The sequence below is a fragment of the Bos javanicus genome, chromosome 20, assembly GCF_032452875.1.
Source record: "Bos javanicus breed banteng chromosome 20, ARS-OSU_banteng_1.0, whole genome shotgun sequence".
Lineage (NCBI taxonomy): Eukaryota > Metazoa > Chordata > Mammalia > Artiodactyla > Bovidae > Bos > Bos javanicus.
In genome coordinates, this window is record NC_083887.1 from 24,428,663 (window position 1) to 24,500,751 (window position 72,089).

The following is a 72,089-nucleotide window of genomic DNA, read 5'->3' on the forward strand; positions in this document are numbered from 1 at the left end:
GCAGATGCTTTAACCTCTGAGCCACAAGGGAAGCCCAAGCAAACTTCACACCCATTAATAAAAGCCTGACAAAATATTGCATTGTTACCATGGATGTTGAGGATGTTAGGTTTTCACCAAAGAGCAAGCTGCTCCCCACGAGGTACTCTCTCTTTCTGTTTTTGGCAGGGGCCTGCCCATCAATTTAAAATAGAAAAGAGGGGGCTGCCCTGGTGGTCCAGTGGTTAAGAATCCACCTCCCTGTGCAGGGGACACGGGTTTAATCCCTGGGTGGGTAAGATTCTACATGCTGCGGAACAACTAAACCCATATGCCCTAGAGCCTCTGCTCCACAAGAGAAGCCACCGTAATGAGAAACCCATGCACTGCCACTGGAGAGCAGCCCCAGCTCGCTGCAACTAGAGAAAGTCTGAGTACAGCAACGAAGAGCCAGTGCAGCCAAAAATGAAATAAAAAAAATTTTAAATAGAACAGAGGTTCTAGAATATAGCAAAGAGATTTCAGTTAATCGTAAATGCATAACAAATAGAACACACAACACTGAGATTATAGTACTCTGGGTTCACCCAGTCTAATTTCCTTCTTATAATCGACCTATAAATACACCAAGCACTTGTTAAACTCTGGAAAATACAGAGAAAAGCTGGCTGACTAGAGGAGGAAGAGAAGAAGCAAAAGGATATCATTCAGTGCAAGATATGGCAAAGCAGAGGGAAGACTGGGTACCTTGGGGGCACAGGAGGTTCTCATGCAGGAAGTCAGGGTGGGAAGGCAGGACAGGGACAGTTGCCAGGAGGAGGCAAAGCCTGAATCCAGTCCCACAGGAGGCGTGAGATTCAGCCAGACAAAGACTTGGAAGCCCGTCCCAGTAGAGGCAACAGCTTACACAAGGCTGGTTGGTATGAGGTCCACTGTGGGTGTGTGATCCAGGTGGCATTTGAAAAAACCAGTCAACTTTAAAACCCTACACAAGGACTTTCACATAATTAGCTTTGTTACATTCTCTGAACCTCAGTTTCCCCACCTTCATGACAGAATCATAAAAATCTTCCTTTCAAGAGAGAATTAGCGGATCTGCACAGTCTTGGGTGGGAAAAGGAAGACCTGGCTCCCAGAAGTCCCTGCCCTGCACTCTGCTCTGCAGGCCGAAGCCACTCCTAATTCTCCAAAGCCCTGATGGATTAAAGAAGGAAAAAGATTTTATGGTATATTCTATATTTAACAGATCATTCATTTTAACACATACGAAACACAATGAAATAGCATTATGTATTAATTCACAGTTCATGACAGACCATGTGTTCTGGGAATGGAACAGATATGAAATTTATATAATGAACAGTTTCTTCTTTCAATCCCTTCCCTGTATCTGACTCTCTGTAAGGCCTCACGTAGAGGGTACATTTGAAAGCCTAGTGAATAAGATGCTGCAACAGCCTGCCGGTGCCAGGCCCTGTTTATATTGACTGGAAGAAAGACAGCCAAGTTGTGCATCAAAATCATCTGAGGAGCTTTTAAAACAGGCTGAAGCCTGTGTCCCACTTTCTAGATTCCGACTCAATTGATCTACAGTGGGTAGAGTGGGGTCCAGGCATTTATATATATATATTTTTTTTTTTTTTTTTAAAGCTCTTGAAGTGATGCCAATGTAAAGCCAGGGTCAAAAAATACCATAAATGAAAGTAGGAGAGACTACACAGGAACCCCTTAAAGTTTCATCAATTCATTTGTGATATTCAAAGAAAATGGTAAAAAACCAAAACAAAACACAGATGAACAAATGGGAGTCAAAGGAAGTTTCAATAAAAAGTCTCACTAAGGACAGACAATGGTACCACAGGGGCACCCTGGGCGCCCAGCGGGTGTTGGTCATGGTGCAGGCCCGACCATGAACAGCAATGCATCTTCATGCGTTTGCAGATGCATAGTGAGAAGGACTGTGAACAGTCTGTTAAAGTTGTCTATTCAGTTTGCAAATATCATGTGGCAACATCCTGACTAAGCAATTGGGAGGTTCCCAGGGTGGATGGAGAGGCAAGCACTGGGCCCTCAACCCCTGTGCTGGAGATCCCAGTACTGGTCAGAGGTAGCCTCCATGGCAACCAGGCAGACATCACCATGCCAAGAGAGAGACAAGATTCTCAGGCTGTGACCAGGATAGTCAAGCTACTGTTGAAATACAGATGTGTGCATACAGAACCATGTATTCTGTGTCAGAGCTCTCAGGTTCTTATACCTGGGGACAGTGATGAAGGGGCCCCTAGGGACTTCCATAGGGTATTCTCTGAGAGCTTAGTTACAAAATCAATACTTAATAGGAAGAGTCATGCTAAGGAGAATGAATGGCTCTTGAATCAGAGCAAGACGGACTGTGAAATTACAGAGTAAGAAGTTATCTAATTGGAAGGAGTGGTCATCAGCCATGGAGCCACAGAAAACCAGGAAGGCACTGTACCTGTGCTTCATAAGTTCCATAGTGGGGACACAGCACCCCGGTCAGGGGTCTCCACCCAACTGTCCTCATCTCCCACTGCCTCCATTTTAGTGTGGCCTCCACTGTGTCTGCTGCTGCTGCTGCTGCTGCGTCGCTTCCGTCGTGTCCAACTCTGTGCGACCCCATAGACGGCAGCCCACCAGGCTCCTCCATCCCTGGGATTCTCCAGGCAAGAATACTGGACTGGGTTGCCATTTCCTTCTCTAATACATGCATGCATGCTAAGTCGCTTCAGTCATGTCCGACTCCCATTGTGTCTGGACTAACACAAAGCCTCCCAACTTGTCTCCCTGCTTCTGCTTTTGCTGCTCCCAGCAAGCAGGTAAAGTCACCCTGTCAAAATATGAGGCAGGTCATGCTCTTTTCCCACAAACCTTTCATTGGCTCCCATCTCAGAGGAAAAGCGAAAGTCCTTACAACAGCCTATATATGGCCACCTATGACCTGAATCCACACCTCTGGGCCTCATCTCCTCCTACTCAGCCCTGTGTTACCTCTACCCCTCCCCCCACTTCTCACTCCCACCTCACCCTGCCTCCCTTGGTGATCAGTCATCATTTTGACTGTCAAATCCTCAAACATGCTGAGGCCTTTGCATTTGCTGTTGAATTTCTGGAATGTTCTTCCCCTGGGTGTCCACTGGGCTTACTCTCCAGTCCTTCAGGTCTTTACTTCAGGTTGGGAGGCCTGTCCTGACCTCTTTATTTAAAATAACAAATTCTCCCACCTCTACTTATCCCCACCCCCACCCCAGTTTATTTTTATCCATGCCACTTATCATCATCTAAATATACCGTATTTCACTAATACATTGGATTATTATGTCTTCCCCACTAGAATGTAAATACGTGAGGGCAGAGATTTTGGTTGGTTTTGTTAACTGCTATATTCCTAGAGCCTAGCACAATACCTAGAAAATAGGCTTTCAGTAAATATTAAACAGCCAGGATATCTCTACTGTGCCAATGGATTCATCAAGCTTTCCAAAAGTGATGATGTTGGGGTGACTACATTTTCACAGCAACCTTTTGATGAGGGTTTGGTTTCCCATAGAGTAGAGCAGGAGAGGATATGTAGTCTAGTTCCAGTCAAAGTTTTCCTATTGAAGGAGTGAAAAAACACAGCAGGGCAGTGGTGACTTCCTCATCTTATTTAGGGCTTCAGACTCCAAACAGCTTCCATTGTAGTGAGTTCTCAGTGTTTACCCATGAGACCCTCTGCCCCAACACTCAGAGGCCAGGAGGCCAGTCTTCCTCTTGATTCTGGAGCTCAGCTTGTGCCTTTGTGTTTAGGGAAACTCTGCCAGTTGTGTTTAGGGAAAACACACAGCAGCAACCTGGCGTTTGTGGATTTGACAGGCAAAACGATGGCTCATCGCTGCTTTGGGCTGACTGCACTGCCATTCCCCAGCCTCCTCCTCCTGCGGCCACAGGCTCCTTCCTCCTGGAACCAGAACACAGGTCTGTCTTTGTGGAAAACGGCCCTCACAAGTAGGCTAACCACTTAGGCTGGTAGTGTGAATGCAGAAGGCTAAGATTTTTTTGGCCTTTCCTTTTTTCCTAAAATGCAATTTGGTGTAATTCGTGAACCGGGCCAGTCCCAGACATCTTTTGTTCTCTAAGCACAGTCCCCTCTCCCGCATTTACTGCTTGGGCCCTGCATGCTGCCTGCTGGGCCCCCAGGAGGAGGACAGGGTGGGTCCTCAAGGGGAATATCACACCTACTCCTCCTAGGCTCAAGCAGTTGCACCTCTGTTCTCAAACAGGAGGACCGAGCTCTGGGGTTAGGTGATCCCGGAGTCAGGTGAGTGCACGCGTGCTAAGTCGCCTCAGTCATGGCCGACTCTTTGCAACCTCATGGACCGTAATCCACCAGGCTCCTCTGTGTATGGGGATTCTCCAGGCAAGAATACTGGAGTGGGTTGCCATGCCCTCCTCCAGGGACTCTTCCCAGCCCAGGGATTGAACCCGTATCTCCTGCGGCTCCTACGCTGCATGCGGGTTTTTTATTTCTGAGCCACTGGAAGCAGCGCTGGAATTAGGTGACCTGGGTTCGGATCCCAACTCTGCCTCTTTCTGGTTAGTGTAACCATCACAGAACGTCTAGAAGCCTGTATCCTTGTTTGCAAAATGGGTTTGTTTAAGTCAGTTCTGTAGATAAAGTACTTAATGGCCAGTAGTAGTACCACACCTAGAGCATAACAGACACTCTAGATGTAAGCAGCAGGAAAAAGAAATCCATCTCAGCCCAGGATCCATGCATGCTTATTTGCTAAATGTCATCACAAAAGTGACAGGGGTTCAGGGAAGGGACCAGACACAAGGGCGCATTGTGGAAGGTTTCACTGGGCAGAGAGGAAGGCAGGAGAGCAAACTGGACTACAGAAAACAGGACTATGGTTTGGCCCTACCTCTCTTCACAGTCTGGCTTACCTAATAGCTTGGTTGGGAAAGAATCCATCTGCAATACAGGAGACCCGGGTTCGGCTCTTGGGTAGGTAAGATCCCCTGGAGAAGGGACAGGCTACCCACTCCAGTATTCTGGGCTGGAGAATTCCATGGACCGTATAGTCCATGGAGTCGCAAAGAGCTGGACATGACTGAGTGACTTTCACTTCACTTTCACTCTTTAGTTTACTTTACCCATGCTGGTAACAGTATACTTAGTAATGCTGTTGCATTTCAACAAGGACTATCACAATAAAGGCTAATTTGCTCACTATTGTGAGTCCATTGTCCACAGGAGATTGTTCCTTCTACATCTGGACAACCTGCTTCCAGGTCTCAGAGGTGGCTCTAACCTCCTTTGTATATATATATATTTTTTTGACTAGTACCTCTGTCAACTTTAAAATTTATCCTTATTTTTAAAATAGAAAATACATTCAACCTTTCAAAGATATAAAAAGTCATATAACAAAAAAAACTCACTCCCACCCCTGTCATCCAGTTCCCAGACCCCAAAGCAAACAATATTACTCTTGTCACCAATTGCTTGTCTCTGCTTCCAGAAATAATCCAGGCATGTATAACCAAATAGAATTTCCTCTTTTACTCAAAGGGTAACACATTCTTTTTGTCATGTAATTTTTCTTGAGAAAATTCTATGTTAGTATATGAAGATATTTCATTTTTTAGATGTTTAGTTTTTTTTTAGATATTCTATCAAACATCTAAAACAGTTATCCTTCAGGTAACTGTGCAATTTATCATGGGATCACCTATCAGCATGGATACCTAAAATGTCGTATTTTCTTTCCATGGATTGTAGAATAGAAGCCATTAAAAAGCAGCACTTGTTAAGAAGCGCCCCCCCCCCCCCCCGGCTTCCCCCAAGGGAAGGCTTTGCTTTCCCACAGGTATTTGGGTTCAGATAAAGGACATGGACTTGGTCTCACGTGGCTGCAGCTTTCTACTGAATATGCAGCTAGCACCTCACTACTCCAGGTGACTCAAAATGAGTTCACAGAGACCAGGACATAAGTGATCAAAACTACAGACTCTGCACATCAGCAGGTACACTGAAACACTGCAGGATTTAAGCTGAAACTAATTTGCTAATACTAAACCATACTCCAACTTTTAAAAAACATTCTTCTCCCCAAGTGAACCATTCTGAATTAAAAACAAAAACTTTGCATTTCCTAAAACTGTGAGGTTGAACAAAAGCTGAACTACCAAGTTGTCTAACCAAACTTGGTTACATGGATGTCTTCTTTGATACAGAGCACGGTTGCTCCAAAAGTCATTCGAAGGTATTAAATTCAACTTCCCAGAATGAACACAATGACAGCCATTTAGAAATGTGTCTAAATGTGCATGAGGTCAGGGCTGAGACACTGAACACAGAGCATGTTGCCCTTCTTCGTTCATCCTAGGCCTCAAGTATATAATTTTAGGGTGTGAACACAGCAGACATCAATAAAATTGTTATTAATTTGGTGAACAAAAGCAGAATTCTGAGCTGTCTTCTTCATCTTGGTAAGAGCTACAGGACAATTTTGTAAACATACTGGTATTTAAACTCTTTAAAACCAAGTAGGGAGCCTTATGGACAAGGGCTGATCTCTAGAGAGCTGAGCCCCTGCCCACCCCAGCAGGAAGAATTTAGAGTCCGAGAAGCAATGAATTATGCTGTTAGGCAGAGCTGTGCTAGGATTCTGGGAACCTAGAGAGGGGTTTAGATCTGAGCCAGAGCTGGATGGGGGAGAGCTGGCCAAGACAGGTACAAGGTGACAGTGGGAACTCCTGTCTGACAGGGACTGGGGTGTGGGTTCTTTATAGCTTATACGAGGTCCCTAAAACATCTCATCCCTTCTCACATAATCACCATCTATCATTCTTACTCTTGCCATGCACTGGGCTCAGGGCTCTTTATGTGTCATTCAATTCTTGAAATTTCTGTGAAGCAGTCTATCCTATTCACAGACAGAAAACTGGCTCAGAGAAGTTAAGTGACTACCTCAAGGTCACACAGCATTTAGGAACATTACTGTCATTTACTAAGTACCTACTTCTGGAATTTTTATCACTTCCCATGGTTGTTATTTAGAGAGGGAATACGCTGAATGGTGAAGGACTGTACATACTGGTTAATCTACTACTGTCAATAATTCAATAAAATCTAAGTAGGCCTATCTTACAATGGAGGAAATGGAAGCTCAGAGATGGGTTGGTGAGTTGCCTGAGGTCATTCAGAGAGTAGGAGCTAGGATATGACCCCTGGCTCCAATGCATTCTCTTTCTCACAGACATGCTGGGTCAGCTTCCCCATTATGTTGGCAGAGAAGTCCAGCAACTCAGCAATTACTAAGTCCTGAGAGCTATTTCTTGGAGTAACTGAAAATTTAAACCACTAGAAAAATAAGATCTGGTGCATCTGGCCACTTCAAACTTAGAAATCATTTCCACATATGCTGATGGGATGCACAGCAAAGGAATGTCACACATCTTGTGTCTTTCTAAGTTCCTTTTAGGGTAGCTTCACAGGTAACGCTGGCTTCTGGTACAAGTTCATCCAAGGAAATGGAACTTCCTCAATGGCTCAGCAGGTAAAGAATCTGCCTGCAATGCAAGAGACCCAGGTTTGATTCCTGGGTTGGGAAGAAGAAGGAAATTGCAACCCACTCCAGTATTCTTGCCTGGAGAATCCCATGGACAGAAGAGCCTGGCATGCTACAGTCCAAAAAGAGTTGGACATGGCTGAGTGGCTAAACATAACTTAATAAAACAAGCCACTTTTGGAAGCTCTATCTCTGCCACAGGAATAATGGGATTGAGAAATCAAGACCAAGTAGGAGGAACTCGTGATCCCTAGAAAGGCTTTAGCTATGACTCAATCCTAGATTACCTGCCCACAAAGTCAGAGGCTCGGGATAGAGGCAAATCCCCGAGTTGGGTTTTTCCAGGAGCCTGATAGCACCCTTCTGTACTCTGCCTAGAAGTTTACTCCACCACTCCTCAGACTCATCAGAACTTACCACGTGGAAAATCGTGTGTTGCTTCTACCTGTGACCAAGGGGAACTTGTCATGGCTAATTCTGACCCTGACCAAGAGGAATTAAATGCTGAATTTCACATTAGTTCCTGTGGCCTCCTTTCTTCTTTCAAACACCCTTTAAGAGACCTTCTCCTTCTCATGTCCCACCCTCCAATCTTGGGCCACAGATGACGTCTCCAGCTTGGGTCAGGTTTCCACCACTGGCCTAAGGAAATCTGTGAACTGCAAGATAGCTTGGCCATTTTAGATGTATCAGAAGAGGCTGAGAAAGCCAAGCCACAGGAAAATAAATAAATAAAATAGACCCATACAGATAAGACCCTGACAGATTACAAAGCCCCACATGGATGGCAAGCTTAGTTCTAGATGGGGAGTTTGGCCCTGTGTGGGATTTCCAGGTCCCTGTACCCATCGCAACCCTTCACATTTCGGATTAGGCTAGTTGGAGCTGGCTTGCCGCTGGCAACCATTAGTGACAATTCCCAACAGAGAAAACACGTAACTACTTAAGCACCTACTATGTGTCAGGTGCTAGACACACAGTAGCTACTATTTCAAAACACCTCACTCACAATTTATTGTTATAAGTTCAATAGTTACTGAAGTTACTAACACAAGCAGATATTCAGTGGGACTTCCAAATGGCTTACGGATTTAAATTAATCAAACAGTACAAAATTTCATGAACAATTTATATGGCAACTGCAGATGGACGCTTAAGACAGTGAATTCAGTCTTCTATTTTTCTGTTTAAGTCTTTCACATTAAATAAATGCCTCCTTGATTACTGGAGAAAAAAATAATTATAATATTCCATTGAAGCTGAGAAATAAAGCAACCTTTGTTTATTTTTTAAAAGATAAACATGGCTGATCTGCACTAATCATAATATTTTGAAGGAAATAAAACAATATTTGATATTTTTAGTCTAGAAATAAATAATACTCTGTTTTACTTAGTCTGTCCGCCAAAGACAAGGTTGGAAATGAGAATACTGGATAATGCCTATGGATTTAAAAGTATCAACCATGGTTATTCAATTCTGAGGAAATAAAAGCATAAATGGATAAGCATTATGCAATAAAAGCATAAGCATTAACTGGCTTAGTAAATTAATAGAAAAAAATGAACTTAGGAAAGAATGACATTTAAAGGTTTATATATAAACTTTACATGCTTCATTTGAGAGACCAAAACATTTTTCAAGTCCTTAATGATGAGAACAGCAGCAAAATTCAAGACAATTAAAAACTGGCATTTAAGAAACTGCTGTATTGTTATGAATAAATGTAAGACAACAGTACTAGTGAAGCCCAAGAAAATCCCAGTTAAACTCCATTCAAGCCAGTGAGCACTGGCTTTCCATTTCACTTTCCAACGTGTTCCCTTATTCCAGGTTTGAAACATACCTTCAGATAAGAGAGCCTAGAAGAGTAAGAGTCCCAGCGCACAGCTGCAGAACCAGTCTTGCTGCATTATAGTTTCAGCACATGAACAACTACAACTGTTTCTAATTAAAATAGCAAAGCCAGGCTCAAGTGCACACCCTGTTCTAAATACGTATTTGAATCAAAACTTATGAATTATAGAAAAAAAGACAAATAATGGCATGAAGGGCATGATAGTTTATTTTTAAAAAATTGTACCACACTGATCAAAATGACCAGCATACACATTATGATGGCTTTTCTCTTGGGTATTAACATCGCAGTATTTTTGTATACTGAAATGTTTCAATAGGACCAAGAACGTTAGAGAGATAAAAACCTTAGATGAAAATGAACACTAATGATTCTGGTGTCCTACCCCATAGAATTAATTTAAACCCCTTATGAATCAGTGGCATTATCATGTTATGTAGCTCTGAAGAATGAAAGTTCTCTTCTAAATAGGCAGCATGAACCTATACCTTCTTCCTCTTTTATCTTTAGCTCTTACAATTTGAACTATGTCCACCCTGGCCAAAGCACAATCATACAAGACACCTCAGATAATTTCCATGCTACCATTGCACAAGTTTAGTGATTTTTACTTAAACAAACAAAAAGTCAAACCACTGTCAAAAAAAGGAGGCAAATAAAAATGATTTTCCAATCATTTGAAAAGCATAGTGCTTATTTGTCCAATACAGACTCAAACTTAAATTAAATGCTATCATTATCATCTCTAAACTTCTGCAATAAAATTAACATATATATATATATATGGGTTTCATTTATAGAACTGTATCTTGCAATCAACAGGAAAAAGTTATTTTTTTAGAGAACAATATATTTGGTTACAGTTCCACATGTCGGTAGTAGAGACAAAGCCACATGATGTTAAATCTGGCTCTAAGTTAACTAAGGTATAAAATTTTGATCAAATCTGATCTTAAAAATTCAACCCATGTGAGATTACTTTTTAGAGTAAATGTGCTATTGAGAAATCATTTCAATAACCTTCACTTTGTATGACTATCTGCAAATTGACCCTTTTCTTTTAATCAATGTGACTCACCAACATTTCAAACTGACCTCTTTACTTCTACGTTACCACTTGAATACCCAGGGATTTCTGAGGCAGCATAAGTTTGACTTCATTAAAAACAGTAGACAGTTTAACCTTTCAGTGACAGCTTTACAATCTGTAAACTCAAGAATCACATTATTGAGCTCGGCAACTATAAAAACATTGAGATTCTGGTATTTCAAACCAAAATCTCTTTGTGCTTTTTAGATTAAGCTGCTTTTGAATATTTTTGGTATTTATCAGCCATTTGTATTTCCCTTATAGAAATAAAAGAATACACTTAAAGTAATTTTTAAGGTTAAATGTCCTGGGGGCTTATCAATACTTAAAGAAAAAAATTACTTTTTTCCATCAGCATTTGGAATAGTAGAAATTATTTCTGGTCCCTCATTAGATCAACCAACATTACTTTTCATCACGTGTAACACTGAATTTTATAGACATCCCTGAAAAAGTTTTTGATTAAGTAAACAAGTGAATCACAGTGGAGTCTCAATCAGTTAACAGTGTAGATCCATTAAAACACACACACACACACACACACACACACACTGAATATTAAAAAGAAAAATTTCAAGCTAAAAAAGAAAAAAAAGAAAACTCTCATAAGAATTAAATTCGAGTGTGTATTGTCACTGATTCTGTGCTCGTGTCCCCAACAGATTAGACCCCTTCTCCGGGTTGTAAGACATGTTCGATTAAATCTCCACGTCAAGTTTCCAGGACACTCGAGTGAAGAGACTAGCTACTGCAGCATCTAAGGGAGCAGAGTGGCACCATTTTCTTCCCTAACAGACACCCTGTCTGAAGGTGAACGTGAGGCTCCCTCCGCTGTGCTCGCCAGCATCTATCAGGAGACAAAACTCGCTGGGCAAGCTGATGACAGCTGATCCTCCCGCCCTGCCCCCAGCGCCAACAGGAGGTTCCCAGCAGTTCGTCATTACGTGCACTGGCCTTTCACTCTTTCCATCAGAAAAGTTGTGGTTGCTTTAAAAAGAGGGTACGGGGTGGAGAAATGAAAAACCAAGAGTCTAAAGGCACAAAGTCGCATAGCTGCTCTAGTTGGAGTTTGTAAACAGAGAATAGGCTGAATTTAGATAATCCCAATCTATGAGAGTAAAAAGGCATCCACAGCAGGCTTTTAACCAGCCAGCTTCTTTGAGACCCTTCATGGGTTTTGAGGTCTACAAAGTATGCACTAAAATACCCATACTTCAAAAAGCAATAAGGCAAATAGTATACTCATTATTCCAAAAGTTACAATGGTAGTGTAGGCATACAGAGTATAATTTAGTTACAATGTGTGGTACTGTTTCTATTATATAAACATATTAACTGCTTCTTTCCTACATAATTATATATTCAGCCCAGTTTCAGTTGAACACAAAACCATCCTTGTACCACTGCTGATAGTTGGCAATAGTTCTTTGATAGCAGTTTGTATTCTGCTGTAGAAATTATCCTTGAACTGAAAAAAAAGTCCATAATCCAACGTCCAGTCATTAAACACTATCATATTTGTGAAGAGCCTCTTCCAACTTCTGCGTCACTTTTTGGAAAAATATTATTTGTTGTTGTAAGAAATGCTGCATTTGTGATTTAAAGTCTCTTACTCGAATTTGATGGAAGTGGTGAATTTCAGCCAAAGTAGCAAAAGAAATAGTGTTACAGCGATCCTGAATGCCATCAGCCTTTTGGACTTCCATCTTCCCTTCTTCCACGTGTCGCCTACTCTCCTTTACTTTGGTAAGAGCTCCTGTGGTTTAAAAAAAAAATTAATTAAAAAATACATATAAAAAAATAAAAAATACATATGTATCCCAGTGTTACAGCTACATAGTAAACAGAATGTTGGGCATTATAAATACTTGCCTGAACTATTTTGAAGTCCCTTGGCATTTAAAGGGGTGACTATAATTATTTATTAAAAAAGAAGAAATCTGGTAAAGTTTCTGAAAACACCTCCACTGCTACAAATTCACTTATCAAAACTAGCCTTTGCCATTGACCAAATAGTATGTTTCATCTCTTCTAATAGCAGAGATATTATATACTATAGACAAAAACTGCAAGGAATTTTTCCTAAAAAGACAAACCAAGAAACTCTGCGATTTTAACATTCTTAAGGGACAAAGTGTAACACCACTCTGTATGTGTGTGTGTGTGTTAGTCACTCAGTCACATCCAACTCCTGGCAACCCCATGGACTAGCCCTCTAGGCTCCTCTGTCCATGGAATTCTCCAGGCATGAACACTGGAGTGGATAGCCATTCACTTCTCCAGGGGATCTTTCCAACCCAGGGATCAAAACTGGGTCTCCCATATTGCAGATAAGATTTTTTTTTTCTGTCTGAGCCACCAACACCACTATATACACATACATTAAGAAGGTCATCTCTAAAGTGGAGCATACTGCAGGCATGCCTGATTCTGACTCCACATTCTACCAGATCCATACCTGTAGCATAATGGCCCTGTGCAGTAAACATATGCCTCCTTCTCCTTATAGGCTGTAAAGATCAGTGAGTGTTGAGTTTGCCCTAACAGTCACCTGGGAATGAAGCCAGAAGTGTCATAGCCTCCGGCCAAGAAACGTCACCAGAGGATGCGGGCCGGGGGGTTGGGGATGGGGTGGGGTGGAGAGGACGGTTTCTGTCGCAAGTGCCACAGGAGGGCAGATCTTCCCCTAGAAGCACAGTCATAAAAAAAAGCACAAAAGCCTGAGGATGCATAGGAGGTAGGAAAAATAAAGACTATTCATGTGTTCTTAAAAATGAGTGATGATAAAGTTCAAATCACTTGAGCACAGCCAGCTCAAGAATCCAGATTCCTGACCCCACATGCATCCATTCTACTGAACCACAATGAAAGACGAGAGAAACACTTAGGGCACCAGGCTTGCTGGTCTGAGGATGTGATGATGCTAAGTGGAGGGAAAGGGAACCTGTTTAGAAGGCAGTGGGGAAGCTGAGCAGCTTTGTTGTGGAAATGTTGTTTTAGCCAATGGTGAAATATACAGGGGAAAAGCCCTGTATCTAAATTTCTTCAAATCTACAAAATAGAGTAAACCTACTATTAAATAAAATCCTTAAAGACTGTTTTGGTTTTTTTGCACAACTCAAAGACCTGAGAAATTAAAACTCATCAACAACAAATGTTACAGATATAAATGTATGTATGTTTGTATATTTTCATTTATTTATTCTAAAAATCTTTACCTGAAAAGCAGGAGAGCCCTGGAGCAGAGAGAATACCCTGCTTCCCCCGTGACCACACAGTGGAGATGTCATCCATGTTAACTGGGCTACAGGAAGACCCCTACCCAATCCCCTAAGTAGCCATCACCTTGAATGGCCCTGTTAACATCTCCCCCACAGCAGACAAGACTCAAGAAGCAATGCAACCTGCCTGCCTGTGGTCTACACTAAACAGAGAACGCTCCTCCTCCTTAGAGACAGCAAAGAATAATTTCTTATAGCGAACTTACGTTCATTATATTTGTACAAGTGTCATCGTTAATATATAAAAATTGAAGTTGAATAAACTAGGAAAGCATGAGACAGAAAACTAAAAAAGAAAAGAAAAAATTACCTAAAAGATGACTGAGAATATGAAACTATGAAATTTACATTGAAAATGGTTGAGAGAGAGCTTGCTGTTATTGTTTAGTTGCTAAGTCGTGTCCGACTCTCTTTTTGCAACCCTGTGGATTATAGCCCGCTGGGCTCCTCTGTCCATGAGATTTCCCAGGCAAGAATATTGGAGTGGGTTGCTATTTCCTTCCTCAGGAGATCTTTCTGATCCAGGGAAGGAACCTGTGTATCCTGCTTGGCAGGTGGATTCTTTACCACCGAGCCACCTGGGAAGCTGAAACAAGGCATTAAGAGAGCAGAGTCTCAGGCGATCTGACTGTTCGTGTGATTCAGGGCCGAGGTGCCTGCTATTGAGCATGGAGGACAGGCACTGGAGCCCTGCCCTGCACAGATCCCTGTGCAGCCGTGAAGCAGCTGGGTACCGGGAATATGCTGTAAGGGTCACTTGCTCTAGTCACTGGAGTCCAGCACAGAGGAACTCAGAAACCTGGCCCTGAGCGGTGCCAAGGTCAACGAACCTGCAGCTCATCAGCCTCCAGATGAGATCACCATCTTCTCAGAAACGACATTCTATGACACAGGCCTGCAGACATGCATCCGTAAAAACCAATTTACAAATGAACAAGCCTGACGTTTTCACAACCTGAATCACATCAGAATACATTTTCAAAACTCCTGGACACAGTACAAGTATTAACTCTCTCCAAGGCCTAAAGACCTTTTGGCATTTGTCGCCTTCAAGCTTTCTGAGTGTACATTCTAAAAAGGATCTGTGAATCGAAGACTCACTTTTCTCCCAGCTATGAATTTATTTTGTAAATAACACAGAGCCCTGAACAGTTGGGTTTCTGGGGCAATAATCTCAGCTCATTTACCAGCATTTGTGGAGGGCCTGGCTTCCCCAGTGACTCAGCGGTAAAGAATCCACCTGCAACGCAGAAGCTGCAGGAGACATGAGTTAGATCCCTGGGTGGGAAAGATCCCCTGGAGGAGGGCATGGCAACCCACTCCAGCATTCTTGTCTGGAGAATCCCCATGGACAGGGGAGCCTGGCGGGCTACAGTCCGTGGGGTTGCAAAGAGTTGGAAACGACTGAAGCAACTTAACACACACAAAAGGACAGCACAGAGCCGGCAAGGGGGATGCACATGGCGGGGCTCACACCAAGTGTTCAAGTCCCCACCCTCCGGAACTCTCAAGGAAGACACCTTGAGAAAGCACACTGAGGGCCAGCGCACAGCCATGGCGTGAAGTGACAGAGCCGCAAAGCACGGAATTCTGCATGGCAACTGACTGTGGCTTCTTCCAAGAGAATGTAATCATGTCACAAGGGAAAACGCTTGGAGGACCTGCTCTGTGCCAGGCAGTGCTGAGGACGAAGGGTGCCAGGGTGGGGGCAGGAATAAGCGGAGATAACAGTAAATGGGAGCTGCCTAAAACAGTCATCAAATATGCAAGGCACTTTCTGTGTACCAAGTCTAACCCTGTGCAACTCTGCTACAGACATGACTGCTGTTTTACAACAAGGAAACCGAGAAAGCCACCCACATTCTTTGAGGCCCGAAGTTAGCAGTAACCCAGTAAGAGGTGGGAGAGATGGGATCTGAATACAGAACTGACTTCAAAGCAAACACCACAAATATTCAGAAAAGAAACCGGAGACTGAAGAGACAAAAAGGCACAGTGGGCTGGTAAGCAGGGTGCTGGGGATAAGGGCAGGGGCTCCTGCCCCCTCCTTCTCTCTTTTCACCTCCCTTGCTGGTCCCTGGCTTTTATTCTGACGTGCACATCAGGAGACCTTGTGAGCATGTAAAATAAACCATATAGGTGCTGAAAATTTCCCTCTGGAATCTTAGTAGCCTCATTCAATTCATTAATTGTGCCTGTAAAGCCTTTTAATATTTATAAGATGTCTGATTTTCTTATCTTTGAAGCATACAATTAGGGTGCTACAAAAAAAAAATCGAAAAGGCAGCACATATTTCATTATTTTGAAAATTTAAACTCAAACTTACGTGGGGGGGTGGGAGGTTTTGTCTTCCCCCCACCTCCCCCCTTCTCACCGACTTAGATTCTATTGGAAAATTATATAAGTCAAGAACTATCACCAAAAATAGTAACATACAATCCCTGGATGGGCTTTGCCTTTGTTTGCTCTAGTGCAGCTGGATAGCCCAGCCAAAAATTATTTTGCAAAATAGGAAGAACAGAACAAACCACTGAAGAGAAGCACCCAAAGGGCAATTTCACTTGGAATTTTGGTTTAAGGCACTTAATACAATTCAAATCTATTAGCATAATGCATCAGGATTGCAAGGAGCAAGGAAACAGGTGAAATATGTTTATCAGAAAGAGACAAGGTTCCTATTTTAGGGACTCGAATTGTTTTTTGAGGTGACAAGATTTACATGCCTGAAACCATTAAAGACCTACACAAGATAGAAAATATAGGTATTGAACAGCATTCTATAAATGTACAAACTGGTAGAAGAGGGAGTGCTCGGTGTAATCAAGGAAGATTATGTCTTCACAAAATTGGACCCATGAATTTGGAGCAAATTTTAAAACCACAACGTCTTTTAACTAAAATGTAGTTAAATTGGTTTCCCTCCAGACCCACCTTCTGAAGAAAGATGATTAACAAAAAACAGGCTGACAGCAATATACTTTTTGAAAAATCGAAAGAGTTCCCGAGTTGACAGCAATCCAGTTCTCTAAGCATCTGGCTGTTACATTTCAGGATGACAACCCACAGACCTTCAACCCCAAGCCCCCCCAAAAGTAAGTTATCTTTTGTAAAATATTATTGACAGTTAAAAAATTATTTCCTTCAAGAAGAAAACCATTCTGCGTTTAAATATTCACCTCACAAGCCTCTGATTAGTTTTTCCCATACAGTTTTAACAAATACTAAGGGTTCAGTGTGTTTTCTTATGAGAAAGATAAAGTCAAATCATTCAATAAGCTAATTATGGAAGTTAATTAGTTTACTGTCTGAGAGTATACAGAAAAAAAGAAAAAACCACTGGGGAATTGATGAACAGAACTACTTTCTGGAGTTTCCCTGAAGCTCCCCTCTACCCCACTTCTACCCACTGCACTTCTAAACTCTGGCTTCTCTCAAGGTCAAAGTGGGAACATACTTTTCCAATAGAAATGTATTACAAACATCCATTAGATATAAGTAAAATAGTTTTACTATTAGAACTAGGACTTACGTTTTGTCACAGACGGTGTATTCTTGCAGTTTATTTCCCAGTTCTCAAACTGGGAATTATCTGTACACACATCTACACTTCCCATATTTCCAAATCTAAAATATTAAACATCACAAGGCAGAGAGAGCCACATTTTCAACCAGGTTTAGCTTCTAAAGAGTGAAGAGTTGGAGAAAGAAAACTATTGGGGGCAGGGTTAGATCCCTACAGACTTGTTACTTCTAGGATAGCTTAAAATATTAACTTGTAGCTAAGAATCAACTGCAGAGGTACAATGTAACCAGCTGCAGAGTTGTAACAAACATTACAGCATATTTTAAGTACTCTCTCAGCTGTACCAAACCCAAGAGGAGTGTAAATAAAAGCTAGAAACATGGCCCAGAATCTAAAAACCAACAGGAACACATACTTTTATCACGCAGTCAATACAAAAACAGGCAAAGGTTTTCAAAACCTGTATTTTTTTTTAAACTTTATTTTGCATTGGGGTAGAGCCGATTAACAATGCTGTGATAGCTTCAGGTGAACAGGGAAGGAGCTCAGCCACACACATACACGTACCCATTGACCCCCAAACTCCCCTCCCCCAAAAGCTGTACTTTGATAGTGGCTAATTTAGGAGGAATCTAACCCTACCAGGCCTCTGATGTCACAAACATCACACTGTCACCCTGCTTTTGTAACAGTAAGGAAAATCAAACAATAAGGGGGAGAAATTATAAAATAAAGCCTAGGGTGAAAAGTGGTTGCTTCTGGATTAAACAAAAGACCCATAAATATACTCATGGGTAGGGCAACTGTTTTAAAGTGAAAGAAAATTAAAAATAGGAGGGATCAGAAGGAAACATATTTCAGAGTAGGAACACAAGCACATAACTACAAAATTATTTCTCGGGCTAAAAGACAAACATTATATGGGGATATATATGGACAAAATAAGATTTTATCAAGAAAAGAAAATAGAGGCAATCATTAAATTCTGATATTAAGTAAGAAGAGGCTGACATTACAGAACAATGAACACATTCTTCATTAAGATACTTATAGCCAATAACAAGACAAAATAACAAGAAGGTAATACATGAAAAATGGTGCAGCCTCCCCAAGTTACACAACTAAAAATAAATTCTTAAAGGGTATTAGAAATACAGGAAAAGGTATTCATGAACGTGGGCAATGTATTTCCATCACACCCATGACTGTGCTCCCCAACAGGCAAAAGCAATCTAGTTCCCATGCAGGACACTGGGCTGAGTTGGACACATTTCAGGTGTTTCTTCCCCAGGGAATCTCTGTGGCGGGGAGGCAGAAAGGAATACAGAGATGTGCTTCCCAGGTGGTGCTGGTGGTAAAGAACCTGCCTGCCGATGCAGGAGACATAAGAGATGCGGGTTTGATCCTTGGGTTGGGAAGACCCCCTAGAGAAAGGCATGACAACCCACTCCAGTACTCTTGCCTCGAAAATTTCATGGACAGAGGAGCCTCGTGGGCTACAGTCCATGGGCCCCAAAGAGTCTTTTCATAATACAGAGTCACCCCTCCTAAAAAGGCTTCCAGGCTAAGAAGGAACTTGCAGCTGAGCACTCAATCTAACTATTAAAATAGTTGGACAAATTATTAAAGGATTTCCACAGGATAGAAAGTTCACTCAGGAACTGATCAGCCTAAACCTTTATTCCAAAGGATGGAGCAGGACCATGACAGACTTCTACCACTACCACTGGGGAAGCTGGAAGAACTGAGTCCTTTGGTAAGAAGGGCAGAGTTGGGTCTCCGATTTTTTTTTTTCAATGAGCTATAAGGTTGTGAAAGTTAAACGAGGTTTTGGTACAGTTTTTTTCAGTCTCTCTAGCAAGAGGCTGTGACTTGCCCAAAGTCCCACAGCTAATTCCTAGCAAAGAACTTGCCCTTCCTACCTGCCTGCCAGCCCTGCCACTCTCCACTTAACATTCCAGTCAGGGCCTCTGCTCCACTCTCTTGAAAAGGGTCCTTCCCTTTCTACATTTGGAGTCATAAAAGGAAAACTAAACCAGTATTTCAACTTTGCTTTAGGACCTGCTATTAACAAATCTCCCAGACTTTTTTGGCATTCTTAGCTGACTCTGTACATGCAAAATTCCTAACTGCGTTCATTTTGATACTTATTGAAATTACTCAGGCTCAGAGAAAGGCATTTTGCCCATTTCCCATCACCAAACCCAGCAGAACTCATGTCCTAACTTCATTCCCACTCCTCTCCTCCCATGCTCTGGGTATTTTACCAATGTGAGCATAATTTTAAAGCATGCTCAGGTCAGAAGGAGCATCCTAATTAATAACCCACATGCACTCAATTTTAGAGGAATGATATTATGCACACTTGTGGGGAACACAAAATAATGACACATAAAAGAATCCAATCACATGATTAAGTTCATTATTATAACCTTAAAGGGCTCAAACTCATAGATCAATTACAATCCAGGAAGTCAGCACCATTTTCAAAAGCATCACATTATTTACACAGCATGCCATTAAATTATGTACATCAGTAAAACTGTTCAGGAAGCATTTCATTGCCATTTTGGTTTTTCTAGAATGAGAGCACTGAAGCTCTGGTATCATCTAGTCAAAGAGAACATGTGAAGAATAGCCAACAGTCAGGAACAGTCTTCACTTCTTTAAATTTTGAGAGCAATTGCTTAGGGAAATATGTTTGGAAACTGTACACAGTTTTCTTTTTAAAAATATAATGTTTATTTTTTCCCTTGCAATTTAAAAAGTAATACACATACATGCAGAAAATGCGGTAGGATTTCAGGCTTGGCCAGAGACTGCCTTGCTCTGGAAGGGATGTCTGAGCCCTAGAGAGCGAACAGTGATGCCAGGGCAGAAGAGAACAGGATGGCAGTTAGCGACAGTCAACCAGCTGGCTCTCTGTTGCCCTCAAGCAACGACGGCTGCTCAACCCTGTTTTCACAGATTTGATCATTCTGTGTTACATGTGTCAATTTTGATCGGTTCCATGAGCTGAAGTATAAAGCACATTAGCCGACACTGTTACACTACACTGAACCCTGCTGTATCATCTCCTTCTGATTTGCAGAAAGAAAGCACTGCCCTGGCAACTTCTGACCCAGCAAAACCAGAAAGGGGCAAAAAAAAAAAAAAAAAAATCCAACCCACTCACATACTGCAGTGCCTCAGACATTTTAACCAGGGAGGCTCTAAACTCAGTTGAGTTTATCTGGCCTCCCTTCAGTTTCTCTGGTTAAGGCCCTCTCCTCCACCTTCACCTTCCCAGGCCCCACCCTACCCCCTAGGCTTGCTGGCTGCTCCAAAAGCTCCCAACCCACTAGTCTCTGCACCTGAACGTTGCCTTCCTTTCCTTAACCAAATCTCTTATTCTCCTATGCTTTGTCCCTCCTCGGACCAATTATACAAAAGGTTCAGTCACTAAGCAACAGGGATCCAAAGGCTACATTTTCTTCCTTAAAAAAAAAAAAAAAAGAATTAGAAGAAAAAAGTAAGCGCTTCATTTAATTTTGAAATCATGAATGTGCCAAGAACATTAACAAGATTTTGTCTTCCTGGGGCCCTGGCCCAGAAAACGCAGGCAGTGAGGAACAGAACAGGAGACGGGCTGAAGGGCACAGGGACAGCTGTACAGAAGCTGCATGAGCTAGACCTGTTTTTCTTCATTCCCTGGTACTTGTGAAATGTTGAAAGAAAATGCTAATTTGGCCAAAGTGGCCTATTTCGCTCCTACCCTCCCATCACTGGTACCCACCCCTGGGTCCCTGCTAACTCCCCAGTAACTCCTTCCCCCTAAACTTTCCTCCCTCCTTTCGGTTTCCATCCACCCACTCGTTGACTCTTCTTCCCCTCTCTCTGCTCCAATATTTACTTTTTTATTTATTTTTTTTATTAGTAAAATAGCTCCCAAAACAAAGACTGACATTTACATAAAAGGGGCAGGATAGGATGGCTATCCATCCAGGGAACACAGTCCCATGTGAGCACCTGCTCTATGCAAAGCTCTGGTCTGTACTCCGCATGTCTAGCTGTTGTTTTTTTTTTTTATCTTTAACCTGGAAAGAAAAGCAAGGATGACTCTTTTGTTTTCAGAGGTGGACAGAGGCTTAAGCAAGGTAAATAACTTTACAAGGTGTCAGCTACATGTGAATCTGGTCTGCTTCCTAACCCACGCAGTTCCCTGTACCTGCCCAACTGGGGCTGCCTCCTGCCTGAGACCTCAAAGCCCCACGGACCAGGCCCAGAACACAGGGCACCACACCACACCAAGCCTCCAGAAGCCTCATGTTGGGATAAGCAACCCATGAATCACCTCCATGGAGAAGGAAAGGGCAACCCACTCCAGTATTCTTGCCTAGGAAATCCCATTGACAGAGGAGCCTGGAGGGCTACAGTCTATGGGGTCGCAAAGAGTAGGACACGACTGAGCAACCAAGCAGGCACGCACGAACCGCCTCCAGGCCCTCACAATTCTATTTATTCCTGCATCAAGTCTGACTAAGTGGGCTCCAGATTTGGACCATGTAAATAAACTTGAGAGTGTGCAAATAGTACCACTGAACTCGTCGGTGAGAGCAACTTTTTGAAGGGACAAAATGTCCCTAGAGCCAAGAACTATCAAAATTCAAAGATACAAGTAATTTAAAATTCACTTTCAATTTCAATTCACAATGAGAACTTTTGAGTCATTCAAAAAAAAGAGAGAGGGTCAGGACCAGGATAATAAATTACAAAAAAAAATAAAATAATAATAACAACAACAAAGACCTGATTGCTTGATGATGAAAAAAATTAAAGAACCTTAAAGAACTCAGGCCTCTAAGTTTGGGTCCTGAAGATACAATAAGCAGCTGTTTGTTCTGGTAAAAGTCTTATTATTTCCTAATTAAGCAGCTCTTTTAGCTCCATTCAGCAATCAGCAGAAGCGTACAGGAAGGATGACATTTAGTATGAATGAAAACATTCACTGACGTGCACCACATCTTAAAACATTGGATTACTTCTACTCACTATGTACATACATCCATACAGCTCACCTTGTCCAGAAATGAAGATGGAAATCATATGATTATATCTCTTGTGGCTCATTTGGTAGCATAGGTTGTTCTGTTCACAGCTAGGAAATGTTATATATAATAAAGGTTCTCGTGTTTCAGCTTATATTAAGTGTTAAATACATGATAAAGATACTAGGGTGATAGATTCAAGAGAATACTGTAAAAATAGTGTTTTTATTTCAGAAGACTCTGGATACAATGGTGAAAACGTTGATGTGCTTATGGCCAAGCGAAGAGAGATAAAGACCAAAATTTGAAGATTAAAAAACATGTATCATTTTCTTTCTTAAAGGTTTTCTACCCACAGAATCATAATAAAATAAGGTAGAAGGAATATTCTTGATAATCATGAACATACAATAAAACTCGAATAAAACAACTGATGCTGTAAAACAGAATCCATAGTGTGGTTAAAATTCAGAGAATACACTTGATGCCTGAGGTGCACAGTGGGTAGTTCCTAATTCCTAATCCTTTTGTTTCCTGATATACACACATGGGTATAGGTCTGTACAAACAAAGCAGCATTAGGGATATTTGCAAGCTGCCAAGCACTTTGGATTTAAATGACCTTTGACATACAACAAAACATACCTATACCTAAGACTAAAATGGACTTTGGAAACTACCTTTAACCAAATGTAAAACCTTAAGTTTCTTTTTTTCTAGGAAGATAAAGGGAGGCCCAAGCTAAGAGGTGGTGCAGTAGTAAAGAATTCGCCTGCCAATGCAGGAGATGCAGATGCAATCCTTTGACTGGGAAGATCCTTGAAGAAGGAAATGGCAACCCACTCCAGTATTCTTGCCTGGAGAATCCCATGGACAGAGAAGCCTGGTGGGCTATCGCCCATGGAGTCGTAAGAGAGTCACACGACTGAGCACACACGCACACAGACTGACATAAATCTAACAGAAGCTGCTAAGCAGACAGGCCCTTCTCTATGGGGGAAGGAATAGAGTGAGGTGGCACTGGCCCTTTAGAAAAGAGACAGACATGTTAGGTACACATCCAAAGCCAGATCCGTGGTTCCCAGGACCGCTTCTGAGAGGGCTGCTGTTACTACTACAGTTAGAACAATGTTTTCAAAGGATCTTTTTCTTTCTTTCAAGTATTCTTCCCAAATAATATCTAGTTTTTAACTGTAGAAATGTAATTGTAAACCCCAGCGTTACCAGCTGCTACTTAAGCTACAGTGGGTACTAAGTGGTGAGCAGCCCAGCATTAATGGCTTCCTACAGTGCTGTTTGCTGTGGCCATTATGATCGGCACTTCACATCACTTTACAATCATTACACTTTGGGGAAGATTCCTAAATCAACAGTTTTAAACTTAAGCACACTCTTGGCCCTGGGGTGTCCCTGCTTTCTGCCAATGGCGGGGACCAGGTTTCCACTGGCCACATCTAGACTTCCTGAACCAATCATAAATAAACAACTGAAGTCAAAACAATCTACCAATAGAAATACAGTATTTTAAAAGACATAAAATATAACTCAAAACACATGAAAACTTATAGATTACCCATGCTGACATTTACTAGCATTTATAAAGATTTCTCACTGCAGGCAATAGGTGGGCTTTTGTGAAAATCACAAATGTCAATATAACGAAATATAATAAAAAGTCCAGAAAATGGGATTTTCTAAGGATCCCTTCAGCCCCATTCCTTCTCTTTCCCTCTAATCTTTCTTTTCTTAAACCTACCTATTTCTATTCTTGGCATCACTACTTTCTGTCACTCAAACTTAATACTTCAAAGGTAACTCTAGACTCAAGCTTCCCTGGTGGCTCAGTGGTAAAGCATCTGTCTGCAATGCAGGAGATGCAAGAAACGTGGGTTGGATCCCTGGGTCGGAAAGATCCACTGGAGGAGGAAACGGCAACCCACTCCAGTAGTCTTGCCTGGGAAATCCCATGGATAGGAGAGCCTGATAGGCTAGAGTCCACGGGGTCACAAAAGAGTTGGACATGACTTAGCAAGTAAACAGTAACTCTAGATTCAAGAGAGCCACCCCTCACCAGTCCTACCACTCTCCCTGACAGGTGTCTTCAGTTCACCTGCTCTTTCAAAGCCTGCCTCGAGCCTGGTCTACTAACAAGCCTCTGCAGGTCTGTACTCAGCCAATAGGAGCAGCTTCCTGGGAACCAGGTTGCACTCGGGGGACGCATGCCAAGAGCTCACAGTTAGGTTCTATGGCTCACCGCCTTCCTGCCGGCAAAGTGGGGATAATGAGAGAATTTACCTCAAAATCTTCCATGAGGTTTAAATAGATATAATCCAGTGCAAAGCACCATGCCTGATGCACAAAAACCCTCAATGTACATTTGCTACTTTTATCACAGTTCAGAAGTCACTCTTCAGTTTCAAACCTTTAGTGGCTGCTGACTGCCTATAGGATAAAACAATTTTCTAGCAGGCATCCTACCTATTGTAGCATAAAGAGTACTGACCTCAGGTCAGGGCTAAAAGTGAACTCAAATCCTAGGTCTCCTTATTAGCTGCGTGATTCTGGAAATCACTCAACTTCCTTGAGCCTCACCTGGCACCCAGTTGGGGAGTTAAACAGCTATACTGGGTTGAACAGTATCTCCTCACAAAAATTCACATCCACTTGGAAACTGTAACTGTGACCTTATTTGGAAACAGGGTCTTTGCCCACATAATTAGTTTGGGTGAGGTCACACTGGATTGGGCTTCCCAGGTAGCTCAATGGTAAAGAATCCACCTGCCAATGCAAGAGACGCAGGTTTGATCAAAGATCCCTGGGGGAAGAAATGGCAACCCACTTCAGTAATCTTGCCTGGGAAATCCCATGGATAGAGGAGTTTGGTGGGCTACAGGCCATGGGGTTGCAAAGAGTCGGACATGACTGAGTGACTGAGCATGCAAGCACAAGGCCATACTGGAAGAATGGGCCCTAAATCCAAAGTGGTAGAATCCTTAAAAGAAGGAGATGAGCACACAGGGAGAATGCCAGGTAAAGATGGAGGCAGAAACTGGAGCCATGAGTCTACATGCCAAGAACAGCAAGGATTGCCGGCAACCACCAGAAGCTGGAAGGATCCTCCAGCCTTTGGAGGGAGAGCGGCGCTGCCGATGTCTTCATGTCAGACTTCTAGACTCCGGAACTGGGAGAGAACAAACTTATACTTTTCTTAAGCCACCCAGTTTGTGGTAATTTGTTACAGCAGTCCTGGCAAACTAACTCAACAGCTAATCATTATTGCTTAGAGACATATTTGCCATAGAAAATGGTTATTCCAGGTGTCACACAAAGAAACTGAGGCTGAGCGAAGCTGCTGGTGGGAACTCAGCCCCATATGGTTGAGGTCCAGGCTCACGACCACTCTGCTGCCACACCCACCCCTGAATGGAATTAGATGCAATGGATGTGACTGCCCGGAATACTGCTGTTCACGCAGTAAGTACTTAAAAATGGTAGCAACAGCCACACATACATCAACTCCCTAACCTGCTTGACCTCCAAGTCAAGGGTCAGCAAACATTTTCTTTAAGGGTCAGACAGTAAATATTTGATGCTTTGCAAGTTGAGGCAAAATTGAGGCTTATACAACCATTAAAAAAAAAATACATATATATATAAAACATCCTTAAGCTCAAGTGCTATAAATGAACAGGCACCTGGGTGGGTTTGACCTGTTGGCTGCAGACCCCGATGCATCTTCCGGCATCTTTGCTGGCAGCTCCACAGGCTCAGTGTGCAGGGCATTTTATTCTCCCTGCCCCTTCCCCCACTCCTGTTGGCCAACACCTCCTTCTGTCTCCTCTTCCCCACCCCCAAAGACATTCTCTCAGGTTAGTATTTCACCATGTCTTGCCCGAACTATTCCAAGAACTTCCCATCTTGCCCCACCCCGAGCCACCCTTCACACCCGTCACCAGGACTGCAGGCCCGATCACATCAATACCCCTGTTGATCTTCCATGAGGCTCCCTCCATCACCTCCAGGATCAAAACCACGAGGACCTTTCTTAAGAACACCAGTGTCTAGGCTACATGTTCCCGCCTTTCAGATTCAGTGCATCCAGAAGGGGCCCTATGTCCAGCTGCAACCATGCCAAGGCTGATGTGAGAGGCAGCCGGGTTTAGTCCCTGATTTTTGTACTTATGGTTCCCTCTGCCCAGAATGCCCTTCCCTGCGCTGCCCACCAGGCAAACTCCCAACTGCTTTTCAAAACTCTTCTTCAGCTGAGACAGGGAGGAGCCACCCTTGAACTCTGCATAGTTAACCACACCTCCTCTGTCCTACTTCACACCGTGGCATGTGCTACCGTGCCTGTATGGGTCACACTGTATAGTGACAGCTAACTCACCTGTCAGCCTCCCTCAGTGACCTAAGCTCTGGGCATGGAGCCTATCAGCTCTTATATGCTTATCAAACCTATCCTAAAGCATTTCCAGATCAACCGTGCACTGTCCATCGATGTTCCTCCAAAAGGCAAAATACAACTATCTTTCAAAGGGAAAACCAATGCTACCACTCAAACCTCTAACACAACCCTGGACTCTCACGCACTATTATTACATAGGAACTAAGTCAGATCTACCTCTCATTTCAGTTTTCTGCACACACATTCTCCCTCCCTCACGGAACTGCATTTTCCCTGAGGGCAGGCACCTCCTGCCCAACACCCACACCCAATGGTTTGTGCATCCAAGTCACTCAACACCCTGAATGCACAGGCTCTAATTCACATGTTTTGAATTAAGCAAAAGGGACCCCAGGGAAAGAGTAGTATCATGAAAGCTTACCAAAGAGGAGAGAAACATACGATACACGAGTTTAAACACCAAGAATCAATATAAAGTTCAATCATGAGGTACATAATTCTTCTGGCACATAAAATGAAGCATTTTCAAACTTCCTCTCCTCCTCCCCACTCCAGTGAATTCTGGAAAGTTATTTTGTAGATACTTAAGTCTAAGACTTAAACTGCTCACATGTTCATGACTTCACCCATAAAACACATCCAAATCCTATCTTTATTTCCTGTACGCTTTTAAATCCTGTTATCCATCATCACATAAATAGAAAAACAAAAACATTCTATAAATTACAGAAGAAATCTATTTCAAAATTAACCAAGAAGTACTTTGGAGTGCCTACTTCATTAATTCAACAAGCATTCATTAAATACTTACTATGCATGTATGAAATAGTGGAACTTTATACTTGAGGAACGTAAAAACACGATCCCTGCACACTAACCAAGCAACATACAGTCTCTGGCACACCAGTCAGCATTCTATCAGCAAAGACGACTTAGAAAAGGGCTGGGATACTCCAAGGACAGGAACTTGACCTGGGGCTTGACTGTGAATGCGCCGGGTAGGGGAGATGTGGAACAGAATGCAGGAGCCTGTCCACCCTCAAGGCTTACACTCAAATCCTAATAGCCCATCCCCACCCCTGTGTCACTCACAGCCTTCCTCATCTCAGCTGATGGAAACTCCATTATTAGCATTGATGAAGCCCAAATCAGACTCACTCTGACGTCTCCTCTTCCTCTCAGGTGCCACATCCGTTCCTTTAGGAAAACCTGCTGATTCTATCTTTAAAATAAATCTAGAGTGAAACCTCACTGTCTCATCATCTCTCAGCCACATTATCAGATTTACTGGCCCCTAGCTACATCTATGGGGTCACACAGAGTCGGACACGACTGAAGTGACTTAGCAGGAGCAGCAGCAGCAGCTTCTACCTTTGACCTCCCCACCCTGCCTCATCCCTGCCCATTCTCTTCTTAGCACAGCAAGTGGAGTAAGTCTGTTAAAAGGTCTACTGGTATATCACTCCTTCCCTCAAAACCTGCAATGGCTCCCGTCAAACTAGGGCTCTCACTCCAAATCCTAATGACCTAGGAAGCCCTGTAAGTCGAACCTTCTGGGACCTCCCCTCCCACTCAGACTCTCTTAGCACCCATCACCTGTCTCCCTGCCGTTCCTCAGCAGGCCCAGCACACACCCACGCTAGCACCTTTACCCCAGCTGTATCTCCTGCCTGAAGAACTCTCCCCCCATACCTGTTTGGTTAACTCCCTTACCTCCTTAAATCTCATCTTCTCGATGATCATGCTTTTCAATACGTACCTCATTCTGCCTCCTGCCTCCGCAAGTCCACTTGTTCTGTTCCACATTTATTTCCCCCCTAACATATACCATGAGGTGGGTGACTGTCACTGCGCTCCAGATTCAAGCTCCTGGGTCGCCTCATCAGGTCGACCAGTATCGCCCTGTGCCCCTCCGGCCGCAGAGACCAACTGACTCAGCCTTACCTGGGCTGGGCCGCCGTGGTGGGCATGGAGAGGGTCTTCTGTGCCCAGAGCGCCTGTGGCTTGGTGGTCTAGCCTACTTCTGTGCCACCCTTAGGAGCGTTCATTTCCCCTCGGCCCCAAGGTCCCCCAGTGACCTGCTCTGGAGGTGGGGACAGGCCCAGACTGTGGCGTTGAGGCAGGTGGTGGGTACACCTGGGGCCCGGTCGCCAGATTCTTTCTGACCGAGGTGTTTTTCCCACTGCACTCTGGAGGTGGGGGCCGGCCTGGGTCGTGAGGGGTGACCCAGAGAGGCTGCTGTGGGTGCAGGTGCGGTTCCCCGAGAGTCCCTTGGACTGCAAGGAGATCAAACCAGTGAATCCTGAAAGAAATCAACCGTGAATATTCACTGGAAGGACTGATGCCGAAGCTGAAGCTCTAGTACTTTGGCCACCTGATGCGAAGAGCGACTCACTGGAAAAGACCCTGATGCTGAGAAATTGAAGGCAGGAGGAAAAGGGGATGACAGAGGACGAGATGGCTGGATGGCATCACCAACTCAATAGACATGAGTTTGAGCAAGCTTTGGGTGATGGTGAAGGAGAGAGAAGCCTGGCATGCTGCAGTCCATGGGGTCGCAAAGAGTCAGACATGACTGAGTGACTGAACTGAACACATATCATACTTGGACACACATTATAATTACTCAGTGTGTGTTTTTTCTTTGTGTCTCCACCCTGCTAGAATGCAAACTCTACAAGGGTGGTGATCTTTGCTTTGACTTCTGGTGCAACCATAGCATCTTTACTAGTGTCTGATGGGCACTTAAATATTTGTTGAATAAAATCAGGTTTACCTTTCAGAGGATCCCATGAATAAACTGAATGATGTTAAGCTCTCCTCCCTAACCAGTGCCTCCCTACCTGCTAAATAACAAATAAAACTTCTTTATCAGAAGAAAAAAGTCACATCACAGTGAGAGATACAAAGTTCCAAGGAAAGGGAGAAGAAATGACATGTGGGCTAAAAGTCGTCCACCTTGAAGTTTAACCGAGCTACAAATGCAAGATCAACAATACAAGACTGGCTCTATGTCTGAAGAGGAGACAGTACTTAGAACTCAAGGTGAACTACAGCTTGTAGGAGAGAAAACAGCCCATCACACCTTCTCTCTTTGGTGGCCCTATTAATTACACCCTCATCTGGGTCAGAGGAAAGCTGCTCCAGCCACCCAGCACGCCTTGGCGTCAGCACACCTGGGAGCTCTCATCACAGGCTGAAGGCCAGGGAGTCATCACTTTCACATTCACAACACCTGGCAGGGGAAGACCTGGATGCCTGTTTGCTGATCTGAACTAAATGTGCGTGACTCTTCTTTCATGCCAACCGATAAAGGATTTTCATGCCCCTAGATTACAGAGACACATAAACAAATAGAATGCTCTTGAAACTAGCCTGAAACAAGGTCAAAATGTTCACTATATACTTTGGAATATTTTATTTTTGTTTTTTTCTTTAATATTTTGTTTTCAATGCAGGAGCGATGCTATTAAAAGAGTTAACCAACAAAACGACATCTAGGAAACCGTGACCCTCAGAGTTTCAGGTGATAGAACTGAGGCTCAGAAACGCCAGCGCTTGTGCAAGGACACAGGAATCTGGAGGAAGAGAGAGGCTGACAAGAGACAATTTACATAAACTCCTTAATGTGAACCACAGCAAACTGGTGGCTCCAATAACACCAATGATTACTCCAGTCACCATTTTTCCTGGTGTGCAAAACAACAGCTGCATTAAAATACAGCACTCAACTATTGTACCTGTGACTCTATGGGGTTTTACACTTTGTCTGCAATTCTGGCGGTAAAAGGCCACCTGAAGGGATGATAAGATCTCTGGAATTGTCTTTTAAGGGGGAGTATCTCCCATCTTAAAAGTATCTTTATACTTTGCAAAATCAATTGCTTAGTGAGCAACTACTAAGAACCGTAACATTTGGTCCTCATGATGACCTTATGAGGAAGTGTTCCCTCTGTCAGGGAGAAAACGGGGCTCACAGAGGTTAAAACAGCTGCCCAAGGATCCCCTCACATCTGGTCACCCAGATGTCAGGCTGGCCCATGGTGACCGGACTCTGCTGTGGGGCTCCAGAGTTGACTCAGCCCCCCATCAGACCCAGACCAACCCCATCTGCTCTGTACAGCCCCGGGGACTCTCAGCACCCTGGAACACAGCTTCCCTGCCACCAGTCAAAAAACTCTGTGATGGGACTTGCTCTGCACCCCCACTGCAACAACAACAAAAACCTCCATGAGGATCAGAGTCCTGTCTGTCCCTCTTGCTGACACAAATCGAGTCTGTGCTCTGTAAACATGGGATGACAAACAGTTCAGGTCTTCTGGGCACAGTGTCTCTAAACAGAGCTAAGCATTAGTGTGCTATTTGTGTGTGTGTGTGTGTGATCATCATAAATAGATAGCAAATTAAGTCTAATTTGATATGAAACTTCAGTTTTAAAAAACACTTCGAGAGACAGCAGATTATTTAGCCTGAAAAGAAAAGTGTCATGTTGGTAAGGGTTGTTTAGGTTCCACACGGTCTTTGAAAATTCAAAAATGACCAGATAGGAGGCTGTGCATATGACACTTCAAGAGGACAGACAGTCCAGCTGAGCCCAAGATTCCTCAAAAGACCGTGAGTGGCAGTTCGGGTCCATGCCACCTCTGGGCTCTACAGTGACCAGCCTAACGGACCAGACTTCCTGATAGGATTCTGTAGAGGGCTTCACGGCTCAAAAAAGAAGTTGGAAAAACCAATGACAAGGTGATGTGAGTAGTGTCCCCACCTAGATGGTGACCAAGACATTCAGTGGCCAGTCACACTGATGCTTTAACCAAGGGATTCAGTCATGTAAAACAAAAACCCCAAAGGCAAATTTGTCTCCACTAAGAAAATATAGATTGGGCCAAATCTTAAGGCTGGAACTGAAGTCTCCTTAAAAAATAACTAGGAGTGGATGGGAGAGGAAAAATGGTACAGTTATAGATGAGACAAAAGCAAAAACGGTGAATGACCTCAGTTGCTAGCCCAGACGTTTCAAAGTAAGGATGAGCTTGTAAACAGCCCGCTTAATAGACCTCTTCTCTGTATTTTTGGCACCACCATCTCAGGGCTATGTTTAGACACAGGAGAATGGGGAGCAGAGAGGGAAGGGCTTGCTGTGGCCCAGCCTTACCTCGAGTGCCCTGCCGGGACTCTGGCTATCTTTAATTAATGTCTGGGGGACAGAAGACCAACCCTCCCTGTGCTGACAGGAAGCACAATGGTGAAATTCTACCCACAAGACTGACAGGCTCACTACTGGTGTATCATTCCTGAGGTCCTGGGGTTGTTTTTTGTTCAAAAGGAAGCTCCGTCTGGACCATTTACAGAGGGCAGTGAAGTAGACCCTGCGTGTTTAATTTACGAGCACAGAAAACAGGACTGCCTGTTTATTTGTCTGGTTCTGCATCCCCACTTCACATACTCAGACTATACCAACCAATCACCTTTACATGCTTTTATACCTTTTCTCTGGAATACAATTTCCCTTTAAGTCACTGCCTCTGGCTATCTAGTCCAGATTCATAAACAAAGATGAAACCAACATTTCTCATCATCTAACATTACAGTCTTTCCCTTTCACAGAATTCCCCAAGAGATAAGCCCAAAGCTTTTAAACTACCATCACTCGCTGCCTTACAGATTAAGCTTCATTAAATACCAGAGATTAATCGTATCTTTGGAAACAGAATTGAATATGCTAAGAAACTGATAGTGAAATATATTCTACACACCACACCAAACTCACTAACACTGGCATTATAAAAGCATACAGCAGGCAGGGACGATGAAGAGAAGGGGATAAGAGGCTGCCATTTCAAGAAAAGAAAATCAAGAGCACAGGGTTACAAAGCTCACTGATAGACCTGTGTAGGCTGGTTATCAGCAATCAATGAACCATCCATGAACAAAGAATTTAAGGGGCTCCTGTGACAACAAAGCAAAATATGAATAAAATTCAAGTTCTGAATTCCATCTACTGTACCTCAGACTACAGAAAACTGCCTTCTTCCTACACTGAACTCCATGAACCAAAATAGGTCTGTTTATCTAAGACTTCATCAGTAGATTAAAAAAAAAAAAATCAGAATTCTAACATTCCCTTTTCGCTGAAGGAAACACAAGGCTCTCTTCATTTTTGCAGAAAGCACTTATGCTAAAACCATGATTAAGCAGTGGCTTCAGTGCTAAGTATGGTCAGTGAACCCCAGCTGACCACACTGCAGGGTGTTCACGTGTCCCACCCTCTTTCTGGAGATGGTTCCTTATGAGCCTCAAATGTCCATCCGGAACCCAGCTGGGTTTTCTGAACGGGGCATGAAGGCAGGCTGCAAAACCGGTGGACTTCCTCCCACTGCACAAGTATTACTCAATGGTTGGGTACCCGGGATGTTCTGTAGAGAAGGATCTAGCAGGACCTGTTTCCCCGCCTATTTTTTATTCCTTAAGTCCATACAGAGAGGGGATGCCAGGTGATCGAGAAAAGAAAACTATCTGGAAGTATGTGAAAAGATCATCGATTTGCCAGAGAAACCCATGACAAGATGTACAGTTAAACTCTGGCCAACAGTCCAGCTCAACACGGTCCAATGGGAACCTCGAGCAAGGAAGGAAACAGGCCTCATCTCTGTTGTCCAGTATGATAACCGCTGGCTATAAAGCACCTGAAGTATAGCTAGTATGACTAAGGAACCGAATTTTTAAAATTTTATTGAACTGTAACTAACTTAGAGAGTTACGTGTGGCTTACAGACTCAGCATGGAAGACCTCAGGTCCAAAACTCTGGGAAAGCTGGCTGATGGCAGCAGTCTCCTGGATAAGAAAAAGGCTCCAGAGGAGCCTAATGGTCCCGTCCTCTCCCCCCAAGGACAAAGGGAGAAAAAGAACTAATTAACTCCCCTTCATAACTGCTTTAGTAATCAAAAAGTACTTTCTAATCTTTTTCTGACTCAACTGAATGTGGGTCTCTTAATATAAGATTGCGTGTGTGCTAAGTCGCTTCAGTCGTGTCCGACTCTGTGCAATCCTGACTGTAGCCTGTCAGGCTCCTCTGTCCATGGAATTCTCCAGGCAAGAATACTGGAGTGGGTTGCCAAGCTTTTCTCCAGGGTAATATATGATTAGAACATGTAAAATGTAAAAGGGATAAAACCACTTTTCTCTAACTGGAAACAACAAAGACTTAATAAAAACTTTGGGCCAAATACTCACAACAAAAGATCGCACAAAACTGCTTCAAGATTTTCACTTTTTTTTTTGACTCTTCTCTCAAAAGTCACAGTAAGGTCTACAATATGATTATGTTTTGAGATCCTGAAGGAAAAAACAACTTGCAAACAAAATTCCCAAGTGCTGAGATGAAGATTCATCCCAACAGCAACTGTGTAGTGGGGGTGGGAGGGGGATGTTTCTTCTGCTCCATACAATCATGTGAACATCCAGAACATGTTCAAAAAGCTTCAGCCGTGCTTAAAGCTCATCTGTATTCCTAAAACGGCCAACACTAGCATCCTTGATAAATGCTGGCTGTAAACAAATGCTTTTAGCTTTATGCACTGCACGCTATAGCTTTAAATGGCAGTACATTCTAAAGACATGTTATTCAGGGACACACGCTCCCTGTACATCACACACCAAGGCTACAGCAGAAACAAACCACGTTGAATATCAACTGATGTTCTTTCTGAAGTTCCTGAAGATTATGTTTAGGGCCCTTGAATTGTTTAAACAATGTAAAAATGGTACTGGTTTTAATGAAGTCTCTCAAATCCCAATAGGAGATGATTTTAGTTCTAGTGTTAAAAAAAAAAAATAAACTATGTACATGGCTTAACAGACTACATATAAACTCAAAATAGACTTTATAGCAAACATCAAGTATTTTCTAATCACTTCGACAGCAGAGCCACTCAGCAAGGCTGAGTGTGTGGACAGTAAAACCACTGAATGAACTGATGCTGCCCTGTAGTAGCCAGCCACCTGTGTGTGACTGCAGGCGTCTGTACCTGGCTCCACCCTTTCAACTGTTTACCAACAATCTGCATAAACTCACAGAAACATGTAAAAAGATACCCAGCACTGGATCCAGAATGATGTAACACAGTGGAATTTAAATGTTAGATCCCGCATTAAAGGCTCAAAGAGTCAGTTGCACCAGCACCGACTAAAATATCAAGAATCCAAAGCAATTTATGCAAAAAAGGGGGGTCACAGGGAACAAAGATGCAGGTTCAACGCAGGTCAATAGTGATATGGCTGCCCAAACAGCTAATTTAACCTTATACTGCACTTACAAGATGTAAATTGTCAAAAAAAGTTACTCTTCTCCACTGAATCTAGTATTGCAGATGTTTGGGGCAGTGCATTTTAGCAGGGACTACACCAGCATCAGCAAGTTTGCCGGACCCCCCTCTGGGGAGTTAGAAGCCTGTCACCTACTCGGAAGAGGCAGGAGTGCAGCAGAGGGAAAGGAAGCTGCTTTTCCAAAAGTTCTGATGGGCTGACATGACAAGGAAGAAACTTACTTTGTGTGTTTCCAGGGAACAGAAAGAGAATTAAGAGAGGCAAACTTTAGCTTAATACCAGGAAGAACAGGTTAAAGATCTGGGCTGTTTGTAAATGAGCAGTCCCACCTGAAAGGGCAGCAAGGGACTCATTACCCAGGGCCAGAGGCACTGGCCCAAGGAGGTTTCCACCCCCTCAGGAAGGTGGTTAGTGACGTCCTCTTCCCCTCCCCCACACTGAACCGAAGACCTTCTCAGCAAGGCTGCCTCCCCACTCCAACCCCTCCCCATTCTCCCTCTCTCCAGGCAGGCTATCAGAATGCAGGCCAGCGAGTAAGGTTAAGGCAGGAATTACTGCTCTAATTCTGCTCTAATTTATTTTCTAAGAAAACAATCTGCAAACTTCAGTCTTTAGGGACACTAACGACGACTAAATAAAACAAGCTCCGACAGCTGGGCAGCTAACTCGCTGAGATACCAGAAACACTGCTCTCAGACACAATACTCAGATCCTATACATTCTACATCTTAATTTCAGTCGGTTAGTAGACACCAAATTCAAAATGACCAAGCTTAAAGAGAGTAATTTTCTTAAAACTTCCTGAAATTTGGCTGAGTGTTTTACCTTATTTCACAAAGGTCGCAAGCAAGAAGCCTGTGCAGGAAATTCCTATGCCGCCCCATTTAAGTAGTACCTACAGAGAACTGACCCTAATTTCTCTACCAATGCAGGGGCTGAGACGAGCAGAGGGGCGAAAGCAGGACTTACCTTTATCTGCAGATATCCACTCTTGCCCCTGATTTCCACACTTCCCGAAACCCACGGCTAAGTGACACTGCCAGTGTTCAAATGGATGCCTAACATGGCTTGGGTCCCCTTCTGATTCTACCCTAGACACAAGATGACCGATCCCAGAAGCTCATTACCCAACTATTCAAACTCTAAAATGACAGCACTGTCGTCAAAAGTGCTCTCTCAACCTCCTCTGAAGAGAGTACCCGCAGCCTGTCTGGAAAAGCCTGTCTGGAAATATTTTAAGGAGGAAGCTACCAGCCCACCATCTGCCCTACCCTTGGGGCACCGCCTGGCTGCCCACATCCCTGCCGGGATCCCGACCTGTGGGATATTAATCTGAAACAGACAATGGGACTTCTGTCAAAATGACCCTCTCAGCCTGAACAACACATCCCACACCGTCCGCTCTTAAGGCCAGGCTTTACCTTTCTGGACGTGGATGATGTCGGGGAAGTTGGCCAGGTGGCCCTGATACAACGCCAACAGGTCCATGACCGGGTCCAGGTCTTGCCTGGGCTGCTCGGCGAAGAGCTCGCCGATGGCATCGTAGGCATCTCCGGTGAAGGCGATGGCCTGGTTCAGGCCGGCCGAGAAGGCCTGCTGGTCCAGCTCAAAGGCCTGGCTGAGGCCGCGGAAGGACTGCCCCACCCTCTGGTACTCCTTCTTGAAGCCGGTCACCTGCTTGCGCGCGAACTCGTTGGCTGTGTGGTTGAGCTGCAGCGCGCTGTCGTCCATCTTCTTGGTGAAGCACTTGAAGCCTTCGATCTTGCTCTCCACCTCCTGCAGGTCGAGGGCGGCGGCGGGGGGCGTGCTCAGGGTCAGGAAGAAGTTGGCGCCCACCATCTCATCCTTCTCGGCCTTCCTCTTACCCTGCTTCCAGGCCTTCTCGTCGGTGCTGCTGGGGCAGGTCAGGAAGTGCTGGAAGACGTCGCACTGCGCCAGCACCGGGTGGCTGGCCATGTGGTTCATCCACCAGATGAGGCCCTTTCTGCGCTTGGAGATGAAGTCCTCCTCGAAGCGGCCGGTGGCCTGCTTCTCGGGCAGGTGGGGCACCGAGATGACCGGGAACTTCTCGGCCAGGCGCGCATACAGCCAGTCGAAGTGCTTGTAGCGCCGGTGCACCGGCACCTGCGTGTGCGTGGGCACAAGCTTGTACGAGATGTAGCTCTTCATGCCCTTGAACTTGGTCTGCTTGGTGGGGTCGTCGATGGTGCACTGGAAGGGATAGGGGTTCTCCTGCCACTCGGGGCCATAGGGGCCCAGCACCACGCACAGCTTGTCCCCATCCTTCACGAAGCCCGATGCCTCACCCAGCACGAAAGCCTCCCCGCCAGACTTGACGAAGGTGGAGAAGCGGTTGAGGTTACGGCTCACGGTGGCCGAGCTCTTGGCCCCCGACGGATGGTGCTGCGGGGGCGCAGAGCCGCTGCGGGAGCCCAGCGACAAGTCGGAGCGCGTGGACAGGCGGTAGCGGCCAGCAGCGCCGACGCCCCCAGACGACGAGCCGTCGAGGTCCGGGTAAGCGCCGCTCCCCAGTGCGCCCGGCTCGTCAGCCACGGTGGAGCTGTCGTCCCACTCATCATCCCAGTCATCGTCGCTGCCCTGGCTGGCCTGGTAGCCGCCGCCGCCGTAGAGCTGCTGCGGCGACGGCTGCAGGGCGCTCCCGCCGTATGAGAAGCCCGCGCCCGTCGGCTGGAAGGTGCTCACCGGCGGCGCCTGCTGCGGTTGCAGCAGGGGCTGGAAGGCTTCGGGCGGCGGCTTGAAAGAGGTGGGCGGCGCGGCAGGCAGGGGTTCGAAGCCCCCGGGTGGCACGTTGGCGTAGCGGGCCGGGGCGCCCGGGCCGCCGTCGCCCGCCGGGCCGGGCTCGGGGGCGCGGATCACCTGCACGTAAGAGGCCGGGAAGAGGCCGCGGTCTCCGCGGCTGTTGATCCCCTCGAGCCAGCCCTCGATGTCCTGTTCGCTGCACAGGCTCAGCACCTCGTGCTCCCGCAGTGAGATCTCGCCCGGGTTCTCCGACCTGAAGTCGTAGAGCGCCCGGGCGCGCAGCGCCATGGTCCCGGCACCCCGATGGGCTGCCCCCCCGACCCCCGGCGCCCTGAGCCTGGCAACCGCCCGAGGGGCCCGAGGTGGTGCCCGCGCCCTAGCGCGCGGAGAGGAGCCCGGAAGGCAGTACACACTCCTGGGCCCCCACCCGCTGGTCGCGCCCTCCGCGCCGCTCCGCTTGCAGCGCAGACTGCCGCGCTGGGCCGCCGCCGCCGCCGGTCGGGGGCGGGGCCCGCGGCCTCCCACGTCCCCAGCTGCGCTAATCCAAGGCCGAGAGCCGCGCGCCAGGCGAGAGCAACCGATGGCCGAGCCGCCGCGCACATCCCCAGATTCGACTCCGTGGCCGCCACTGCCCCCTTGTGGCCAGTGCCGTTCAGTGAGGCGCAGGGGTGAGAGCTTGAGGGTGAAGGTTTCTTTTCGGAAGTGAACTGAGATTTTTCTTTTTTAGGCTTTTAAGTTGAAAAAAAATATATAGCCTAGAAATAAGTTAATATTTTCATTGCTGATTAACGTTCCCACTCTGAGCGCTCAGTGAATACTCATACAATGACATAAACCCACGCGTCTGTTGAAGGATTTTCAATGAATGTTAGCTATTGCGCTAAGAAAGACGCGAGGCGGGGAGGGGCGCTGTAAACTGACGGAGCAGCTCCCTAACATCTACCCACTGGAGGTTTTTGGTCAAAAAAGAGAGGAGCGTGACAAGAGCAAAGTAATAAGGCGCTGCGTTTCAGCAATTAAGAGGCTAAGGGTGGTGCGGCGGAGGGAGGCATTGGAGAGTTTACACTAAAATAAATGTGCTGAGAGAGCTTGCGTTTTGCCTGTGTCCTTTCCCCTTCCTAAAACGCTTGAATGAGAGAAGCTTCCGCCCCAGGCTACTGGGGTCGATCTGTCTTCTGATAATCCCTGCCTGTATGACCTTGAGCAAGTCACTTTTTGCACTCCGGAATTTGTTGTGGGGATTTGATAATCGTGGAATCCCTATTTACAGATGAGGAAAATGAAACGGAGAGCTAGCATTATAGGTGGGAAGCACAGTTTAAGTGTTTGCTGCCGCTGTTGCTGCTGCTGTTGTTATTTTGAAAAGCAAAAACCTCGTCCTCCTTCATAAGAAAGAAAGAAAAGAAAGCGAAGTCACTCAGTCTTTACGACCCCATGGACTGTAGACCACCACTCTCCTCCATCCATGGAATTTTCTAGGCAAGAGTACTGGAGTGGGTGGCCATTTCCTTCTCCAGGGGATCTTCCCGACCCAGGGATCAAAGCCAGGTCTCCCGCATTGCAGGCAGACACTTTACCGTCTGAGCCACCAGGATGCTAAATTGCTTCAGTCGTGTCCGACTCTTAGCGACCCTATGGACTGTAGCCCACTAGCCTCCTCTGTCCATGGGATTTTCCAGGTAAGAATACTGGAGTGGGTTGCCGTTTCCTTCTCCATCATAAAGAGAATAGGGGTCCTAAAATTACAGTCCCCGGATATGTGCTGGAGGAAGGGTACCAGTGCTCAGACCCCTGCTCCTAGTCTGGACTCAGTGACCACCCCTCTCCATTCATTTGTCTCACTATGTTTATATTACTTTTAAGGTAAGTAGATAAAATCACTTCCTGAAGTTTTAATCAACTCCAATCTCCTAAAGTTGCCTTATTTCACATCTTCTTTTCTTTCAGAGTATAATTTGCCTAAAGCTTTTTCTTCTCAGAATCCCCTCTTATTAAGTCTAGCCTAATTATTCCTTTGAAGATACCTCTAATTGGGTGTTAGCATTCATATGTCATTAATTTCATCCTGTCTTCTGACCCTTTTCAAGCAAATCTGGGAAACAAGCCAGAAGAGTATACAAATCATTATAAGAGCTGTGGAATTCTAAGCTTCCTGCACAAAACCACCAACCCAGTATACCAGAGTTACTCCCACAGTATTTATCCCTAATACAAACCCTTAATTCAGTTCAGTAAGCAACTTCTGAATTACACCGCTTGTAGCTGAAAATTCTGGGTTAGGATGGTTCTCACAGCAAGCAACAGAGGTCACTGAATTTTGATGTCAGCAATTGATGTGGTCAGAATCATGACGTCAACCGGTATGAAACATCGAGAATACAATTTATTTTACTGATTAGCTCCTGAGAAGCTAATCCAAAATACTTACGTTAAATATATTCTGTTTCACCTTTACTATTCATCTGGTAGTTAACCTTTTAGATTAAAGAGTTATTAAAGTAGCATGAAACTTGCAATGCTTTGGGATTTCAAATAGGGAGGAAGACTGAAAATCTGTTTCAGGTGTGAATGTTGCTGAAATTTGAGGGGATGGCATTTATAGACAGGTTGGGCTTCTCTGTAGAGTCATGGCTGGGGAATTGCTGGATTCCAGAGGTTGTTTGCGGAACCAGTGCAGGAGCAAATGTTTAGGGGTCATGAATGACAGGGACATGGTTCCTAGCTCCATGGCACCCTAATAGCAGGAAAGACACCACCCCTTAAAGGCTGTGGATAGCTAGAAAATATACTCAAGTATTAAAAACTTATAAATGTTCACTCAAGGAAGTAGATACAGTAGTACATTGTAAAGAGATTTCTCTAGAAAATGAAGCATATTATTCATAACTAAATTTACAGAATCATCATTATAACCATCAACTATTTCCATCTCATTATGCTTTTCAAAAAACAAGTCACTAGAGAATACTAAATGGCTCCAAACAAGGACATTTTCACACTTCTTTCCTAGGCGGCTGGGTTCCTGCCCCTCTCTCTATCCCTCTCTTCCACTGGAGAGAAACCACAGTGGTTTCTTTGCTATTTCTGGAACAAGACAAGCATGCTTGCTTTTTTTTTTTTTCAGTAGACTTGGTTTTTTTACAGCAGTAGTAGGTTCATAGCAAAACTGAGCAGAAAGTAAAGAGATTTTTCCATATACAGCCTGCCACACTACTACCACCCCCATACACAGCCTCCCCATGGACACATCCATCACCCAAAGTCCAGAGCTTCTGTTAGGATTCACTCGGTGTTGTACATTCTATGGGTTTGGACAAATGTATAATGACATGTATCCACCATTACGTTATCATATAGAATACTTCCACTGCCCCAAGACTCCTCTGTGTTCTGCCTGCTAATCCCTTCCCTCTTCCCTCCCTCCTAATCCTTGGTAAACACTAATATTTCTTCTGCTCCAAAGTTTTGCCTGTTCTAGTGTGTCATATAGTGGGAAACATGTTATGGAGCCTTTTCAGATTGGCTTCTTTCATTCAGTAATATGCATTTAAGATTCCTCTGTGTCTTTTCATAGCTTGGTAGCTCATTTCTTTTTAGCACTGAATAATATTTCATTGCCCGGGTATTCCACAGTTTATCCGCTTACCTACTGAAGGGCATCTTGGCTGCTTCCAAGTTTTGCCAATTATGAATAAAGCTGCTGTAAATATCTCTGTGCAGGTTTTTGTGTGGCTGTAAGTTAGCAACTCCTTTGGGTGAATATCAAGTAATGTGATTACTGAAGTATGTTCAATTTTGTAAGAAAATGCCAATGGTCTTCTGCAGTGACTGTACAACTTTGCATTCCCACCAGCAATTAATGAGAGTCCCTGTTACTGCAAATCCTCACTCTCATTTGGTGTTATCAGTGTTCTGGATTTTGGCCCTTCTAATAAGCAAAATCAATACCAGCTGTGGATGTGACTGGTGATAGAAGCAAGGTCCGATGCTGTTAAGAGCAATATTGCATAGGAACCTGGAATGTTAGGTCCATGAATCAAGGCAAATTGGAAGTGGTCAAACAGAAGATGGCAAGAGTGAATGTCGACATTCTAGGAATCAGCGAACTAAAATGGACTGGAATGGGTGAATTTAACTCAGATGACCATTATATCTACTACTGCGGGCAGGAATCCCTCAGAAGAAATGGAGTGGCCATCATAGTCAACAAAAGAGTCCGAAAGGCACTACTTGGATGCAATCTCAAAAACAACAGAATGATCTCTGTTCGTTTCCAAGGCAAACCATTCAATATCACAGTAATCCAAGTCTATGCCCCAACCAGTAATGCTGAAGAAGCTGAAGTTGAACGATTCTATGAAGACCTACAAGACCTTTTAGAACTAACACCCAAAAAAGATATCCTTTTCATTATAGGGGACTGGAATGCAAAAGTAGGAAGTCAAGAAACAGCTGGAGTAACAGACAAATTTGGCCTTGGAAATACGGAATGAAGCAGGGCAAAGGCTAATAGAGTTTTGCCAAGAGAATGCACTGGTCATAGCAAACACCCTCTTCCAACAACACAAGAGAAGACTCTATACATGGACATCACCAGATGGTCAACACCGAAATCAGATTGATTATATTTTTTGCAGCCAAAGATGGAGAAACTCTATACAGTCAACAAAAACAAGACCAGGAGCTGACTGTGGCTCAGATCATGAACTCCTTATTGCCAAATTCAGACTTAAATTGAAGAAAGTAGGGAAAACGACTAGACCATTCAGGTATGATGTAAATCAAATCCCTTATGATTATACAGTGAAAGCGAGAAATAGATTTAAGGGACTACATCTGATAGATAGAGTGCCTGATGAACTGTGGAATGAGGTTCGTGACATTGTACAGCAGACAGGGATCAAGACCATCCCCATGAAAAAGAAATGCAAAAAAGCAAAATGGCTGTCTGGGGAAGCCTTACAAATAGCTGTGAAAAGAGAAGTGAAAAGCAAAGGAGAACAGTAAAGATATAAACATCTGAATGCAGAGTTCCAAAGAATAGCATGAAGAGATAAGAAAGCCTTCGTCAGCTATCAATGCAAAGAAATAGAGGAAAACAACAGAATGGGAAAGACTAGAGATCTCTTCAAGAAAATTAGAGCTACCAAGGGAATATTTAATGCAAAGATGGTCTCGATAAAGGACACAAATGGTATGGACCTAACAGAAACAGAAGATATTAAGAAGAGGTGGCAAGAATACACAGAAGAACTGTACAAAAAGATCTTCACGACCCAGATAATCACGATGGTGTGATCACTGACCTAGAGCCAGACATCCTGGAATGTAAAGTCAAGTGGGCCTTAAAAAACATCACTACAAACAAAGCTAGTGGAGGTGATGGAATTCCAGTTGAGCTATTTCAAGTCCTGAAAGATGATGCTGTGAAAGTGCTGCACTCAATATGCCAGCAAATTTGGAAAACTCAGCAGTGGCCACAGGACTGGAAAAGGTCAGTTTTCATTCCAGTCCCAAAGAAAGGCAATGCCAAAGAATGCTCAAACTACCGCACAATTGCACTCATCTCACATGCTAGTAAAGTAATGCTCAAAATTCTCCAAGCCAGGCTTCAGCAATACGTGAACTGTGAACTTCCTGATGTTCAAGCTGGTTTTAGAAAAGGCAGAGAAACCAGAGATCAAATTGCCAACATCCGCTGGATCGTGGAAAAAGCAAGAGAGTTCCAGAAAAACATCTATTTCTGCTTTATTGACTATGCCAAAGCCTTTGACTGTGTGGATCACAATCAACTGTGGAAAATTCTGAAAGAGATGGGAATACCAGACTACCTGATCTGCCTCTTGAGAAATTTGTATGCAGGTCAGGAAGCAACAGTTAGAACTGGACATGGAACAACAGACTGGTTCCAAATAGGAAAAGGAGTTTGTCAAGGCTGTATATTGTCACCCTGCTTATTTAACTTATATGCAGAGTACATCATGAGAAACACTGGGCTGGAAGAAGCACAAGCTGGAAGCAAGATTACCAGGAGAAATCTCAATAACCTCAGATATGCAGATGACACCACCCTTACGACAGAAAGTGAAGAGGAACTAAAAAGCCTCTTGATGAAAGTGAAAGAGAAGAGTGAAAACGTTGGATTAAAGCTCAACATTCAGAAAATGAAGATTATGGCATCTGATCCCATCACTTCATGGGAAATAGATGGGGAAACAGTGGAAACAGTGTCAGACTTTATTTTTCTGGGCTCCAAAATCACTTCAGGTGGTGACTGCAGCCATGAAATTAAAAGACGCTTACTCCTTGGAAGGAAAGTTATGACCAACCTAGACAGCATATTAAAAAGCAGAGACATTACTTTGCCAACAAAGGTCCATCTAGTCAAGGCTGTGGTTTTTCCTGTGGTCATGTATAGATGTGAGAGTTGGACTGCAAAGATAGCTGAGCACCGAAGAATTGATGCTTTTGAACTGTGGTGTTGAAGAAGACTCTTGAGAGTCCCTTGGACTGCAAGGAGATCCAACCAGTCCATTCTGAAGGAGATCAGCCCTGGGATTTCTTTGGAAGGAATGATGCTAAAGCTGAAACTCCAATACTTTGGCCACCTCATGCAAAAAGTTGACTCATTGGAAAAGACTCTGATGCTGGGAGGGATTGGGGGCAGGAGGAAAAGGGGATGACAGAGGATGAGATGGCTGGATAGCATCACCAACTCAATGGACATGAGTTTGGGTGAACTCCGGAAGTTGGTGATGGATAGGGAGGCCTGGCGTGCTGCAATTCATAGGGTCGCAAAGAGTAGGACACGACTGAGCGACTGAACTGAACTGAATAAGCTTGTAGTGGTATGCCATTGTTGTTTTAATTTGCACTTCCCTGATAATATATGATATGGAGCATCTTTGCATGCTCTTATTTGCCATCTGTATATCTTCTTCAGTGAGGTGTCTCTTAAGGTCTTCGGCCCATTAAAATTTTTTTTTAACAGCTTGCCAGTTTCCTTATTATTTTTTTTTATTTTATTTTTTAACTTTACAATATTGTATTGGTTTTGCCATATATCAAAATGAATCCGCCACAGGTATACATGTGTTCCCCATCCCGAACCCTCCTCCCTCCTCCCTCCCCATACCATCCTTCTGGGTCTTCCCAGTGCACCAGCCCCAAGCATCCAGTATCGTGCATCAAACCAGGACTGGCGACTAGTTTCATATATGATATTATACATGTTTCAATGCCATTCTCCCAAATCATCCCACCGTCTCCCTCTCCCACAGAGTCCAAAAGACTGTTCTATACATTGGCCCATTTTTAAATTGGGTTACTTTTTATTTTTTATTTTGAAGAATCTTTTGAATATTTTGGATAACAGTCCTTTATCAACTGTGTCTTTTGCAACTATTTCTCCCAATCTGTGGCTTGTCTTCTCATTTTCTTGATATAATCTTTCACAGAGCAGAAGTTTTAATTTTAATGAAGTTGAACTTATCGATTATTTTTTTTCATGGATAGCACCTTTGAAGTTATATCTGAAAAGTCATTGTCATACCCAAGGTCACCTAGGTTTTCTCCTATGTTATTTTCTAGGATTTTTATCATTTTGCATTTTGTGCATTTAGGTTACTGATCCATTTGAGTTAATTTTTGTGAAGGGTATAGGATTTATGTCTAGATTCTTTTTTTTTTTTTTTGCATGTGGCTGTCCAGTTGTTCCAGAACTATTTATTGAAAAACCTATCTTTGCTCTTTTGTCAAAGGTCAGTTGACTCTATTTATGAGTCTGTTACTGGGCTCTCTGTTTCACTGATTTGTCTGTTTTGTGTTTCACCAATACTACACTGTACTGATTATTGCAGCTTTAGAGTAAGGTTTGAAGTTGAGTAGTTTCAGCAGTCTTAACTTTTGTTCTTCTCCTTCAACTTTGTGTTGGCTATACCAGGTTTTATACCTCTCTGTATAAACTTGAGAATCAGTTAGTGGATATCTACAAAATAACTTGCTGGGATTTTGATTGGAATTGCATTGGATCTATAGATCAAGCTGGGAAGAATTGACAGCTTGGCAATATTCAGTATTCCTATTCATGAACATGGAATATCTCTCCATTTGTGTAATTGTTCTTTCATTTCTTTCCTCAGTTTTTATAGTTTCTCCATGTACATCTTGTACGTGTTTTGTTATATGTATGCCTAAGTAGTTCACTTTGAGGGGGTACTAGTATAAGTGGCATTGTCTTTTAATTTTAGCTCCACTTGTTCATTGCTAGTGTGTATAGGAAAACAGTTGGCTTTTGTATATTATCCTTGCATCCTGCAACCTTGCTATAATGTATTATGGATTTCATAGTGGGGTGGAATTTGTTGTGATTCTATTGGATTTTTATGCATAAATAATCATATCCTCTGCAAACAGTTTTATTTCTTCCTTCCCAAACTGTATAACTTTTCCTATTCTTCATTGCCTTAGCTAGGACTTCCAGTATGATGTTGGAAAGCATGGGAAGAGGAAAGATGGGGACAAGTTGTGCATGGCGCTCGGCCCCTTGGCCCCAAGTGGCAGGAAGAACCCCTACCCCTTCCAGTGCATCATCAATAGCCCCACCTAGCAGACAAGTTCAAGGGCATGAAGAGCTTCATCTCCTACAAGCTGTACCCATGCACCCTTTCCTTTCTTCAGTCAAGTGCAATCTACTATAAGTCCATCAAAGGCGTTCTTCATTTCTTTACAGTGTTTTTGAGCTCTAGCATTTCTTTTAGTTCCTCGAATTTCCATTTCTCTGCTTGCACTGCCCATCAGTACTTGTATACTGTCTCCTTTATTCATCAGAGCCCTTAGCTTTTTAATCATAGTTGTTTTAATTTCCCAATCTGATCATTCCAACATCCTGGCCATATACGAATCTGGTTCTAATGCTTGATCTTTCTCTATTCCAACTATATTTTTGCCTTTTAGTATGCCTTGTAATATTTTCTTGCTTGCCAGGCATGATGTATTGGCCTTTAGTGATATATAGTAAGATGTAGGGGGCTGGGAAACCTTTTAGTCTATGATTAGGTCCCAAGCTTTTGGTGAGGTTGTGTCTCTGGATTGTGAACTTCACATGTGCTTCTCTTAGGTGAGGCTAGATGGCTAGAGGGTGCTGGAATTGGGCACTTCCCTGCCCCCAGATTAGCTGGGCTCCATTAAAGCCCAAGCAGCTTAGGCTCTGGTGAAAGTTTCTCCTGAGGGAAGTTCTTGTGAAGAAGAACAGAATGCTCTGGAATATTTCAAAGTGGTTCCTTTTTCCCTGCCAGAACAACTCTTTGACATTCACTGTGAGCACGTGGTAGAGATCCAAGAGGTAAAACTCACAGATGTGTGGGATGCCCTGATGACTGGGTCTCCCTGGGGTTTGTGACTCTCAGAGTTGTCCACACTAAGCCTTCAGCAATTCCTGAATTACAGTTCAGGTTTTCCTATCCAGCCCTGGTTCCTGCAGAGGTTTCTACTCTAGGAAGTTGTGATTCTCTGTATTCTCCCGTGGGTCTCTCCAATTTGGGGAGTTTGCCCTGTGACCCCACTTTTCTTACAGATCTAAGAAGGGTGGTTGATTTCCCACTTTGCTCAGCTTTACTCTCTTTGCTGTTTTCTCTGTCTGGGTTCCTCTTTCCCCAAAGGGCCACCATACTGCACCTTCACTTCATTCCAAATCAACGTGAATCTTCCATCGCTCCTTTCTTTTCCTGCCTTGGAGAACCTGTAAGTAAGAGGCAGGGAGCTTGGTCCCCTGAGTCACCAACTGCAATTGGATTTTGTGAGAGGAAAAAAAACCTTAGTTGGGTAAGCTAGTGACATTGCATGGGTTTGTTTATTGAGGCAGCTGTCTTCAGTTACTCTGATAAATATCACCTCCCCTTTCCCCATCTCCTTCTTTCATCCTGTGCTACTTCTCATCATAGCACTTACTACCTAATATAAACACATTAATATAGTCACGGCAGCAAGTTTGTTTGGAGGTACTAAGAATACAGCAATGAACAAAACAGACATGGTAGGAAACCCACAAATATTTGTTCAGTGTACAAATGAGGGGATGTCCACTTCTTATCTCCCTGGAAGTCAGCTCTTCTCAGTAGCTCTTCCTGTGTCTGGCTCTATTTGCCTGTGCCTCTCAACTGCTGGCAGAAACTAAATGTTTCTAAGGACAGCTAAATGTATTTATGGGCTTCCTCAGTGGCTCAGTGGTAAAGAATCTGCCTGCAGTGCAAAAGATGCACGTTTGATCCCTGGGTTAGGAAGATCCCCTGGAGGTGGGCATGGAATGCACTCCAGTGTTCTTGCTGGGAAAATCCCATGGACAAAGGAGTAGGTGGGCTACGATCCGTGGGATCACAAAGATGCAAGCACAGCTGAAGCAACTGAACACACACACTCACACACATAAATACGTGCATGTGCTAAGTTGCTTCAGTTGTGTCCAACTCTTTGCAACCCTATGGACTGTAGCTCACCAGGCTCCTTTGTTCATGGTGTTTTCCAGGCAAGAATACTGGAGTGGCTTGCTTGACCTCTTCCAGGAATTCTTCCCAACCCAGGGATGGAACAAGCGTCTCTTAGTTCTCCTGCATTGGCAGGCAGGTTCTTTACCACTAACGCCACCTGGGGAACCCATATATGTATATGTTTATGGTGGCTCAGATGGTGAAAAAAAAAATCTGCCTGCAATGTGGGAGACCCAGGTTTGATTCCTGGGTCAGGAAGATTCCCTGGAGAAGGAACTGGCAACCCACTGCAGTATTCTTGCCTGGAGAATCCCGTGGACAGAGAGCCTGGCAGACCATGGGGTCACAAAGAGTCGGACACTACTGAGCAACTAGATGATGTGATATATATATATATATATATATATATATATATATATATATATACACATAATTTTTATTTATTTATTTGGCTGCAGGTCTTAGTTGTGGCACATGGGATCGTCCATCTTCCTTGCAGCATGTGGGATCTTTAGCTGCGGCATGCAAACCCTTAGTTGCAGCGTGTGGAATCTGGTTCCCTGACCAGGGATCAAACCCAAGCCCCCTGCAGTGGGAGTGCAGAGTTTTAACCACTGAACCCTGAGGGAAGTCCCAAATGACACCTCTTTAAAGCAACATCGTTAAAGCTAACTCAACCACCTAGAACACCACTCCACATTTTCTGAGATTGCTGAAAATTTCACAGCTGGCTAATCTATGTTTGTATCCGGTTACTTATATAATATTATATAAAACACTGTATTTACAATTTACCTAGAAGCTCTTCATTTACTGTATCAAGCATTACACAAATACATACATAGGATTTTACAAGCACTCTCATCCTTTAAAATCTTATTTGCTGATGTATTTTCACAGAAGCTCTTCCATAAACAGAGCAGATGTAATTTCACTGTCACAGATGGCATGGAGGGCTCTCTGCTGAGGTCATGAAGCTGGGGATAGGGCCAGAGGCTACTTAGCTGCCCTGAGAACTACCATTGTCGTATGTCTGCCCCCTGCTGGCTCCTCAAAATTGCTACTGCTAAAGAGTACTGACCACTTGCTAGATGTTTTGTAAAAGATTTAACAGGAGGCCTGGATTCAAGGACAGCTCTGTGTCTGAAAGGAAGGCTAATTATTATGTCTCTGTGACTACTTGATTTCACCAGGAGAATAAGTTCCATGAAGGCAGGGATTTTTTTGTCTGTTTTGTTCATCGTTGTATGCCCAGTATATTAAATCAAATAAATATTTGTCACATGAATGAATGAATGAACAAACCTTTCTGATCAATTGTTTCTTAGTGTGAAAGAATGAGAATAAAAACAACCCAATTCATAGGTTTGCAATAGGATTTAATGAAGTACTTAGTTCGTGTGGTATTTTATAATATTCAAAGCATAAAAGTAATTTTAATATAATTTTAAACATGGAGAAGGCGATGGCACCCCAATCCAGTACTCTTGCCTAGAAAATCCCATGAATGGAGGAGCCTGGTGGGCTGCAGTCCATGGGGTCGCGAAGAGTCGGACACAACTGAACGACTTCACTTTGACTTTTCACTTTCATGCATTGGAGAAGGAAAGGGCAACCCACTCCAGTGTTCTTGCCTGGAGAATCCCAGGGACATGGGAGCCTGGTGGGCTGCCATCTATGGGGTCGCACAGAGTCGGACACGACTGAAGCGACTTAGCAGCTTAGCAGCAGTAAACATAGTCCAATTCTTTATTAAAATCAGTTTTCCAAATTGTGCAATTCATTCCTGAGGTAAGCAGAGAGCTCAGTGACTTAGATACACTTTTGTATTTGGATTCTATGGTATTTGCTTCTTCTGCAGTGTTATTGAATATAACACAAGGACCTAAAAAACTATTGAACAAATCCCTCGTTTTTCAGTACTGGACCTCTTTCATACACAGCTCATTCCTACTCCAAAATCAAATCAAGAACCTGATTCAATATTCAACTCAACGACACCTTTTATAAATTTTCCATTTTCTTCGAACATGTGTTTCCTAAGTTAACTCAGCTATCAACTGATGAGGGTGTTCTTATAGATAGATTTCCCCATTTGCTTTTTTATTTTTCCCTTTCAAATGTGGCCTCTGTCTCATTTTCAATATATACAAAAATTGATAGTGTTTCATTTTGGTTTTGGCCATGTGGTATGCAGAATCTTAATTCCCTGACCAGGGGTCGAACCCATGCCTCCTGCAGTGGAAGAATGGCTTCCTAACCACTGGACCACCAGGGAATTCCCCACAATCTGATGGTTTAAAAGTCAACATTCTTCAATGTTGTACTAGAAATTACAATTTGTCAAGCTAAAGCCTGAATCTGGCCTAATGTTTAGTTTGACCAGCTTTCCTGGTCAGGTAAAGAAACCACCTTTTCTTTACCTTGACCAGGTAAAGAAACCACCTGCAATGCAGGAGACCCTGGTTCAATCCCACCCCAGTATTCTTGGGCTTCCCTGGTGGCTCAGATGGTAAAGAGTCACCTGCAATGCAGGAGACCTGGGTTCAATCCCTGGGTTGGGAAGATCCCCTGAAGAAGGGATAGGCTACGTACTCCAGTATTCTGGTCTGGAGAATTCCATGAACTGTATAGTCTGTGGGGTCGCAAAGAGTCGGACACAACTGAGCAACTTTCACATTCTTTAGTTTGCTGCTGCTGCTAAGTCACTTCAGTCATGTCCGACTCCGTGCTACCCCATAGACAGCAGCCCACCAGGCTCCCCCAACCCTGGGATTCTCCAGGCAAGAACACTGGAGTGGGTTGCCGTTTCCTTCTCCAATGCATGAAAGTGAAAGTGAAGTCGCTCAGTCGTGTCCAACTCTTAGCGACCCCATGGACTGCAGCCTACCAGGGTCCTCCATCCATGGGATTTTCCAGGCAAGAGTACTGGAGTGGGTTGCCTTTGCCTTCTCTGTCTTTAGTTTGACCAGCATTTAAAATGTAGGAGATTTCTCATTCAGAAATATATTTATTTCTGATTTCTTTTGGGAAAAAATAAAAAAGAGAGGGAGATCAGAAGATCTGGCTACCCTGGAGTAGCACTTCTTCAAAGCAATTGTTTTTTAGATAGGGACATTCTTGCCGGTCCTTGTTACTCATTACTGGAGACCACCTTCCATCTCAACTCCTACAGACATGGAAGAATGTGTCCCTCACACATCCTCCAGAGCAGAAGCAATCACCCCAGTGGCATCACCATGGATAATTCACATCTGTCTCTGCCATAGACTTCTTCCAAGCCCCATACTCATTTTTAAACGTAGAATTCCTATCAGTTTGTCCTTCCTTTTTTGCTTCCTTCCATCAAGCAAATAGGCAGTAGGATATAAAGAAGATACCTACTTCATCCTTTGGAGAGTTGGTGGATGAACTCGTCGTGGAAGCCATCTGCTATGAACTATGACTAGAGCATATGCAGAAAATTATAGCATTTAGCAGATCATGGAGGGAGGTGGGATGATAGTTAGGGAAGTATTTCTAAAGCAAACAGTACTTGGTTTGATCAATTCAGACCAAAATGGGATAGGAGGAGGGTAGAGAATGGCTTTTATTCCAAGAGGATTGACAGGAGTCAGAAACCTAAGGACCCAATCTGCCTCCTTCCTTTGTTGTACCTATACACATCTGCTATGTGTGGGCCACTCACTGTGCTAGTGGTGACCAAGACTGACACGGTCCTGTGAAACTTAGAATTGCGAGGAGCCTGGGCAACCAAGTGGATGGAGGAGTCATCTGCTGAGATGAGACGAACGTGGGAGCAGGTTTGGCTTTCGAAGATGAGAGTGCAGTTTTGGACATTGAGTTTGAGGTGCCTATAGAAGAAAGTAGGGAAAACCACTAGACCATTCAGGTATGACCTAAATAAAATCCCTTATGATTATACAGTGGAAGTGAGAAATAGATTTAAGGGCCTAGATCTGATAGATAGAGTGCCTGATGAACTATGGAATGAGGTTCGTGACATTGTACAGGAAACAGGGATCAAGACCATCCCCATGGAACAGAAATGCAAAAAAGCAAAATGGCTGTCTGGGGAGGCCTTACAAATAGCTGTGAAAAGAAGAGAAGTGAAAAGCAAAGGAGAACAGGAAAGATATAAACATCTGACTGCAGAGTTCCAAAGAATAGCAAGAAGAGATAAGAAAGCCTTCTTCGGTGATCAATGCAAAGAAATAGAGGAAAACAACAGAATGGGAAAGACTAGAGATCTCTTCAGGAAAATCAGAGATACCAAAGGAACATTTCATGCAAAGATGGGCTCGATAAAGGACACAAATGGTATGGACCTAAGGGAAGCAGAAGATATTAAGAAGAGGTGGCAAGAATACACAGAAGAACTGTACAAAAAAGATCTTCACGACCAAGATAATCACAATGGTGTGATTACCGACCTAGAGCCAGACATCCTGGAATGTGAAGTCAAGTGGGCCTTAGAATGCATTACTACGAACAAAGCTAGTGGAGGTGATAGAATTCCAGTTGAGCTATTCCAAATCCTGAAAGATGATGCTGTGAAAGTGCTGCACTCAATATGTCAGCAAATTTGGAAAACTCAGCAGTGGCCACAGGACTGGAAAAGGTCAGTTTTCATTTCAATCCCAAAGAAAGGCAATGCCAAAGAATGCTCAAACTACTGCACAATTGCACCCACCTCACACACTAGTAAAGTAATGCTCAAAATTCTCCAAGTCAGGCTTCAATAATATGTGAACTGTAAACTTCCAGATGTTCAAGCTGGATTTAGAAAAGACAGAGGAACTAGAAATCAAATTGCTGGCATCCGCTGGATCCTCAAAAAAGTAAGAGAGTTCCAGAAAAACATCTATTTCTGCTTTATTGACTATGCTAAAGCCTTTGACTGTGCGGATCACAATAAACTGTGGAAAATTCTGAAAGAGATGGAAATACCAGACCACCTGACCTGCCTCTTAAGAAATCTGTATGCAGGTCGGGAAGCAACAGTTAGAACTGGGCACGGTACAACAGACTGGATCTAAATCAGGAAAGGAGTACGTCAAGGCTGTATATTGTTACCCTGCTTATTTAACTTTTATGCAGAGTACATCATGAGAAATACTGGGCTGGAAGAAGCACAAGCTGGAATCAAGATTGCTGGGAGAAAAATCAGTAACCTCAGATATGCAGATGACACCACCCTTATGGCAGAAAGCAAAGAAGAACTAAAGAGTCTCGTGATGAAAGTGAAAGAGGAGAGTGAAAAAGTTGGCTTAAAACTCAACATTCAGAAAACTAAGTTCATGGCATCTGGTCCCATCACTTCATGGCAAATAGATGGGAAAGCAATGGAAACAGTGACAGACTTTATTTTTTTTTGCGGGGGTGGGGAGGGGGGCGCCAAAATCACTGCAGATGGTGATTGCAGTCATGAAATTAAAAGACGCTTACTCCTTGGAAGGAAGATTATGACCAACCTAGACAGCATATTCAAAAGCAGAAACATTACTTTGCCAACAAAGGTCCGTCTAGTCATGGCTATGGTTTTTCCAGTAGTCGTGTATGGATGTGAGAGTTGGACTATAAGGAAAGCCAAACACTGAAGAATTGATGCTTTTAAACTGTGGTGTTGGAGAAGACTCTTGAGGGTCTCTTGGACTGCAAGGAGATCCAACCAGTCCATCCTAAAAGAAATCAGTCCTGAATATTCATTGGAAGGACTGATGTTGAAGCTGAAACTCCAATACTCTGGCCACCTGATGCGAAGAACTGACTCATTTGAAAAGACCCTGATGCTGGGAAAGATTGAAGGCAGGAGGAGAAGGGGACGACAGAAGATGGGATGGTTGGATGGCATCACCGACTCAATGGACATGTGATTGAGTAAACTCCGGAAATTAGTGATGGATAGGGAAGCCTGGTGTGCTGAAGTCCGTGGGGTTACAAAGAGTCAGACACGACTGAGTGACTCTACAACAAACAGAAAATACATAGTTCTACAGTCAAAGCTATGGTTTTCCAGTAGTCATGTATGGCTGTGTGAGGTGGACCATAAAGAAGACTGAGTGCTGAAGAACTGATGCTTCAAACTGTGGTGCTGGAGAAGACTGTTGAGAGTCCCTTGGACCACAAGGAGATCCAACCAGTAAATCCTAAAGGAAATCAACCCTGAATATTCATTGGAAGGACTGATGCTGAAGTTGAAGCTCCACCTTAGCCACCTGATGGGAAGAGCCAACTCATTGGAAAAGACCCTGATGCTGGGAAAGGTTGAGGGTGAGAGTAGAAGGGGAAACAGAGGATGAGATAGTTTGATGGCATCACTAACTCAATAGACATGAGTTTGAGCAAACTCTGGGAGATAGTGAAGGACAGGGAAGCCTGGTGTGCTGCAGTTCATGGGGTCTCAGAGAATCGGACACGAGTTAGCAACTGAACAACAACATAGGAAATATAAGCATTTAAATATAAACAAAGAGACCATTAGCCAACTTAGGTAGGAGAATCAAAGGAGATGTTTGGGAGAAATATGGTGAGTTTCAGTTCCTGAATAGAAGTAGGAAGAGTTTTCCATTTTCATCCTTTAGCTCAGGAAAGAAAAAAGTCATCCTGTAGAGAGAAGCCTTTGCATTCCTCAAACCATGGTGGCTCTCCCTGGAGTAGCCATGTCCGTCTCTCTCGCCAATTAATTCTGATTGTCTAGGTATCTCATGGTCATTTCAGAACTACATTCATCCACCTTTGCCTGGACGTCAGAAATTGCAGGAAAATCTAACATTCAGAGAAATAAACCAATAAGCAAACTTAAAGGATACACAGCCAAACAAAACCTAAGTGAAAATTTATTCGGGATCAGTTTTCACAATATCTTAACTCCTCCAAGATACCTATCAAAACACACTACAAATGTCTCTAAGATGAGGAAGTAAGTTGGAAGGGAAATGAATATGTTTGAAATAGAACATTTATCTCCCTGAGAACTTAAACAGCACAGCAGTCTAGGAGGGTGTTGCCATTTTTTATAATACAAGGGTAAAACTCTGTGCCAATCCACTAATCTAATTTACCTGAGGTGGGTACAGAGCAGACCTATGGTTTAAATGTGAAACATAGATGCTGAAGTATGAGAGATAAATTACATTTTAGGTGAGAAATCATTGATTTAAATACCTGCATGAGACAGAGAAGTAGTGTAAATGGGACTGGTCCGGGCTGGGGTGGTGAGTGCTAGAAGTTGGGGCCCTATGGTGAAATGAGGGGAGCTCACTTCTTCTAAAGCGGATGCTGACACTCAGCACTGCCTCTTGGAAACATGTCTGCTGTAATACAGGCCTCGTATTTCCATATGCCTTAATTTTTCTAAAAAGCTAGAAATCTTGGTTTGGATGTAAAATGTCCCTATTTTGAAGACATGTGAATCTAGTAACGTGTTTCTAAGGGCAACATGTGCTCTATTGCCTTCCGGTTTGCAGCCACGTGTTTTGAAGCCCAAGTTACTTCTTACCTGCCTAAATCCTGGCTGGAGAGAGAACGTCTGTGCCCTGTTGAAGAGAAGCTGTGTAGCATGAACTATGCTTCTCCTGAAACATACATGTATGTATTTTATATGTATAGGTGTGTGTGTGTGCACGCATGCACACGTGTGTGTACAGTTGACTCAAAAAGCATGGATTTGAACTGCAAGGGTCCATTTATATATCTGAATTTTTTCTCCCCAAAATATAGTATCTATATTTTCATTTTATACATCCTTATTTTTTTAATTTTTTATGCAAGTTGATTTACAGTGTTGTGTTTCTAATGTACAGCAAAATAACTCAGTTATATAAATATATTTTTTTCATATTCTTTTACATTATGGTTTATTACAGGACACTGAATATTGTTCCTGGAATCAAGATTTACAGAAGAAATGTCAATAACCTCAAATATACAGATGATACCACCCTTATGACAGAAAGCTAAGAGGAACTAAAGAGCCTTTTGGTGAAAGTGAAAGAGCTGGCTTAAAACTCAACATTCAGAAAACTAAGATCACGGCATCCAATCCCATCACTTCATACCAAATAGATGGGGAAACAATGGAAACAATGACAGACTTTATTTTCTTGGGCTCCAAAATACCTGCAGATGGTGACTGCACCCATGAAATTAAAAGACACTTGCTCCTTAGAAGAAAAGCTATGACAAACCTAGACAGCATATTAAAAAGCAGAGACATCACTTTGCCAACAAAGATCCATCTAGTCAAAGCTATGGTTTCTCCAGAGGTCATATATGAGTGTGAGAGTTGAACCATAAAGAAAGCTGAGTACCAAAGAATTGATGCTTTTGAACTCTGGTGTTGGAGAAGACTCTTGAGAGTCCTTTGGACTTCAAGGAGATCAAACCAGTCAATCCTAAAGGAAATCAGTCTTGAATATTCCTTGGGAAGACTGAAGCTGAAACTGCAATACTTTGGCCACTTGATGTGAATAACTGACTCATTGAAAAAGACCCTGATGCTGGGAAAGATTGAAGGCAAGAGGAGAAGGGGATGACAGAGGATGAGATGGTTGGATGGCATCACTGACTCCATGGACAAGCTCCGGGAGTTGGTGATGGACAGGGAAGCCTGGCATGCTGCAGTCCATGGGGTCACAAAGAGTCAGGCACAACTGAGTGACTGAACTGAACTGAACTGTGCTATATGGTAGGAACTTGTTGTTTATCTATTTTATATATAGCAGATGGCTAATCTTAAACTCCTAATTTACCCTTCCACCACCCCCTTTGGTAACGATAAATTTGGTGTGTGTGTTTTTTTTGGCCATTTTACATATCTTTAAATGTGGGGGAAAGTTTGTTTTCAATTAGTGGTCACCGTATCTGGAATCAGCAGATCTAGGATTTGAGTCCTGATTCTATCTAAACTGTTACAACTTTAGATGAGCCATTTACCAATTCCTTTGTTTTTCAAACAGAGATAGCAGTACTTGGGTTTTTGAGTGCGTGAGGTTTCAGTACCCCTCACCCCCGTGTTATTCAAGGATTAACTGTGTGTGTATATATGGGTGTATATTATGTAGATATATGTCAATATGTATGTATAAAATGCCAAGTGCTGATTTTATTTAAAGTACTATGTTAATTACATTGCAAACATCATCGCAATATGCATCTAGAAGTGTTACTTTGAGGACTGTTATTCCCAAATTATAAGGAGAAAATTGAGACTCAAAGAACACATGACTTTCCTCAGTCAAAAAGTTGTTTTAAGTGGAGGCATGGGATTAGATCCAGACATGTTGGACACCAAGCCTCTGCTCCTGGCCACTGCACTGGACTTCCTCTCATGTGAAGGAGACATAAAGGAGCAGGGATACTGCTTGAGGTTTTGTTTTTTGTTTTTGTTTTGAGTCTTTTGAATAAGCTCATCTAATTCAAAACTCAACAATATAAAGTGTGTGGTGGGAAGTCTTGCCCCTGTACTGTCCTGTCTCCTTCCAACCCTCTCCACTATCCCTGTTCAAAAGCAAAAACTTTTAGTTAATTAATTAATATGGCCGCATTGGGCCCCAGTTGCAGCATGCTGGATCTCCCTTGCATCATGTGAGATCCTTTGTCGTGGCACACAGACTCTCTCTAGTTGTGGCACATGGGCTCCCGAGCACACGGGCTCAGTAGTTGTGGCCCGAGGGCTTAGTTGCTATGCAGTATGTGCGATCTTATTTCCCTGACTGGGAATTGAACTCCTGTCCTCTGCATTGCAATGCGGATTCTTAACCAATGGACCACCAGGGAAGTCCCCCAAAGCAAGAACTTTTATACTTTCTTATTATCATTCAAGAGTTTCCTTCAGTTCAGTTCAGTTCAGTTGCTCAGATCAGATCAGATCAGATCAGTCACTCAGTCGTATCTGACTCTTTGCGACCCCATGAATCGCAGCACGCAAGGCCTCCCTGTCCATCACCAACTCCCGGAGTTCACTCAGACTCACGTCCATCGAGTCGGTGATGCCATCCAGCCATCTCACCCTCTGTCATCCCCTTCTCCTCCTGCCCCCAATCCCTTCCAGCATCAGAGTCTTTTCCAATGAGTCAACTCTTCCCATGAGGTGGCCTAAGTACTGGAGTTTCAGCTTTAGCATCATTCCTTCCAAAGAAATCCCAGGGCTGATCTCCTTCAGAATGGACTGGTTGGATCTCCTTGCAGTCCAAGGGACTCTCAAGAGTCTTCTTCAACACCACAGTTCAAAAGCATCAATTTTTTGGTGCTCAGCCTTCTTCACAGTCCAACTCTCACATCCATACATGACCACAGGAAAAACCATAGCCTTGACTAGACGAACCTTTGTTGGCAAAGTAATGTCTCTGCTTTTGAACATGCTATCTAGGTTGGTCATAACTTTTCTTCCAAGAAGTAAGCATCTTTTAATTTCATGGCTGCAGTCACCATCTGTAGTGATTTTGGAGTTCAGTTGCTCAGTCGCATCCAACTCTTTGCAACCCCATGGACTGTGGCACACCAGGCTTCCCTGTTCATCACCAACTCCCAGAGTCTACTTAGACTCATGTCCATTGAGTCAGTGATGCCATCCAACCATCTCATCCTCTGTCGTCCCCTTCTCCTCCTGCCTTCAATCTTTCCCACCATCAGGGTCTTTTCCAACGAGTTAGTTCTTCACATCAGGTGGCCAAAGTATTGGGAGTTTCAGCTTCAGCATCAGTCCTTCCAATGAATATTCAAGACTGATTTCCTTTAGGATTGACTGGTTTGATCTCCTTGCAGTCCAAGGGACTCTCAAGTCTTCTCCAATACCACAGTTCAAAAGCATCAATTCTTCAGTGCTCAGCTTTCGTTATGGTCTGGCTCTCACACCCATACATGGAAACACCATAGCTTTGGCTAGATGGACCTTTGTTGGCAAAGTAATGTGTCTGCTTTATAATATGCTGTCTAGGTTTGTCATAGCTTTTCTTCCAAGGAGCAAGTGTCTTGATTTCATGGCTGCAGTTACCATCTGCAGTGATTTTGGATACCAAAAAATAAAGGCTCTCACTGTTTCCATTGTTTCCCCATCTCTTTGGCATGAAGTTATGGGATCAGATGCCATGATTTTAGTTTTCTGAATGTTGAATTTTAAGCCAGTTTTTTCACTCTCCTCTTTCACTTTCATTAAGAGGCTCTTTAGTTCTTCGCTTTCTGCCATAAGGGTGGTGTCATCTGCATATCTGAGGCTATTGATATTTCTCCTGGCAATCTTGATTCCAGCTTGTGCTTCATCCAGCCTGGCATTTTGCATGATGTACTCTGCATATAAGTTAAATAAGCAGGGTGACAATATATAGCCTTGATGTACTCCTCTCCCAATTTAGAACCAGTCTGTTCCAGACTGTGAGTGGATCTGTCCAGTTCTAACTGTTGCTTCTTGACCTGCATACAGAGTTTCCTTGCACAAATATATTTATCCCTCCTCCTTCTTTACAGAGGTGACATATTATATACATTGTAAAGCAACTTTTTTAAACAACATATCTTAGAAATATTTCCATGTTGGGATATAGGAAATGCCCTTGTCGTCTTTGACTGCACCATCACATCACACCATATGGATGTACCATAATACATTGAAACATTCCATCTCCCATTTGATGGATGTTTCTGGGTACTATTTTGATCAAGCTACCTTACTGAATTCTCTTATTGCTTATCGTAATTTTTCTGTTGATTGTTTTGAGTTTTCCTGGGTTATAATATCAGTTCCAATTTTATACTCCTTATTTCCTTTCCTTGTATCATGTCATTGGCTATTAGAAGACCTGAGTTTTTAAAGGAATGGGGCTTAGATAGAGAGGATTGTCATTCCAGGTAGGAAGAACGTCAAAGACTCAATGATTTAAAACACCATGCTGGAAGCTAAGAAATACAAGAAGTAAGTAACAATAATACAAGGTAAGGGACAGAAGGACTTAAGGAAAAAGCATGCTGTAAGGGGATTTGACTGGACAAGGATGAGAGGTATTTGAAATGAGCGAAATGAAAAGACCAGGCAGTGAGTAGTAAGATGGTTCTATTGAAGGATAGTGAACCTGAGCCCAGAAGCTCCTGAGGGAACTATTGAATGATTCCAGGTGAAACAAGATCAAGATGAACAGTGTCAGTGAGAAGAGAGAGTAGAGGATGAAAAGAACAATACTACTTAAAAGGTAAAGCTTGCAAGCCTGAGGCAGAGGCATGGAAGATAAGAATCTGGACAGATAGATGGTGTCCCTAAGTGAGATAAAGAATGCAGCGGAACTTGTTTTGGGAGAAGTTAGACTTTCAAAATGAACATCTTGACGTGTCCTTCACTACACAAAGGCAAGGTATTATGTTACCCCAGCTTTGAATTGCCTGACAGCCATGTTGGTCTCCTGTTTGGCAAATGGTAGAGCTTGGACCCAAACCCAGCTTTCTTAATGCCAAGATCAGCAAACATGCCACTGTGCACACTGCTTTCAAAATCAGCAGAGCATGCAAAGAACATGATTGAAAACATGCACAGCGTTGAAATGAGGCAGCAAACTTCAGGAGAGAACAGTAGAGGAGGCTGTGCTAACTGGATAGATGGGATCCCACAAGTAGCAGAACCCGAACAATTGGGGCTTTCACCCCCAAGTTTAGAGACTGCAAATGGAAAGCAAGAATTTTTTAAGGTTATACACGTTTTAAGTTATCCCCCATAGCACCTCTGTCTGAAAAGGAATTTACCATGAAACCTGAAAGGCCCTTGGGCATTTTTGCTGGCATGTGGTGGAAGCAGGGCCACGATTTTCCCAGTTCATTTCTCAGGGTTGTTTGCTAAGGGGAACCTTGAGGAATGAGATCAAGTGTCCCCCTGGGGCAAAGGGGAGGCTGTTCACTGCTGGTTCTTAAACAGCAGGTTTCCCAAGCTCAGGGTTATCTTCTGTTGCACCATTCACTGCCCTTGCAGATGGCCATGCCAGGCCCCTCTGTTACCCCCAAGGGACTTGCCAGTGGCAAGAAGAGTCCATGCCAATATGGTAGTGGCCATGCTATGCCATGGGTAGTAAAGTCCCATCTCTGTGAAACACAAGTCAATGTCTTCCACCAGCATTCATGAAATACTTAGGCTAATTTGTTAGCTTAAAATAGGATAAAATCAAATCCCTGATCATGACCATCTCCCCTCTGCCAGTTTTTATTTCACATTGAAGTATAGTTGATTTACAATGTTACATTAGTTCAGGTGTACAGCAAAGTGATTCACTGATATATACACATGCGTTGATTCTTTTTTCCGATTCTTTTCCCATATAGGTTATGATGGAATACTGAGTAGAGTGCCCTGTACTATAGAGTAGGTCCTTGTTGATTCTCTGTTTTATATATGGTAGTGCGTATGTGTGTGTCAATCCCCAGCTCCCCACCTTCTCCCTTTGGTAATCACAAGTTTGTTTTCTATGTCTGTGAATCTGTTTCTGTTTTGTAAATAAGTTCATTTGTATGATTTTTTTTAGATCCCACATATAAGTGAAATCGTATGGTATTTGTCTTTCTTTTTCTGACTTACTTCATTTAGTTTGATAATGTCTAGGTCCATTCATATTGCTACAAATGGCATTTTTTCCTTTTTACAGCTGAGTAATATTCCATTGTGTGTGTATATGTGTGTGTGTGTGTGTATACACCCCATATTTTCTTTACCCAAATTAGCTTTTTAAAGCAAAGTTATTAGCTTAAAAACAGGATAAAATCAAATCCCAGACCCTGACCATCCCCACCCCTTCCAATTTTGAGTCACAGCACTTAGTCTGCCCTCCTCGGCTCCTGGGCAAGCTCCCTTTGCAGCCAAGAGAAGGTCTGGTTGGAAAAGCAAGGTCAGGGAGCCCACTGACCTGGGCCCTTTTGTGCTTCAGCAAGGACCACCTAACCTCCTCTCCCCACCTCATTATCTCCTCATGATGTGGGAGTTGTCACAGCCCACCGCACCCTCAGGACTCATGTTGACTCTCTGAATCAGAGAGTGGGTTTAGATTGTTCGGCGTATTTCTAAAAGTTAAGCATTGAATTTACACTCAACCATTTCTGTCGAGTCTACTGACTGTGACCCCACCCTGACCTTTCCCCTCGTCACCTGCCTCAGTCCACAGCCCAGAATCAACAATCAACAAGAGCTGATACGAAAGAGAAAGCAGAGGTCTGAGAGGAAATGCAGAACCAACTGGTGATAAATGTACAGCAATCCATTCACTGCTTTCTCATTGTTTTAATAACACATGGTAAGTAATCCTTTGCTATGGCCTAAGACCCCACAGACCTCTCCCACAACCACCAGAGAAACAGTAAATCAGAAATAAACCAGCTCATACCAGGCATGGTTTATCATTACCTGGTGGTTCAGAAAAACCTCAGGCCTTAAACTTGAAGTAAGCTGATCCCAGATTGCCAGCATTTCCCAGAAATAAACAAAAGTCTTTTTTTGAGGATAATTAACACAAGCCTAGACTTAAAAATATTTCCATAAATTATTTTTTAAAGTACAACTCCACCTTTCAATGAGTGCCAGAAACATGAGGAGACAAGGCCCTGAATAAGAACCAGCAGACACAACAGACCACAGATCCACAGGGAATCCAGCTATTAGAATCGTCAGACACAGACTGTACAACAATGTTCCAGCTTGGCTGATGTAATCTCAGGGCAGCGTAGACTTTCTCATAGAACCACTCACTTGTCCTCTCCTCTCCAGCCCTTCCCATCTTCTTCTAAGAGCTCCCTCCCGCATCTTATCTTTTCCAGAATCTTCCCTCTTTTCCCAGAGACATCTTCTCTTGTTTTTCAATGTTCTCAGATTTTCTCAAAGTGGTTAAACATGCAGACTCTGGAAACAGCCTGCCTAAAATTCAGTCCTGGCTCAACAATTTACCCAGGGCAAGTTACTTAACCTTTAAGCCTTGATTTCCCCATCTGTAATCTGCCTCATAAGGTTGTTATTAGGGTTAAATTAATTGATACAGGCAGTATATATAAAAGGGCATAGAGTTAGTGCTCAGTAACTCTTAGCTATTAAAAAAAACTCCAAATAGAACTTCTCTGACAGTCCAATGGTTAAGACTCTACACTTCCACTGCATAGAGCACAGGTTCTATCCTTGTTTGGGGAAGTTGGAGGTGTGGCCAAAAAAAAAAAAAAATGAAACAAGAAAACTCCAAATCACTAAGCTTTGTCGTTGTTCATTTGCTAAGTCCTGTCCACCTCTTTGTGACCCCATGGACAGCAACACGCTAGGCTTCCCTGTCCTTCACTATCTCCTGGAGTTTGCTTAAATTCCTGTCCATTGAGTTGGTGATACTCTCCAACCGTCTCACAGGGTTATATAGTCAGGCACACAGCCAACTGCCTCCCTCTGCCTGGAGCTTCTGTTCTGGATTTCACTTCCCCCTGGGCTTCAGCTCCCATGACCACCAGCCCCAGGAATCCACCGCCCTCTAAAGCTGTGGCACAAGCTTGAACAAAACTCCACCCACCCCACCCATCTCCTCAATACCACCGTCACATGTAGGGGTTTCAGATGTCTTTCTTAATTTATCGAAACACAGAAAGAAAATAAAAGAGGAAGTATGGGATACATATAAACCTTCTGGCTTACAAGGTAGAGGTCTCTATTCCTATCACAACTCAGCTCCAGCACACCCAGCTTTGCCCCACTCTGCTCCCCAATACAGTGTTTCTCACAGCTTCTAAAGGGGGATCCTCTCCCTGACCCTTCACTCTCTACCTCTCAGCTGGCCTCCCTCCATCTGGGAGAAACCGTGTGCCCACCTGAGAGGCACCAATAGGTGCCTTGATTCTTCTGGAATTGAGGCTGAAGAATGAGTCTAATTGTTTCTCATAGAAATGACGTCACCCTCAGATGAGCCTCAGCTCCTTGGTAAGGAAGAGACCATCCCCACCATGGGCCAGATGTTACATGAGCACAGGTCAGGACTGGGATGTGCTTGCCCTCAGCTGCCCCCTCCCCCTGGCCAGTCCCCTGCTTCGTTCTGTGTCCTGGGGCCTGACCTCTCCTGGATGAATTTCCCAGGCTCCCTGTCAGTGAATGTCCCACTGGACTCGGTCATGGGAGGAGCTAGAGGGAGACTGGAATGGGAGAACTGAAACGCTAGAGGCTCCTCCTGCCCCCATTCTGAGGATGCTGTGGCAACAGTTGCATCTCTTCTTTGTCAAACTTTCCCACAGGCCCACCTCTACCAGTTTCTGCAGGTCAAACTGGTCTCTAAAGTCCAGTAAAGCAGCCTCTTCTCTTTGACCCTGCAAATCACAGACTTGGCAAAGAAGTGGCTTCCCGCTGTTGCTAATTTCTAAGTTGTCCCACTGTCCTCTATTTGGCTTTTCAACTTTTTCTATCACCTACATAAGTTACATGTATTAAATCCCCCAGTTTCAAGTAGTCATGATGGTTTCTGCTTTTCTGGTGGGGTCTGGACTGAAACTAAGATCTTGATAACATAATCATGGCATTTATATAGGAAGAATTAAACATATATGATACCATGAGTTGGGCATTCTGTTAAATCCTTTTATCTTAAAAGATCTTTGAAAAAATCTGCTACTCTTTCCTGATTTCTTTTTATTGCCAAACTTCTCAAAAGTGCCTGTTCACCACCATCACCAGCATCCTCAGAGCTAGTTTAAAACCCAGGTGGCTCAATGGTAAAGAATTCACCTTCAGCCTGCCAAGCAGGAGATGCAGGTTCGATCCCTAGGTCAGGAAGATCCCCTGGAGAAGGAAATGGCAACCCACTCCAGTATGCTTGCCTTGGAAATCTCATGGACAGAGGAGCCTGGCGGGCTATAGTCTGTAAGGTCACAAAGAGTGGGACATGATTTAGCAACTAAACAGCAGCAAGAACAGTGCCCCAGGAGAATAGTGAACAGAATGGAGCATCACACAAACCAGCTGTCCATTTCCTTACCTGATGCACTAATGATGTACGGGAAGAAGCCAAGCTTCATCTCCCCTCCTTTATGATTTTCAACTCATTATTCAATTTCCTGGCCTTGTCCCTGTCCTCATCTTCTACCACTACTTTGAAGTAGCTGACCAGGAAAGTCTTACATTGCACAGGTCAACTGACTTCCACAGCCCTGGGCTGCCCATGTTCCTTCTTCTACCAGTATTTCTCTTCTGCTTCCTCTACAATCTATTTTTCAGGGAGCTTCACATGTCATGGTTTCAGTTCTTAAATATATCAACATATTAAATCTCAAACTCATACTTCCAGCCTTGCTTGTCTTCTAGGCAGATGCTTGGAAGGCAAGGCTGAATGAGGACATGTTTCACAAGCCCTACCCATCGGTGGCCCAGCTGATGCAGAGGATCAGGGTCTAGTTTTGTTCTGTCAGGGCTTCCCTCATAGCTCAGTTGGGAAAGAATCTGCCTGCAATGCAGGAGACCCTTGTTTTATTCCTGGGTCAGGAAAATCTGCTGGAGAAGGGATAGGCTACCCACTCCAGTATTCTCGGGCTTTCCTGGTGGCTCACCTGGTAAAGAACCCATCTGCAATGTGGGAGACCTTGGTTTGATCTTTGGGTTGGGAAGATCCCCTGGAGAAGGGAAAGGCTACCCACTCCAGTATTCTGGCCTGGAGAATTCCATGGACTGTATAGTCCATGGGGTCACAAAGAGTCAGACATGACTGAGTGACTTTCACTTTCACTTCAGTTTTCTTCTGTCGTACCCTCATAAATACATAATGTCCATTTTGCCAAACTGAAACCCTTGAAGCCTTCTTTGGAGTTAATATGATGAGCAATATAGAATTGTTTTTGAGCAGGAACATCATGGGATTAATCTCCCTTTTTCTTTTTATCTCTGAATCTAAACTCCGGTACCTGGCTTTTCAACCCTTCCATTGACCAGCCCTGCCTCCTGTACAATGTCACGAACCCCCGTCCATAGTTCTTCAGGCACTCTGTCCATCAGATCTAATCCCTTGAATTTATTTCTCACTTCTACTGTATAATCATAAGGGATTGACGTAGGTCATACCTGAATGGTCTAGTGGTTTCCCTACTTTCTTCAATTTAAGTCTGAATTTGGCAATAAGGAGTTCATGATCTGAGCCACAGTCAGCTCCCGGTCTTGTTTTTGCTGACTGTATAGAGCTTCTCCATCTTTGGCTGCAAAGAGTATAATCAATCTGATTTCAGTATTGACCATCTGGTGATGTCTATGTGTAGAGTCTTCTCTTGTGTTGTTGGAAGAGGATGTTTGCTATGACCAGTGCGTTCTCTTAGCAAAACCTATTAGCCTTTGCCTGCTTCATTCTGTACTTTAAGGCCAAATTTGCCTGTTACTCCAAGTATTTCTTAACTTCCTACTTTTGCATTCCAGTCCCCTATAATGAAAAGGACATCTTTTTTGGGTGTTAGTTTTAGAAGGTCTTGTAGGTCTTCATAGAACTGTTCAACTTCAGCTTCTTCAGCGTTTCTAGTCGGGGCACAGTTTGGATTGCTGTGATATTGAATGGTTTGCCTTGGAAACGAACAGACATCATTCTGTTGCTTTTGACATTGCATCCAAGTAGTGCCTTTCGGACTCTTTTGTTGACTATGATGGCTACTCCATTTCTTCTAAGGGATTCTTGCCCACAGTAGTAGATATAATGGTCATCTGAGTTAAATTCACCCATTCCAGTCCATTTTAGCTCGCTGATTCCTAAAATATCAATGTTCACTCTTGCCATCTCCTGTTTGACTGCTTCCAATTTGCCTTGATTCATGGACCTAACATTCCAGGTTCCTATGCAATATTCGTCTTTACAGCATCAGACTTTACTTCTATCACCAGTCATATCCACAACTGGCTGTTGTTTTTGCTTTGGTTTTGTCTCTTCATTCTTTCTGGAGTTATTTCTCCAGTATCTCCAGGAGCATATTGGGCACCTACCGACCTGGGGAGTATATCTTTCAGTGTCCTACCTTTTTGCCTTTTCATACTGTTCATGGGGTTCTCAAGGCAAGAATACTGAAGTGGTTTGCCATTCCCTTCTCCAGTGGACCACGTTTTGTCAGAACTCTCCACCGTGATGTGTCCATCTTGGGTGGCCCTACACAGCATGGCTCATAGTTTCATTGAGTTAGACGAGGCTGTGTCCATGTGATCAGACTGGTTAGTTTTCTGTGATTGTGGTTTTCAGTCTGTCTGCCGCTGATGGAGAAGTATAAGAGACCCAAGAAAAAGAAATGTAAAAAGGCAAAATGGTTGCCTGAGGAGGCCTTACAAATAGCTGTGAAAAGAAGAGAAGCGAAAGGCAAAGGAGAAAAGGAAATATAAACCCATTTGAATGCAGAGTTCCAAAGAATAACAAGGAGCGATAATAAAGCCTTCCTCAGTGATCAATGCAAAGAAATAGAGGAAAACAATAGAATGGAAAAACTAGTGATCTCTTCAAGAAAATTAGAGATACCAAAGGAATATTTCATGCAAAGATGGGCAAAATAAAGGACAGAAATGGTATGGACCTAACAGAAGCAGAAGATATTAAGAAGAGGTGGCAAGAATACACAGAAGAACTATACAAAAAAGATCTTCATGACCCAGATAATCATGATGGTGTGATCACTCACCTAGAGCCAGACATCCTGGAATGTGAAGTCAAGTGGGCCTTAGTCAAGTGGGCATCACTGCAAACAAAGCTAGTGCAGGTGATGCAATTCCAGATGACCTATTTCAAATCCTGAAAGATGATGCTGTGAAAGTGCTATGTTCAATATGCCAGCAAATTTGGAAAACTCAGCAGTGGCCACAAGACTAGAAAATGTCAGTTTTCATTCCAATCCCAAAGATAGGCAATGCCAAAGAATGCTCAAACTACCGCACAATTGCACTCATCTCACACACTAGTAAAGTAATGCTCAAAATTCTCCAAGCCAGGCTTCAACAGTACGTGAACTGTGAACTTCCAGATGTTCAAGCTGGATTTAGAAAAGGCAGAGGAACCAGAGATCAAATTGCCAACATCCACTGGCTCATCTAAAAAGCAAGAGAGTTCCAGAAAAACATCTATTTCTGCTTTATTGACTATGCCAAAGCCTTTGACTGTGCGGATCACAATAAACTGTGGAAAATTCTGAAAGAGATGGAAATACCAGACCACCTGACCTGCCTCTTGAGAAATCTGTATGCAGGTCAGGAAGCAACAGTTAGAACTGGACATGGAAAAACAGACTGGTTCCAAATAGGAAAAGGAGTACGTCAAGGCTGTATATTGTCACCCTACTTATTTAACTTATATGCAGAGTACATCATGAGAAATGCTGGGCTGGAGGAAGCACAAGATGAAACCAAGATTGCTTGGAGAAATATCAGTAACCTCAGATATGCAGAAGACACCACACTTATGGCAGAAAGTGAAGAAGAACTAAAGAGCCTCTTGATGAAAGGGAAAAAAGAGAGTAAATAAGCTGGCTTAAAACTCAACATTTAGAAAACTAAGGCCATGGCATTTGGTCCCTTCACTTCATGGCAAATAGATGGGGAAACAGTGAAAACAGTGACAGACTTTATTTGTGGGGGTTCCAAAATCACTGCAGATGGTGACTGCAGCCATGATATTAAAATACGCTTGCTCCTTGGAAGAAAAGTTATGACCAACCTAGATAGCATATTAAGAAGCAGAGATATTACTTTGCCAACAAAGGTCCATCTAGTCAAAGCTATGGTTTCTCCAGAGATCATGTGTGGATGTGAGAGTTGGACTATAAAGAAAGCTGAGCGCTGAAGAATTGATGCTTTTGAACTGTGGTGTTTAGAGAAGACTCTTGGACTGCAAGGAAAGAGAGTCCCTTGGACTGCAAGGAAATCCAATCAGGTCATCCTAAAGAAAATCAGGCCTGAATATTCATTGGAAGGACTGATGCTGAAGCTGAAATTCCAATACTTTGGCCACCTGATGAGAAGAACTGACTCATTGGAAAAGACCCTGATACTGGGAAAGATTGAAGGCGGGAGGAGAAGGAGACAACAGAGGATGAGATTGTTGGATGGCATCACCAATTCAATGGATATGTGTTTGAGGAAACTCTGGGAGTTGGTGATGGTAGGGAGGCCTGGCGTGCTAAAGTCCATGGGGTTGCAAAGAGTCAGACCCGACTGAGGGACTGAACTAAACTGATTGACCAGCCCCACCTATCTCTTAGCCTCCTGTTGCAGCCTCTAAGGTCTAAACCTTCACCCTGATCAGGCTGGTTCTTTACTGATCACCTTCATAAGGAAGGCTCAGCCCACGCCCCTCTCTCCGACTGAGAAATCACAAAGCAGAGAGATGTGAGAGAGTGGTGTCTAGGGTCAGACCACATGGGTTCAAGTCCTGGTTCTATTTCTTACTGATGCTGAACAAATTACTATGCTTCCCTGGTGGTTCAGATGATAAAGCATCTGCCTGCAATGTGGGAGACCTGGATTCGATACCTGGGTCGGGAAGATCCCCTGGAGAAGGAAATGGCAACCCACTCCAGTACTCTTGCATGGAAAATTCAATGGACGGAGGATCCTAGTAGGCTACAGTCCATGGGGTCACAAAGAGTCGGATATGACTGAGTAACTTCACTAAATGTGTTATTGTGGTTAGTCAAGCTTCCAGATGAGGACTGAGCCCTGGTTGATACCTTGATGGCACCTTACAGAGGACCCAGCTGAGCCATCTTCTGATTTCTGACCCACTGTGGGGTAGTAAACATGTGTTGTTTTAAAGCCACTAGTTTGCAGTAATGTCTTGTGCAGCAAGACATTGTATATGCTTGGATATCCTCAGCCACCAAATGGGGAAAACATAATATCTGGATCTCAGGGTTGCTGTATGGAGTAAGTGATTGGTTTGTATAAAGTCCTTAGAACTTTCCTGGCACTTGGGTGACATGTGATTGGAAAATCAGGCATTGAGGAACTACATCACCTGTTTCTCTGCCCTAGCTTGGCTGTAGCACCATGTAGTCATCAAACAGGAAATGACTTTCTAATTTTAACCACTATTTTATATTTTATTCCGATGGCACAGAAGTGCAAATTGCTGCAAGTTTTAGGAAAAATTTGCTCTGCTAGCAGGACTCTTTTTTCCTCCCTCCTCCCACCCAAATTCTATCCCATTCTTTAAGAGCCAACGTAAGTCCCATTTCCATGAACCTCTTTCTGTTGCTTCAGACTATACCAGACTCTCATTTCTGGACAGGTTTGTATGTCCATACCATAGAGGTTAGCATTAAATTGTTTTTATGGGTCAGTATGTTCTGTTGGGGTCTCCAAGGGGGTCGCCTTAATAAATAGGTCTCCAGAACTTCCCTGGTGGTCCAGTGGTTAAAACCACCTGCCAGTGCAAGGGACACGGTTCAACCCCTAGTCTGGGAAGATTCCACACACGGTGTAGCATGTGGCATGCTAAGCCCGCGTGCCACAACTACTGAAGCCGGCATGCCCTAGAGCCGTTCTCTGCAACAGGAGAAGCCATCACAGTAAAAAGCCCATGCAACTAGAGAGTAGCCCCCACTTGCAACAAAGACCCAGTTCAGCCACAAATAGATAAGTAAACAAATATTTTTAAAAACTAGCTCTCCAGTTCTCAGACTGAATTCTGAACAAATGGAGAGCTACACCAAATGGTTGGCTGGCAGAATCCGGTCAACACCCGTATTGTTGACCAAGCTAAGTTGGAGGATGTGCTGTAGAGTGAGAGTCCAGTGACTCTCTAATGTACCTGCATTAGAAAAATGTGTCTCTTGCTCATGGGGTTGCCCCCAAGGTTACCCCACTCCAGCTGAGTCACTCCACTTCTCGTGGAGGGAAGGGCATGAGTGACCCTGGATATGTTTCAGGAAAAGCCCTCCCCTTGCCAACCAAGAAGTGGGGAAAGGCCCACCCCTCTAGCACAGCCTTCCCCCCGTGTAAACCATAAACTCTTCAAGGGCCAGGCCTGGATGTTCTGATACGTTTTCTGTAATATTGAGAAGGATGGGGTACTTAAGAACTGGGCAATAAGAATAATTCCAGGATCTGTTCTAATTTCTTTCCGCATATGAGCTTAATCAATCCTTGCCACAATGCTGTGAAGCAGCTGGTATTAACACCCCTGTTTTCCTCAGAAAGCTGAGGCATAGAGCTGAACCCACGCTGACTGCAGTATGTATGTGCATGGGTGCTCAGTCCTGTGCAACTCTTTGGACTGCAGCCCACCAAGCTCCTCTGTCCCTGTGATTTTCCAGGCAAGAATACTGGGGTGGGTTGCCATTTCCTCTGCCAGGGGATCTTCCCATCCCAGGGATTGAACCTGCATCTCCTGTGTCTCCTGCATTGAAGGCAGATTCTTCACCGCTCTAGCCGTTAGGGAAGCCCTGTCTGGCTTCAGAGGTCATGCTTTTAACCACTTGCTGACACTGCCCTGATTGAATTACAAAGGCACTAGGGTTGGTAGATGTGGAGATTGCGAGAATTCAGGAGCTAGATGGGAACAACTTCATTAATGTCCAGCTAAGGGAAGTTCTGTAATGCCTAGCGCTGAGAGCGAATTCTAAGAATTGGAGAGGATTCTATAGCACATGTCCTTTTCTGTAAACTGTCAGACACTACCAGAAATCCTGTGAAATGTTCAGTTCTGTATGACTATATGAACTCGGAAAGAAGTCTGTTCATTCATCCCGCTGAACAACTGAAACCATTTCTTTATGTAATACTAGTCAGGAATGCAAAAGTGTATTAAAGTGGTCACATATGACTGAGAAAGAAGATAGTTTCTGACTCTG

The 72,089-nt window shown here is 43.6% G+C and overlaps 1 protein-coding gene across 1 annotated transcript; it reads right to left on the reverse strand.

Annotated features, from left to right (window-relative positions):
• Positions 1-9,603: 9,603 nt before the first annotated feature.
• Positions 9,604-38,336, reverse strand: SNX18 (sorting nexin 18). Its single transcript, XM_061393541.1, has 2 exons — positions 36,489-38,336; positions 9,604-12,260 (listed from the first exon to the last, which is right to left on the reverse strand). Exons 1-2 carry the CDS (start codon positions 38,113-38,115, stop codon positions 12,007-12,009), a joined length of 1,881 nt encoding a protein of 626 aa, XP_061249525.1. The 5' UTR covers positions 38,116-38,336; the 3' UTR covers positions 9,604-12,006.
• Positions 38,337-72,089: the final 33,753 nt, after the last annotated feature.

Excerpts from the sequence above, each read along its gene's own strand:
- SNX18 (XM_061393541.1), bottom strand. The coding sequence starts at position 38,115 with ATGGCGCTGCGCGCCCGGGCGCTCTACGACTTCAGGTCGGAGAACCCG. Across the intron at positions 12,261-36,488 it reads CATCATCCACGTCCAGAAAG|GAGCTCTTACCAAAGTAAAG; the intron begins GTAAAGCCTGGC and ends TTTAAACCACAG.